Source organism: Euphorbia lathyris, chromosome 6, assembly GCF_963576675.1.
Source record: "Euphorbia lathyris chromosome 6, ddEupLath1.1, whole genome shotgun sequence".
NCBI lineage: Eukaryota > Viridiplantae > Streptophyta > Magnoliopsida > Malpighiales > Euphorbiaceae > Euphorbia > Euphorbia lathyris.
Window position 1 is genome coordinate 4,118,719 of NC_088915.1, and position 72,089 is coordinate 4,190,807.

Genomic DNA, 72,089 nt, shown 5'->3' on the forward strand with positions numbered 1-72,089 from the left:
AAACTGTTGCCAAAGGCCAAAAAAGACCGTTGCCAATGGACATTTTTGTACTAGTGATTCTCGGAATCTCATATGAGACAACGAAGAATTCTGCACAGTTTTCACATGTTTAAATCCAAAAAACGCGTCTGTTCGTTTGGATAAAAGCGACCCTTCACCAGCGGACACGACCCGTCAATTACAACCCTTCACCAACTATATATAAGTGACCCATTTCAAGAAATCAAGGCGGATTAAGGGTTATGAGATTTATTATGTTGAAGAAACTCTGGCTCAGAAATGAGTCAGATTAGTTTTCAATTCTGTAAAAGCAAACTTGATGTACACAAGTTGTTCTTAGATTAGTTATAAACACAGTAGTGATTAGTTTAGTATTAAAGATTGTTCAAAAACAAGTTCTCATTCTGGTAGTGGACCTAGCGGTCTCTATTCTGAAGATTCAGCGAGAAGAACTAACGGCTGAAGGGCAAAGAGGTCTGACAAGCCTACGGACTTTGAGGGAAAGATTGACAACCCGGATCTCAAAGTTTTCGTTTAAATGCTATCCATGTTTCTTCCTCTCTGTTAACTTGTGAAGATTCACAATTCACTAATAATACATTTATCTTAATCAATATATTCTTTCTGTTGTTATTTTGATATTGTTCTGACAAAACGATTTTCAAAGTGATAAATTGGTGTTTTTATTAAAACGTTTTATACAATCATATTTACAAAGAAACTTTGTTGAACACTTGAAAGAATTAGAGCAATAGAGTATCTTGAAAAAATTGTAAAGGCCATCTCCTAGGATCAGAGCAATAGAAACAAAAACTTTGTAACCGTTTAAACTCTTCATACTGTTTGGTTTTAAAACAGCAGAGTACCAACCTCATTTAAGCCCATCTATCTGTGGCCACATGACTCCCCAAGAAATCACATTACTAGTACAAAAATGGCTTTTAGTGATGTCATATTAGCAACGGGTTGTAAACAAAACCGATGCCAAAGGTCTATAGGGTCGGTTTTTTCCAAAAAACCGACCCTAAAAAAGCATTATTGGCATCGGTTTTTCAATAAAACCCGATGCCAAAGAGTTTTGGGGTCGGTTTTGATAGAAACCGTTGCCAATACTATTATCATTAGCAACAGTTTTTTAGAAAACCGATCCTAATGTTCTATCATTGGCAACGATTTTCAAATACCGACTCCAAAGGCCTTTTAAGTTTTTACGAAATGATCATTAGAGTCGGTTTTGTATAAACGTTGCTAATATTATTATTATTGGGGACGGTTTTTTCAAAAAACCTACTCCAATGAAATTATTGGGGTTAGTTTTAAAACAAACCCACCCTAATCATTTTTTTCATGTGGCATCAGTTTTCCTGAAAAACCGACTCCAACTCTACATGAGTAACCTAATAAAATAAAGGCAAAAAGCATCATTAGGCTAATGATATTTCATTTTTTGGTTCATTAAGCCCTAGATTTTTTATTTGAATATATAAAGCCCCTGATCATTTATTTTTGGTCTCATTAAGCCATTGATGACAAAAAAAAAAGTAATTTGAACATAAAATTCGGTTAACAGACTATTATTCATTGCATTTGCATTCGAAATTTGTATTTTTCATTGTTTGAAAGCAGTTTTGGATGTGTAATGCGGCTATAAGAAAACTTTAAAAATATTAATTCAAACTGTAAAAGATATATTTTTTAAAAATTTCAAATATAGATGAAGTTAATAACGTGTTTTTAACATAATTAGATGTTCATAACTTACTAATTTGGTAATTAAGGACTTAATAGGATTTAAAATAAATGATCATGGATTTAATGTGTCAAAATAAAAAATCAAGAGCTTAATGAACTAAAAAATAAAAGGTCAGGGGCCTAATTCTTTTCTAATACCTAGAACTACACCATTTTGTTTAAACCGCGCATACTAGATTAATAGAAATATGTTTCTTCTTTATCTGTTTGATGTTGGCCATGGCCGCCGACTTCAGCTCCTTTTCCCCTCTTTGCATTATTCTAACAGCTTCAAATCGAGAAGCTCCCATTTCATCCTGATTCTCGGTTTTGGTTCTCCTTGGCGAGCCTTTTCAGATCGGTAATCTCAGGAGGGCGACGCTGGACTTAAGAGGAAATTAAAACGACAAAAGTGCGAGATTTTACAGGCTTCTGCGGCAAATGTTCCGTTAAAGCTGCAGTCTTTGGCGTGCAAATGTTCAACTTGTTTTTTTATTTCGTTTTAAATCAGTTTTCTCTGTGATCTGATTATATTGGAGCTGATTAGATTAGTGTTTGTTGGCAGCTGCTTAAAAGAACGGTTCCTCCCTGCACTTGAATTGCTTTAGGAGTCATTAATAATGGCGGCACCGAAGGAACTACTACCCCCAGCTAAGTCGACCAGTACAACCTATTATGATTCAAATGCATTTCGATTTCGATTTCCCCTAAGCTGTTTCACGCAGTGGTCTTCCCCTAATGCATTTCATGTAGTCGCTTTGGCTTCCCCACTTTCAGCATTTCAATCAGTCGCTTTTCCTAAGGCATTCATGGATTCTCAAACAGAGCCAGTCAGCTATGCTTTGGAATATTAAGTAAAGCGCAACCAGATAGAAATAGCTTAGGCCATTGATTGAGGTTGACCCAAATAAAAGGCTCAACATTACGTCCAATTGCTATTGTTGATAGCTTCACACTCTTCCAATGTCCCATGGATCTCTAATCGTTAATATGGTATTACAATAGTTTAAAACACAACAGCTGAGAGATCCTAGGTTAGTTTCCTATGAAAATATTATTATAGAAATAGATTTTACTTGTTCCTTTTGCTTTATGAAGTCCTCTATAACTATTATTTGAGAATGTATGGTTGCATGCTATGTATTTCTCATTCTTAATTTTGAGCGTGTTTGTGCATGTAGATCACCTGAATTTCTATGTTTTTCTTCCTATGTAATATAAATATTGCCTCCTTGATTCTTTTGACTTTGATTTGCCTTCAAAGTATTCAAATTAATAGGACCACAGGAAAGTAGGAATGTTTGCTTAGACCAGTCTTCCAAGTTCTATGACTTATTGTGAAGTGTTCTTAGGTATCCAAACCAATTTGCTTCCTCAAATGGTAGTTGAGTGATGCATAAGATCTAGGTGTTAGAGTCTTTCTAATGATAAAATGTGTATTGCGATGATTGCGCTATGACTATGGATGTGATCTTTCTAAGTGCTCTAACTCTACTAGACGCCACTACTTAGGGGCAAGTGTACCCGTCGTATCAAGTAATAATCCGGTTAAGACCGGGCATCGAATCCACGGGATTTATAACTACAAGTATTAAATGACTCGGTTTTATATGTTATCTAAGCGGTGAATACTTTGGGGTTGGTGTGAGACACAACTACAAACTACTCCTAACTATAGGCGAGACAGATTTACATCACAAAAACTCTACGGAGTGATATGAATGGTGATAAGATATAAATACGATAAACAATGATTCTAAATATATACGGTTAATGATTTACTCTTGCAATGACGACTATGTGTAGTGTGACCGACCCGTGAAGTACTTAGACTACGTGATTCCTAGTCAAGGCGTGTCTAATGCTCGGGATTAGAAATTAGGGCCCGTAAGTTCCGTGGCTTGTCAATTCCTACGGTTTCTGGTTTGTCACTTCCGGTAAGGCAACACATATATAATCCCTAAAGATAGCCCGAATGGCGTTGGAAATCGTGTCCTCCTACACAATAATCAATTACGAGTATCAAAACAAGTAGCAAGTATCGACACATATAAGAAGTAGAGATTGTGAATCATAAATTATAAATATGGAGAATGAAAATATAGAATACAACCAAGCCTAGTACATAGGAAGAGTACAAGCTAATTAGCAAGTGAAAAGGGAAGAATTCACCCTCGGAACTAGCTAACCGGACTCAAGGCCGTCTCTTAGGACTTGGAGGTGGAACTTTCGAGCTTGGTGAACGGAGGTGGAACGGAACTTCGACGGAATGCCGGAATCAACGAACAAGCTCTCAAGGTGATAGAGAATTATTATATAAAATTTGAATCTAAAGCTATATATCAAGAACTTAATTTATACAAAAGTTGTATATCAAAAGGGGTGTGTCACATGAGTGCTAGTCACTCTTATTTATACACATCAAGCTAGGGGCAAAATCATAATTCCACAAGATACAAGCATGGAGCAAAGCATAGGGCAACATGATTTTGTGCATATTTCCCATTCCTACAAGCATGGAGCAAAGCATGGAGCAAACATGATCATAATGACCCATTCCTTCAATAATTTCCTGTATGTGGACTTAATCCGGGTCTTGTTGCTCAACCACGCCCCGCGTATAGTGATATACGACGCGCGTGTTTGAGCTCCTGGCGTTTTATTGCTTGAAATACACCATTTACGCCTTGCGTATCCTGAAACACGCCTTGCATACCGATGGTTGACTTAGGAGACAATGCAGTCTGACGTTTATGATTGGGCTCATCATTGCATCTACGCCCCGCGTAGATTGGGGTACGCCCCGCGTATCAATGGTTGGATCCCACGTGGAGTCTGCGGATAAGGCAATTATTTCTGACTAAGTGTTCCACGCCCCGCGTGAGGAGTGATACGCCCCGCGTATTTTGGTAGATTTCCACTCCTTACTCGTACCTGAAATACAATTCTCGAGAGCCGAGTTAGCTTGACATTTTATTTTCTAATATTAATCAAACATAAGGAAAATTAACCGAAAGTACGGAATTTATTTTTATTTCGTTATTTTATTAAAACACTCTAATTAGACTTATTTATTTCTTCTAAATTAACCCGTAAATCATGCTAAAAGATAGGGGTAAAATACCCCTATCAAACCTCCTCGGACTTTAAAGTTTTACTTGTCCTCAAGTAAAAGAAATCGAAATACAAAGGATTGAGATTATTAAGAAACAAACCGTCGGTCGGTTTTACCAAGTGCGTGATTTTAAAGTTAAAGTTTTATGCAAAGTTTTCGGTAAATACCCACGCAAACAATCGAGTGACCAAAACTTATTTGAAACCTCCATGATCAAAATTAATAGGCAATATTAACGAGGGTCGATTATCTTTTGAGAACCCGATAGTACCTCACCAAGGGATTTCACTCTTACGCTCAAACTTTGGTGGATCGGTGTTTTAGCACTCTTCTTTGCACTTACCCGATGTCACTTTGAGTTTGCATTTTCATCCGGGTTTTTCCTCCTAAGTTATGGTTTAGGCAATATTAAAAATGAACCCGGAGGAGGGTTGTAATGTGGGTGGCTTTTTAGCGGTTAGTTTTTAGAAACTCGAGTTTAAATACCATTTTGATGATTGCACCGCATTTTATTTTGGCCTTAGCAAGTTCGTAAAATAATCTCGAAATTGCTCGGGTGGAGCTAGAAAATGCCTTTTTGCTCTTTATTGTGTTTTTCTTTTTCTTTTCGTTTTGAGAGCGACACAAAAACGATCTCGAGAACTTATGGTGCTTACTTATCAAGGCCTTGACTTATTTCGGGTGCGAATTGATTTTGTTGGTATTTAAACAAGAGAAAATGGTTAATTGTTAAAAAGGATATTAACAAGAAAAGTCGGTTAGTAGGCTCAAGGGGGTTTCCTAGAGGTTGATAAAAACGAGAAAAATAAATTAAGAAAAGAATTAGACTAAGTGGGCTCGTTTTATCATCTATTGCCATTTTAACCAAAATAGGTGTACTTAACCCGGCATTAGGTGCAAACTCTATGAGTCGAGTGAAGTCAAAACTCTCGAAAAATTGTGAAAGAAATAGAGTTCTCGTACGAAATCCTTTAGGCTCAAAATTACCTCACAAAATTTCGGGTTTAAATTGTGTACTATCGAGTCTTCGCTAAACTTTCAAACATCCCGTTTTTATTGCCTTTTTAAATTTCATTATGGAGATGACATGTGGGTTAGGACTCAATGCTTTTGTTTAGTATAAATCTAGGCTTTGCATAAATTCTAGAACTTCAAAATTAAGACTCAAATTTCTCACTAAAACCGATCCTTTGTGTTCCGTCTTTTTATTTTAAGGACAAATAACGGAACTTTAATTTTGTTTCCGATGGAGGTAGTGTGTCGGAAAAATTTAAAGAATCAATAAGTTAGTTCAATTATTTTGTTGTTTATTTGATTCTTTATTTATTTTTGTTTTTTTAGTGTAAAACAAACTGAAAGTGCGGGGTTGCACGACCCTCCGCGTTATTAAAATGAAGTCTATTCCAAGGACGTCGCAAAAGAAAAGAAAACAAAAACAAAAAGAAAGATAGAATTTAAATTGAAAGATAGAGGGTTATCTACCCTATCCCTCCTCACACTTAAAAACGCAATAAGTTCCAATATTGCGAAATAAATTTGAAGCACAAGGTGTAAAGAAAAAAGAGTAAGGTATAGAAAACTCCCACAAACATCTTCCGATGGTGGTGGATATGGCATGCTCCGCTCCCGAAAGTAATGACTTGTGAAGTATTCGAGGTATCAATTCTCGAACTCGGTTGCCATTTATTTAAAATATAAAATTTAAAATTTAAATTGGGTGTAAAATTATTAATGTAAATATTTTTATTAATTTGTTAATTTGTTAATTGTTTAATTTTTTTTATAAAGATATATATATATATATATATATATATATATATATATATTTATTAAAATAAAATTAGAGAAGAAAGAAAAAGAAAAAAATAAAAATAAAAATAAAATTTCAACTCGTTGCGACCGGCGGGCGTCGCACAGCGGTGGTGCCCAGCGCTGGGCAGCGCCTGCGCGCCCCGCGTGCCACAGCTCCTGCGCGCGGAGCGTACTGCCCCGCGCCGTAGCTCCTGGAGCTGTGGAAGCGCTTGCGCGCGGAGCGTGCTGCCGCGCGCCCCGCGTGCCGCAGCGGCCAGCAGCACTTTTTTTTTTTTAATTTTAAATCAACATATATATATTATATATATTCCAAAAATAAAAATAGAATAAAATAGAATAAAAATAAAATAAATTTTTTTTTCTTTTTTTCATTTTTGTTTTATTTTTGCCAATGTCAATACTTACGACTTTCTTCCAAATCGTCTCATCGAATTGATACAAAGTACAAAAATAGCCTACGACCATGCCTTATTGGCTACGGTTATTTAAAAAACCGTGGCTACAGGTGATTAGAGTCGGTTATTTAAAAAACCGACTCAAATAAATACGTTATTAGGGTCGGTTTTTTAAAAAAACCGACTTTAAATGTAATTTTTGAAAATGGTTTGAACCGAAGCCAATGGTCCAATAATCAGCCTCGGTTTATTTTAAGCCGAAGCTAATTAGTCAGTAATTGGAGTCGGTTTCGCTTGAACCGACGCCAATTACTGAGTTAATTTGGCGCCAACTACTGGATTAATTGGGTCGGTTCAAAAAACCCGACACCAATTCCTTATTAGAGTCGGTTAATTAAATAACCGACTCTAAAAACCCAATTAAGCACGCTCCTCCTTCTTCTATTCTCCTTTTGCGCAACCTAGCAGCTTTCTCTTCCTTCCTCTCCTTAGCTCGGTTTGAAGTTTCATCCATGTTTCGTTCGTGTTTCGACTGTGGCAGAAGCAACACGAAAAGAGGTTAGTGAATGGGTTTTAATTGTTATTCTTCAGAGCTTCATTATTATATGGATTTTGTATTCTATCTTCTGCGCTGCTTTATAATTTTGTTTTTTTGTGTCCTTCCTTATGGGTTTATATGAGTTTATTGGTGTTCGATCTTCTAGATTCCGTCCGGGTTGGTGTTGGTTATTCTGGATTTTGTTGGTTTCGGTCTTCTGGGTTCTGTCTCTGTTCATGTTCGTTCTTCTGGATTTGGTTATATCTCTGTTCATGTTCTTTCACGTTCGTTCTTCTTTAATTTCTTGCCTATTTCTTTAATGTGAGAAACATGTTATTTAATTAATTAGATATACTTTAAGAAAATTCATCCGCTCATTTGGAATTCTCAAACTCTTTCCTAATTCTCTCTCAAACCTAAGAAGACCTCTTTTCCTAATTCTCAGACCTAAGAAGATCTTCATCTCAAATTCTTCGTATCAAGGTCTCACCATTCCAAGACTTTTACTCTTCTAAAAACTCAGCGAGCGGAAGGAATCTCGGGATTCAAGAAGATGACACTGAATTTTCACAGGTTTGAAACATAATCTCTTTTCTGGTTTCTTGTTGAAAGTAAGATACCTAATCTAATTGCAGTAATGTTGTTTTCTTTCTTTTATCTCGTAGGTGCGCAGCTTATATTAGAGCCCTAAGAAATCTCGAAGGTGCGCAGCTGGACGTGTGGCTGCCGTTAAACTTGAAGATGGATCTACCATAGAAGTAGACATGAAGCAGACATGGCAAGATCTAGAGCTTTATAAATCAAGTAATCATATAATGTTAGCAATAAATATTTAATAAACAAGTTATTGGTTAAAGATGTTGAAATTGAAGTTTTACTAGTTTTGACCCGGGGATCTGGTTATGGGTCTGAGTATTGCTTCCATTTATGTAAATAATTAAATTTGAAAGTGGCATTGGCATGTAGGGAGTCTATTTCATCTGTTGTGACTTCAAAACTGATTAAGGAGAGTGTTAAATTGTTCTATGGTAAGGGTTCGGACATTATAAGGGAAGGGAAGTTTGCAGGTGTTGAGGCACTCTCAGGAACTGGCGCATGTCGTCTCTTGGCTGAGTTCTAAAGTCCTCAATCCCGAATATATTTGCCTCATCCTACATGGTCCAAGTATGTTTCTTTCATATTTTCTTACTCCTTATCTATCATATGTTTATACATTCATTTTTCTTTTTATGGCAATGCACAGCCACCACAACATATGGAGAGATGCTCAAATTCCAACTAGTGGTTTTCGCTGCTATTATTCCAATTTGAAGTCTTTAAACTTCACTGCTCTTTGGGAGATCTCAAGGTATATCATTATTCAATACAACTGCTTCTCAGTAAACCATTTTCAGTAATGCACTACATGTGTCATGTTCTCATATTCTTTTGTTTGTATATATATGGGTATTAATTGTAGAATGCCCCAGATGGTTCCTTTTTCTTGCTACACCCTTGTGCTCATAACCCTGCGAGGGTTGATCCTACTGAAGAGAAGTGGAGAGAAATTTCAGATCACTTCAATGTAATAATGATAAGATTTTGCTACATTAATATGACAACTTATGAGTATCACTTGAACCTTTACTTTTTGTAGGTAAAGAATCATTTTCCCTTCTTTGACATGGCTTATCAAGGTTTTGCAAGTGGAGACCTTGATAGGGATGCTCAGTCCATCCGTTGCCGATGCTAGTGGTTACATAGACTACCAATCATGATAGATAGTGGCCACGCAGTTATGAATATAGTTCATACTCAATGGTTTGGGATAACTGAAAAGTAGCCAAGAACTGCTAAAGTTCCCCTACATACCAGTAATCTCATCCCCCTTTCCTAGCAATTTAAGTAAGTACACTGAAGACTAAGCCAATCTCGTCTTTTATTTTAATGGAAAAAGAAAATCAGTAATATACGGATCCAGAACAACAACTTTTTTTCACTGGCAATGATAGTTTTTATTTATTTGTTTTTGCAATGCCTGTTTTTGTCAATTCTTTATTTATTGTTGATGTTGATTTTCAAATTTCTTATTTGGGTTGTTTCCATAAGTCCGATTTCTATTGCACGAGATAGGCGAAGAGAGATTTCCCACGAATAGTCGAATGTTTCATAAGCAGTTTCTATCAAAGGTTAGCGAGCAGAACACTATATGTTATATGTATATTTAAGATGAAATTGTTTCACAAAATGCTATTGTTGACAGCCCTGCCGCTGGTAGTGGTGAAAGCTTAATAGTTGTTCATACCTTTCATTGCAATCTTTTTTGTTGTCTCAAGACAAGATGAAGATAGATCCACTTGTTGCAGAAGCGAGAACAGCAATAGCAAGAGAGCTATTCCATTGGTTTAATAAGAAGGGAATTACCTTGCTCTAGTCAAGTAGCTGGTGACAGGACATGACCTAAAAGAAGGACAATTAACGCATTTGATGACATGAATGGAGAAGCCTACATAGCCCTCTAAAGAAGCTAGACGACTTAATTACCAAGTAAGCATCCTAAGCTGAGACTCTTTTTAGTGAGGCTAGCTCTTCCTTTTTCTTTCTTAGAAAAAAGAGATTGGATTTTCGCTTGCAACATTTGTGTCATGCTAGTACTGGATGAGCTTATTAAGGAACTAATGGGTTAGAGTGAGTGAAAAATTAACTCCCAGGAGAAAAGTAAGCCGACTCTTACGAGTCAAAGTAAGGAGAGCTTAAGAGTCACGATCTTACCTGCATACATGCCTCTTTCAGAAATCGATTCCTTACCTGGGCTTTCTTACTTAATTATTGAAAAATAACCTCATATTTAGCAAGACTTCATGTTGAGAAAGTTAGGGATGGCCTTAGTCTGTAATAATGCAAGGCCAAATAATCTGGGTTTGAAAGCTCCAGAAAGACGGAAAGGCATGGTTGTGCAGTCCTTATATATAACATTAGTTGAAGCTGATGTTGTTGTTGATGTTGTTGTACGTTGGGGAAGCTAAATATAGCACTAGTGGGGGTGGGGGGTTATAAGGCAAGGCTAACAAGATGATCTCAGTGGGATAGATTCAGAAAGGCATAATTGTTGCATGTGTATTATTTGTTCTTGTGTTGTTTTGCACAAACTGATGATGAACTAAGGCTTGATAGGACTGTAAGACCACCCTGTGACTTTTGACCTAATTGTCACGATTCAAACCTCAGAAGAACCTTTTTCTAATTCAAGGAAATTGCTATTAATATATGACACTCCATTAGCGTATAGCTATTGTAACCTTTATTCAATCTGTAGCCGCAGTACTGAAAAATTGGAAATATGATGATCTATGCATCAATATGTGCAGCAGTGTGTTTGATGATTCTGCCATGTGTAGTGGAGATGTTGAAGAAAGTATGGTGGAATCCGATTCAAATACAGTCTATGATGAGGTCTCAAGGAATCAAAGGGCGTCCTTACCGATTCTTCCATGGAAATAGTAAAAGGAGATTTTGAGTATAGGAATTAAAGGACCTATCCAACATCTATTGCATCTCGAAGTGCTTCCCAAAGTACTGCCTCACATTTATGCCTGGAACAAGCTTTATGGTAAGCACAGTTGGTTGAAACACTAGTTATTTCTGTCGATCTGTATGTATCAAATGGAGTAATTGAATTGTGCATATATCAGGGATGAATTTCCTGAGTTGGCGAGGTCCTCAAGCTCAATTGACAGTGATAGAAGTTGAGCTGGTTAAAGATTTTAAACAACAGAGATGGAATGTTCACCAAAAGAAAACCAGGTGTTTTCATTCAGAAGCTCTTAGGGGATGGACTTGTAACAACTGTAGGAGAAAAATGGTCTAGATCGAAAATTATCCAATCATGCTTTGCATTCTGACTCCTTGTATTTTGGACTCAATTTAGTTAATTGCCTCAAACCAAATCACTTTTATGACTTTTTATTATTATGATTAATTGAATAGGGAAGGAATGATTCCAGCAATGGTTGCAAGTGTAGAGATGATGCATGATAGGTGGAGACAAATAAAGAGAAAGAAATAGAGCTTTCAAAAGAATTAAAGCTTTTAACATCAGCTTTTGGCAGCAGCTACTTAGAAGGACAACACATTTTTTATATGCTAATGCAGTTGGCTGTTATGATTTACAAAAATAGATATAAAGTTAGAATTCCTAGAATCGGGTATACACAACTCAACTCAATTGTATAATTGCTCTTTTTAGAATTTTTTTTATATGTAACACTGATTAATGATTAATTGTATATATATATATATATATATATATATATATATATATATATATATAGCAGGTTAATTTGTGTACACTTTTATTGAATTTGCATTTAATTTCAGTTATACATCAGGATTAATCTCGATTACGGTAAACGATTTGAGGATAAACTATTAATTACAATAATACAAAAAAATAGAGCAGTTTTAATTTGAATCTGCTGATGTAAAATTATTAAAAACAATAACACAAGACTAATATAAAATAGACATTAGCCAGGGTTGTAGAATAACCGACTCTAATGATCAGAGCATTGGAGTCGGTGGTTGTAACAACCGACTCCAATGCTCTTATTATTAGTTACAGTTCTTCTACAATCGACTCTAATGATATGAGCATTAGGGTTGGTTGTTACGAAAGACCGTGGCTAAAGACCCTTTTAATCACGGTTTTTCGTAACCATTGTGGCCAAAACATAAGGCATTAAAGTCGGTTACACGTAAAAACCGACTCTAATGCCCCTTTGGCCACGGTCAAACAACCGTGGTTAAAGACGTCAAGCATTTGCCACGCTTCCTTTGGTTACGGTCGTAAAACCGTGGCTAATGACGGCAAACGACCGTGTCCATAGGTCATTTCTGTACCAGTGAAAATTACACGAACACCTAATAAAATGTAAGAAAAGAAAAAATAATTAATCACATGATAATTACTTAAATGTAAAAACTTAAAAGGTAAATTAAAGTAATAAAATTAAACTTTATTCGAGCTTGGGTTGCCTCCCAAGAAGCGCCACTTTATAGTCGGTGAGCTCGACTTAGAATTTCCTCTTAGGTGTATGCTTTCATACGCGTTAGAAATGCAAATTCTTGAATAAACAATCCGTACCTACAAAACGGATTGTTAGCTTAAAAAAAAATTAACAAAAACCAAAAACTATATTTACATAAATTATTGAAGAGTTTAGTTTGCTCCCTTTTTGACTCCTTTGGTAGTTCAAAAAGAGCGAAATATTCCAAGGTAGAAGGAACCTCCGACTCTTCTAACTTCGGATTTGTTTCAATGGGTCCACGTACAACCGGCTCATCGATGTCCGTTTTCTTACAACTGAGACAACCTTCAGTATTCGGGGAAAACTCAATTAACTCGAGCTTTCCATTTTGACAATCCGGATTGGAATCTCGAATTGATTCGTCCGCGGCTGAATCAAGAGGAGACTTCAATCTGGCAATTAGATTTTCCAAATCCCTGAAATATAACTCAGTGTTAGATAATCCTTCATGAATGTCTTTAAGCATAGAGATTACCACATCGAATTGCGAGGTTGATTGTTGGTGCGAACATTCGACATCCATGAGGTCGTCCCACAGATGACGACTATGAGGCATCATACCATGAAACAAATCATTAGTAACAACAAGAAACAAAATAAATTATTCACAAAAAGAAAGTAATATCTGCAAATACTTAGACTAACAATAAAACGTTTTTGCCTAATATTGCAAGAAATTATAAAATCCCCGGCAACGGCGCCAAAAACTTGATGGGGCGCGCCTAGTGTTAGAGCTTTTCTACGATAAAATGTGTATTGCGATGATTGCGCTATGACTATGGATGTGATCTTTCTAAGTGCTCTAACTCTACTAGACGCCACTACTTAGGGGCAAGTGTACCCCGTCGTATCAAGTAATAATCTGGTTAAGACCGGGTATCGAATCCACGAGATTTATAACTACAAGTATTAAACGACTCGGTTTTATATGTTATCTAAGCGATGAATACTTTGGGGTTGGTGTGAGACACAACTACAAACTACTCCTAACTATAGGCGAGACAGATTTACGTCACAAAAACTCTACGGAGTGATATGAATGGTGATAAGATATAAATACGATAAACAATAATTCTAAATATATACGGTTAATGATTTACTCTTGCAATGACGAGTATGTGTAGTGTGACCGACCCGTGAAGTACTTAGACTACGTGATTCCTAGTCAAGGCGTGTCTAATGCTCGGGATTAGAAATTAGGGCCCGTAAGTTCTGTGGCTTGTCAATTCCTACGGTTTCCGGTTTGTCACTTCCGGTAAGGCAACACTTATATAACCCCTAAAGATAGCCCGAATGGCGTCGGATATCGTGTCCTCCTACACAATAATCAATTACGAGTATCAAAACAAGTAGCAAGTATCAACACATATAAGAAGTAGAGATTGTGAATCATAAATTATAAATATGGAGAATGAAAATATAGAATACAACCAAACCTAGTACGTAGGAAGAGTACAAGCTAATTAGCAAGTGAAAAGGGAAGAATTCACCCTCGGAACTAGCTAACCAGACTCAAGGCCGTCTCTTAGGACTTGGAGGTGGAACTTTCGAGCTTGGTGAACGGAGGTGGAACGGAACTTCGACGGAATGCCGGAATCAACGAACAAGCTCTCAAGGTGATAGAGAATTGCTATATAAAATCTGAATCTAAAACTATATATCAAGAACTTAATTTATACAAAAGTTGTATATCAAAAGGGGTGTGTCACATGAGTGCTAGTCACTCTTATTTATACACATCAAGCTAGGGGCAAAATCATAATTCCACAAGATACAAGCATGGAGCAAAGCATGGGGCAACATGATTTTGTGCATATTTCCCATTCCTACAAGCATGGAGCAAAGCATGGAGCAAACATGATCATAATGACCCATTCCTTCAATAATTTCCTGTATGTGGACTTAATCCGGGTCTTGTTGTCTCAACCACGCCCCGCGTATAGTGATATACGTCGCGCGTGTTTGAGCTCCTGGCGTTTTATTGCTTGAAATACACCATTTACGCCTTGCGTATCCTGAAACACGCCTCGCGTACCGATGGTTGACTTAGGAGACAATGCAGTCTGACGTTTATGATTGGGCTAATCATTGCATCTACGCCCCGAGTATCAATGGTTGGATCCCACGTGGAGTCTGCGGATAAGGCAATTATTTCTGACTAAGTGTTCCACGCCCCGCGTGAGGAGTGATACGCCCCGCGTATTTTGGTAGATTTCCACTCCTTGCTCGTACCTGAAATACAATTCTCGAGAGCCGAGTTAGCTTGACGTTTTATTTTCTAATATTAATCAAACATAAGGAAAATTAGCCGAAAGTACAGAATTTATTTTTATTTCGTTATTTTATTAAAGCACTCTATTTTTGTAATTAAACTTATTTATTTCTTCTAAAATTAACCCGTAAATCACGCTAAAAGATAGGGGTAAAATACCCCTATCATTGAGGACCCATCATCTGCAGCTCTTTTATAAGTTCATTCTTCATTATTTGGAACCTAGACTTTTTCGTATCAATTGAACAAAATTTAGTTGAATCAATTTAACAAAATTTAGTTCAATTGGACAAAATTTAGTTGTTTCTATCCGTTAAGATGTCACAATTCGTGTATTTCATCATATGGCCCTAACAATTTAAGCCTATTCCTAACAGGGTATTGTAGTGATGGTTGCGCAGCAATTGCAGATTCTGGAACTTCATTTTTAGCAGGCCCAACGGTATAAAGAAATATATTTGTTTCTTGTTCAGTTGTGTAATGCAATTTCCTTACTTTTAAGTGCCATGGATTTGGTTTATTTGCTTCCATTTTTTGAGGCATTAAATGGATTGCTTGAATCTCTTTTAATGCAGCCTGTGATTACCATGATAAATCAAGCTATCAGAGCAGCTGGAGTAGCTAGCCTACAATGCAAGACTGTAGTTGCTCAATATGGACAAAGAATTATGGATTTGCTTTTACTTGAGATGAAAATTGAATTCTATGTTTATTTGAGACTAATTTTTTTTTCAATAATTTTTTTTTGATACTAAAGTGATATATGTGCAGTCTATTTTTTATGCATTGGAGAATTTTTTTTAAGTGATTCACTTTTTGAATGTAGAAATTAATTTGTATGTTTAATATTTAGTAACTTTTAAGATCATATCTAATTATTATATTTAATAAAAATAATAAATTAAAATTTTTTATTATTGATATTGATTTGGTAATTATATATATATATATCAGTTATAATTTTAGAAAAACCGTTGCCATTGATCTCTTTGGCATCAGTTTTAATAGAAAATCGTTGCCAATTATCTTACAATTGGCAACGGCTTTAGTAGACAATCGTTGCCACTGATCATACCATAGGCATCGGTTTTATAAGAAAAACCATTGCCAAAGATCTCATTGACAACGGTTTTAGTACAAAACCGTTGTCAAAGAGCATACCATTAGCATCGGTTTTACAAGAAAAACCGACGCCATTAACACTGCAGACACGCTCGTTGGAGTGGTTTCTAGCAACGATTTTCACAAAAAAACAGTTGCCACAAGTCAGATTTTTGGCAACGGTTTTCAAAACCGTTGCCAAGTATTGGCGACGCTTATATTAGCAACAGTCTAAAAACCGTTGTCTAAGGCCAAAAAGAACCGTTGCTAATGACCATTTTTGTACTAGTAGATCTGCCGCTTGTGAAAATTGTTGAAAGATACAAGTGATCAACGAAGCAATGTGGTTGTCAATAATCCTGCACCATATTAAATAAAATTATCAAGTCATAAATAAAAGTATCCAACAAAATAACATATATATGCTTTTTATATACTTGTAATCAGGTGAAAGCACCACAATGTATTTGTTATTAGGATCTCTATGAGCATCATTGGATGCTGATTTCCTTCGTGGTCCCAAGTGTCGACGTGTTTTACTGGAAGAGTGAGTGGAACCTCCAGCACTGGCTGAGCTTTCAGGGACATCAGTTGTTCCGACAGGCAGGGGAGGCGGAACAAATGAATGTGACTATGATGGAATGGAAAGCATGTTAAGCGCATCAAAAGGTTATGGCCGTGATGAACCGACAAGTGAGGGAGGCGGAACAAACGACCGTGGATGTGATGAACAGGCATGCGGGGTATGCAAATCGAGATGTCGTGGGCATGAATAACTGGGAGGTGGAATAGACGGTTGTGTTTGTGATGGGCCGACTGGAAGCGTCATTGGGCCATGTAATGATGTGGGTGGAGTAGATGCCTCTTGTGTATATGAAGATGTCTCGTTTGTAGTTGGTTGCGGAAGAAGCGAGTTCAAGGAAGCAGGTACATTCATACGTGAAAAAAACTTACTTGTTTTCATTATCGATTTCCCTTTAGGTTGTGTGCGCTTGTTACCAGGTCCATCATGATCTCTAGGTGAAACCATCCTGTAAAGCAATTAAAAAAAATAGAATCCAAAAACAATGTTAGTTTACTGTATAAGATAAAATCTGCAAATGTAATTTTGTTGACATTCTAAATTAAGTTGTCATATATTTCTTATTGATTGATAAATATATTTGATGAATATTTCACATTTGGACTATAAACAGAATGTTTGAACATTCTCCACCCTTTCTGTGAACTGAACTTGAAACTCAAAATGTGCAACTAATTTCAGCAAAATTAATTATCTGAACTAAAGCTGGAAATTATAGCTAACATAAGGTTTACTTTTTATACTTAGGTCTAACAAACTACTATCATATAATTCAGGTCAATACATGTCAAAATGAACTGCTGAAATCAATATGCATCCAAGTTCCTACTGCATCGATACTATATATACATGAGCAGCCAACACAGTTATCCCAAGCAAAAAGCAATAATTGTCGCATACCAATCCTTACTTTTGAGCAGAAGTCAACAAATCAGGTACGAATTACAAACGAAACAAAAAATACCACACATAACAACATTAGTTTGATTGAAAATTAATCACTATCATGGTCATTGAGATCAATATCATCGTTTGACTCGTCACTGAGCTCGGCCTCAGTATCTATTTCAAACGTAGCTTCTTCTTCTTCTTCTTCTCCTTCACTTTTTCCTCCTCGAAACTCAAAATAAGGATCATTATCAACATCATTCGAAGGAATATCATCTTCATTTGAAACTTCAACTTCAATTAATTGGGCCTCTTCTTCTTGAAAAGCATCATTGTTAGCGACAACCTTATTCTCAGGTATGTCAAAGACCCCTCTAGCTTTAACACTACAAACGACAACCCAATCGACCTTATCACGCTTCAAAGAAGGGTACGAAGCGAAATATACTTGTGTCGCTTGAAATGACAATATGAAAGGCTCATATTTTTTAAAAGTTCGCTTCGTATTTACTTCAACAATGTTGTAGCGATCATGAACCCGAATACCAACATTTGGCGTAGGATCATACCATTTGCATTTGAATAACACAGTTTTTTGAACCAGTAAACCAAGGTAAGAAACTTGTATTATCTCATTGATGACTCCGTAGTACTCAAAACCATCTCCAAAGAAGCAAACACCATTGTTAGAAGTTGACCGGTCACCACTGTGCATTTTCGTGTGAAATTTATAACCATTCACAAAATAAACATCGAAGGACATTGCTATTCGAGATGGTTTAAAAGCCAAATTGCCAACACACTTGTTCTCAACCACATTAGTTTGGCACTGTTGAAACAAATGAAATTTAATGTCAATAAATAAGAAGTTATTGATGAATACATGTAACAATTATTAACCGGTTACCTAACACTTACAAAATCAAAAAACCAACTGTCAAAATTTTTTTCCACCTCTGATTCGATAGTTGTATTATTAGCACTGGGGTGTGGACCTCGCAAATGATCCTTATATAACCTAGAATATTTAAGACATGTATATGAATATTTACCACCTAATATTGAAGACATGTATATGAATATTTACCAACAATGTTAAATTGTAAGAAACTCACTCCACATATGGCCTAACTTCTGCACAATTCCACAAGATGTAGGAGTGAATTGCAAAGTGCTCTTTTTCATCCAACCATCTTGTTTTAGCAAGTCCACTATAGCGACCATTGTAAGAGAATATCATCAAATTCGACTTATCAACAATATCAACATTGCCTCCCTCATCATTGCGAGGAACTTTGCGATGACGTGTATAGACTTGTGGCTCAAAGTAGTACGAGCAGAAGTTGGATGACTCTTCTACTAGGTATGCGTTGCATATTGAACCTTCAACTTGTGCTTTGTTGTTTACATTTTTTTTCAAACCGCCTAGATATCTACATATTAATGAAATTTAGAATGACAGTGGGAACAAAGTGTGATATAGGAAAGTCGAGAGTTATAATACCTTTCGAATGGATACATCCATCGAAATTGAACTGGACCAACAACTTTGGCTTCATAAGGAAAATGTATCGAAAGATGCTCCATTGAATCGAAAAATCCAGGTGGAAATATCATTTCCAGTTTGCAAAGAATGACTGGGGTTTCATCTTGTAGATGTTCCATATCACTAACTTTAATCACATTTGGCGTTAAGTTTTTGAAAAAACAACCCAACTCTGTAATTGCTTCCCAAACAGTTTTTGGAAGATTCTCACAAACTGCAATCGGAAGTAAACGTTGCATGAACACATGACAATCATGGCTCTTCATACCAAATAATTTAGCTTTTTTATCATCAACACATCTTCCTAAGTTGGAGACATACCCGTCTGGAAATCTCAACAGCTTCACCCAATCACACACTAACTGTTTTTGATTCTGAGTTAACGAGTAGCAAGCTTTTGGGTATTTACCAGTGATAGCATCATTTAGAAGTTCAGGCCTATTACAAAATAAACCAATGTCCTCACGAGCTTTAGCATTGTCTTTAGTTTTACCCTCGATGTTCATTATAGTATTGAAAACATTTTCAAATACATTTTTCTCAATGTGCATTACATCAAGATTGTGACGAATCAGATTAGTTTTCCAATAAGGGAGATCCCAAAAAATGCTTTTCTTCTTCCACCCACAATTCGGGCCACATATTTCCTTGTTCACTCGTTCTGAATCAATTTCTGTAACTCTCAACAACCCCAGCTCTCGTATCTCAGAGAAAACCTCTTGGCCGGTCTTTAAGGGTGGAGGGCGCCTTCTATCAACGTAATTACGTATGAACTTAATCTTATTTTTTCTAGGGTAAATTCCAAAAACAACCCCTGTGGTTTGATGTTGTTCAAAAAAAACCCTTGTGGTTTGTTATTACCAAAAAAAAGGACTGTGGTTTACGCCGTTACCCGAAAAAACGGAAAAGGGCTTAACACTGTTAAAAATGCTGACGTGGCAAGGGGTAGAGTTGGAAATTTTTTTTTTATTTTTTTTTATTTTTTTTTTCTTTCTTTTTCTTTTTTCTTTTTTCTTTTTCTTCTTCTTCTTCTTCTTCTTCTTCTTCTTCTTTTTTCTTCTTCTTCCTCTCTCTCTCTTCTCTTCTTCTTTTTTTCTTCTTTTTTTTTTCTTTTTTTTAAATTCCAGAATTCTGGAAAATTTCCAGAATTCTGAAATTTTCCAAAATTCTGGAAAGAGTTGGAAATTTTTTTTTTATTATTTTTTTTCTTTTTTTTCTTTTTTCTTTTTCTTCTTCTTCTTCTTTTTCTTCTTCTCCTCCTCCTTCTTCTTCTTCTTCTCCTCCTCTTTCTTCTCTTCTTCTTCTTCTTTTTTCTTCTTCCACTCTCTCTCTTCTCTTCTTTTTTTCTTCTTTTTTTTTCTTTTTTTTTTAATTCCAGAATTCTGGAAATTTTCCAGAATTCTGGACGTCTGAAATCCAGACGTTCTTAAGAACGTCTGAACCAGACATTCAACGTCTGAATTTCAGACGTAACGTCTGGATTTTAGAAATTAAAAAAAATAGAAAAAAGAAGAGGAGAGGAGGAAGAAGAAGAGAAGAGAGAGAGAGAGAGGAAGAAGAAGAAGAAGAAGAAGAAAAAGAAAAAGAAAAAGAAAAAAGAAAAAAGAAAAAAAAGAAAGAAAAATAAAAAATAAATTTTTTTTTCCAACTCTACCCCTGTGCCACGTCAGCATTTTAACGGTGTTAAGCCCTTTTCCGTTTTTTGGGTAACGACGTAAACCACAGTCCTTTTTTTTTTGGTAATAACAAACCACAAGGGTTTTTTTTGAACAACATCAAACCACATGGGTTGTTTTTGGAATTTACCCTTTTTTCTATATGTATGATTTAGAGGTAGAAACTTACGATGATTATCAAACCATGAGGTTTTCCGACCGTTTGGCAATGAAAAAGCATTTGAATGTTCCATACAATAAGGACATGCATTTTTTCCAGCTGTAGTCCATCCAGATAACATCGAGAAAGATGGAAAGTCACTGATAGTCCACATCAAAGCAGCTCGAAGTGTAAATTTTTTCTTCAAGGAAACATCATATGCATCAACCCCGTTACCCCAAAGATACATTAACTCGTATATCAAAGGTTGAAAAACACATCTATCTTTTGCTTCAGGTTATTAGGTCCTCGAACTGCAAATGACGCATTGGTGTGGTCGAAGTGCTTTCATGCCTCTGAATCACATGGATGATACATCGTTTGCTCATCACAAATATGATTGTGATGCCACCTCATATGCTTAGCAGTTGCTTTAGAAGCATATAATCGCCTTAACCTCGGAGTTAGAGAAAGTAAACCATCTTTTTAAAGGGAATCAATTTGCATCTGGTTGAACCGCGTCTTGTCTTATACCTTGCATGGCCACATACCTTGCAGTTTAGTAAATCATTATCATCCCTCCAGAACAACATGCATCCCTGCACACAACAATCAATTTTTTCAACCGACAACCTGAGACCCTGAATTAGTTTCTTGGTCTCGTAAAAGTTTTTTGTCAGTTTGTTACCCGATGGTAATGCTTCGTGGATTGCCTCCAAAACAGAGTCAAAACATCTTTCAGTCATATGGTTCTCAGACTTGATATTCAACGGTCGAGCCATCATCGACAAAACAAAATGGGTTTCGCACCCATTATATAGTTCTTCATCCAAAGAATGAAGCATGGAAAACAATTTCTGAGACTCAGGATTGGGCTCATCTTCTGCCGTTTATGTCTGAAGTTCAGGCGCAGCAGCATCATACACACATTGGCGAAAAGGACTAATTGGATCAGGTTGTTGATCATATACCAATTCTTCGATTTGTCTATAGAAACTGCTATCGTAGGATTCACCATGATTAACCCACTCGAAGTAGTTAGGGATAAATCCATATCTATATAAATGCACCTTACAATCATTTGGTTGTTCGAAACTTCTATTCACACAACTCGTACAAGGACACCGAATATGTCCTTCGCTCATCAATTGAGGTTTACTTATTGCAAAACCGACAAATTGATCAACCCCGTCGACAAATTTTCTAGCGACCCAACCGTTGCTCATGACTCTTTATACATCCACATTCTATCCTCTCGAACCATTTTGTTCAACCTATATATATATATATATATATAACAAATATGATTTCATTATAGTTACTTTAATGATTTTGGGAACTTGAAATAAAAAACTAATTCAAATTGGCTTATTATCTTAAACCACTTCAAAGAAAGAGAAATCCATTTTATTATAGACTGCAAGTTTATTATCTTTGTCATCCCCTAGAATATACATCCTGAGATGGTGAAATTTATTTGTCCATAACAGGTTTAGTGATGTAAAATGAATTGAAAGAGAGAAAATAAAACTAATTGCATACAACCTAAAAGAAGAAATTGAAAAACAATTAAATTTGACAAGTTCTGCCTTATATTGAAACAACACTTAAACTCAACACTTTATACATTCACTGTTTTGATCAGCAAACACCAATGTCAATAACCCAACAACAACAACATCAACAAAGCCTTAGTTTCGAAATGATTCGGGGTCGGCAATGTCGATAACCCAAACTGTAGATAAATAAGATATTACTAAGGTACGGGGAAACAATGCGTCCCCCCTAAGCGAGGGTCCGGGGAGGGGTCCCACTACAAGGGTGTACAATTCCTAATTAACGAAAAATGTCAAATAAAAATAAATTGAAAGTTTACCGGGAGTTGAAGTTTTGGGTTAATTGAATATAGATAAATAAGAATAAGAAGTTACTCTATGCAATTAGATAAGAATAGGGGTTTATTGAACATAATTTGGCAGGAATACGGGGTTGTTAATATTTAGAACATCGTCCTTAACATTTTAAAACATAAATTACAAAAATATAGATGAGTTAAATAAATAAGAAATTGGAGCATGTTCTTGAATTTTTTTTCTATTAATAATTCATTATTATGCACGTTTCTTTTTTTACCCCTCCCCGGACCCTCGCTCAGCGGGGACGCGTAATGCGACCGGGCCGCCCTTTTTTTTTTTTTTATGCACGTTTCTTTTTTTATATATTAATAATTCATTATTATGCAAATTTAATCATAGTCCTAAACAGTCACAACATGCAAATTTATTATTATAATAATTTTTCACATGTTGATGCAAATGATTCTTTTTCAGAAATGAAAGTGTTGCAAATCTTTGGCCAAAATTATTGTTGTCGGCATTTTAAATTCTTGAGTTTATCAAAACAACAGATTATTATCCAAATATTTCGATTGGTCTTCGAATCTACTTAACTATATATCTGCTAAAATAATTTTTTAGAGTTAAAATTATTGAAAAACTATTTGAGATCATCGTCGCAAAAAAAAAGATTAAATAATTTTATCTATTGAGAAAAATATATTAGAGAATGTTGGTGTATGCCTATTTTTAGTGATTATGCATTTCAAAATGCTCTTAGATAATGTTTTGTACGAAATAAAATATTTTTTTTATTTGAAACTTTATTAGATCCCTTGTTAAAAGTAATAAAAAGGTGTCATTTATAAGTAATTTTTCTTTTACATAATTGATTTTTTTACTTGTACTTATTTACTAGGCCCTGGTTTGAAGCTTCATCCCTAGGCCTCCAGAATCATAGGATCGATCCTGGTTAACAATATTTTATTATATGGTGGACAACGGCTTCATACCATATGGTAGAATTTTAAGCAAAATAGTGTAAGGTATTTTATTGCATAGTTTCTCATATTTTGAGTTTGCCCCAAAATTCCATTCTTAGCCAACTAAGAGTAGTTTAAGATTCCCTCTAACTTCGTCGCTAGATTGAAGAAAATTAGGAATAAGATATTTTTTTCCTGCCACTTGCTCCACTCTTTCTTAACTCTAGCAGCTCAACAGGTGGGACTCAATCAAACTATTCTTCTAGAAACAATGGGATATTGACAGCTCCAAACAAATCTTATTTCCACTACAAGAAATTTGATTTTTGGCAACGCAACAAGTCGTTGCTAAAAATATATTTCGCAACGACAATTCATTTTTCGCAACGATTTTTGCCCGTTACAACAAGCTTCGTTGCTAAAGGTTATTGCAACGACTTACCTGGGGTTGCCAAATATCTGTTTTTGGCAACGACATCCTTGTTGCGGAAAGTTTGACGTTGCCAATTCTGAAACATACGTGAGGACATGAAATTTATCTTTTGCAACAACGTATGACGTTGCAATATTTATATTCACGTTTAGCAACAGAGGTTGTCGTTGCCACAAATATAAGGTTTTGCAACGGGCACTATCGTTGCCATACACTTTGAGGTTTAGCAACAACTGCTGGCATTGCGATATATTATGATGATTCACAACAACATATGTTGTTGTTATATACTTTGATGTATAGCAACAAATTTTATCGTTGCCAAATATCCCAGTATTTGAAAACTAAATTATTGTTGCCAAATAAAATATAATACTTATGTTTACATATATAATATTTCTTTTCTATTATATATATATATATATATATATATATATATATATATATATAACACAACACTAAAATAAAATACAATAATTATCATAAGGAGAAAGCTACTTAATATCCATAATTAATTTCCAAATCAACATATATTCTTTTTACAAAACCATAATATCTAATTACATCAAAACTAATCATCATCACATTGTACAAAAACTTTCAAAGAGCAAAAAGTTGGAGTATGAATTTCACAAAAAGTTATTTTACTATACAAAAATTTGTCTATTCTCTCAGGTATGGATCCCTCTTTAAACTTCACTTTCATTAAATGCATCATCATGAAACTCCCTCCTAAATAAGAAAAAGAAAAGCGGATAAGCAAATATAGAAATAGAGTTCTTCGACAGTACCATATATGATCTATCAAGTGCAAGCATACTTCCAACATTATGAAATTGACTTAGGCAACAATAAGATAAACAAAATATCACATTTACAACCGAAGGCAAAGATATACCTGAAAAGGTTGACCAGAACAATCTGATCTCCCCATAAGAGAAATTTTATCTAGACACCATCATTGTCAAACAGAGTGATCTAAAGGCGGAGGGAGCAGAAAGAAGAATGCAATTATGAAAGTACATGTCTAGAGTTGAAGAATTCTACACTGAGAATATTCATAAAGAATGATTTAGAATTAGTTGATGGTATATATCCACTTTGCTTCTATTAACCACGTATTAAACATTTCATACCACTTCAAAATATAGCAGATAAGTCACAAATTAAACATTAAAATTCTGGATAATTTGATAGAAGAATTGAGAAAGCCTACAATGGATTGAAGATGATTGGTTATATGGCTCCATTGTTGTTGGAGATGTTTTGCTGACACTTCTCTTAAAAGATCATCAAATATATTGAAGATTGTCCTGTTATGCCCACTAAACCCTTTACCATCCCATCTGCCAAATCAAACATTAATAATTAACAACTCAATAATTTGTTTTTAAGAAATAAAAAGATTGTACCTTTCAATTGCAGAAGTGAGGTGATTAAAATAATGTAGAGAAACTTTCCATGTCATAAAAATCATCAATTTTTTTCAAATAATTTTTCGGTTACCTCAACTTGCTTTCAATGTTAATCAGGCGTGGAGTATGTGGTTCAGCCACATGAAATTAAAGAGGATTAACTAAAATAGTTTAAGCGAGTTGAATGAGAAAAATAGTGCATTTTGAAAATTAGCCAATGGGAGATAGATTTATTAAATACTAACCTTACTTTCAATGATGCACGTAGATACATAACCAGAGCGACTACTTGCTTGGTTCATGTTAGTAGATGCAACTTTTCTATTTGCAGCACCCTAAAACACACAACAGAAAGACTTGAAACTGCTCAAAAATGGGAAATGACAAAATAGAAAGACAAGTACACAAATCACTAAAAGCTAAGACACTTTTAATTTAAAGACAACTACACATAATAATTAGTTAGCATGAAATTATAGTGAAACTCATTTACTAGAGTATTTCTGATTAGCTGATTAATGAAACAGATGAGCAACTGAATTATCTACACTTCCTCAACTAAAGTTCAAAAATAAAAAAGCAATTGACCAAGCAGTCACCTAAAGTTCCAATAAACCACCATTCTGTTTTAAAACTAAGATTCATTCAATAAGTAAACCGTTTATCTAATCCATCAACAAGCAATATCTCTACTCTATAACCTTATTTCACATAGTCCAAAGAAGAAAGGACAGATAGCAAACCCATTATAATAAATCCAAGATGATGTAAAACACAATCCAAGAAGCTCAAGATACACCAATAAACAACCTTCAAAAACATTGAAAACTTGCCCATTATGAACACAACATTACCTTTAAAAGATACAAATAGACCCTTTTTCTAGTAAGCAACTTGTGGATAAATCTGCATCTCAGAAGAAGAAGCAACTACTACACTAACCTCATCAGAAGAAGAAAAAATAAATAGAAGCAGGAGCTATGCAGCCTCAGTTACTATACTCCCATATCAAATAAACAGACAAGTGAAAACCCATCCTCAGTTTACTATACTCCCAAAACAGTTCAGTTAAAAGAGAATGAAATTAAACATGCAGCCTTTACATAACTTCAGGGTGCAAGGTGGCCCTAACATTGTTCTTACGCAAACAACAGATTCATCTATAGAGAACACAAAGAAAAGCAAAAATAATGCCTAGAAATCAAGTTGAAATTCAAAAGGTTGGAAACCATTTTGCAGGAATTGCATCAATGACCCAGAAAAATACCCAAAAAAACCCCCAAATTCATCAAGCAAACCGAGAGCAATGGAAACCCTAGAGGAATCAAAGTGAGAAGAAACATAAATAAAGGAGATATTCTTTCTAAATTCTAAGATAAACAACAAATTTGGAATCAAAACAGAGAACTACCAAAGTCGTTGAAAGTGTTTCAAGAACTACCTGTTTCTCCAGCTTCAAATGATGGCTATCGGAGATGATATGGTGGCCTGCCTTGAGTGGTACTCGATGTCGTGACAACCAGCTCGCACAGGTGAATTAGGGATGGAGAATAATTGAGCAGATGTTGTAAATTTCAGAGGAACGATTTCGTAAAGCACCAGATGTGGGTTTGAAATTACAATTTCAATTAGGTTTTAGTCCGAAACTTTGGAGCATAACTTTTGCAGAGCACGAGATTTGAGTTTTAGGGGAAACGAAATTTGATTTTGTAAAGCACCAGATGTGGATTGAAATTACAATTTCAATTAGGTTTTAGTTTGAAACTTTGGAGCATAACTTTTGCAGAGCAGGAGAGTTGAGTTTTAGGGGGAAACGAAATTTGGAGGAGGGAAATATTATTGTGTGCGGCGGTAAAAACAAAAGTTTTAATAAGTGTCTTATTTGTTAGGGTTGAGATGTAAAAATACCCGAGCAATTTTACCCCTAACGTCTAAAATGGTGCAATTTTACACCTCACGTTGGAAGCTAAGAACAATTTTACCCCTAACGTTGATAAATTGGGTCAATTTCAAACACTATTATAAAACGTATGAAGTGTAGATGACAAGATTCATGCCCGAGAAACAGTTTCATGAATTATTTCTCAAATTAACCCAATTTATTAACGTTAGGGGTAAAATTGCTCTTGGCTTCCAACGTTAGAGGTAAAATTGCACCATTTTAAACGTTAGGGGTAAAATTGCTCCTGACCCAAAACGTTAGGGGTATTTTTGCACCTTAACCCTATTTGTTATAATTATAATTAATAAGTATTTAACTTTTTCTAATACAATTATTAAAGGTTTTAATTTTAGTAAATAAATAAGAATAAAAATATTTTAATTTAGAGTTAATTAATAAGGAGAAATGTTAGTAAAATTTAATAAAAAAGTAAGCAAAGATTTTATTCTTATTATATATATTTTTAATAAGTGTATTTTATACCCTTATTAAATTTTGCATATTAATACCCGTTTTTCTTGTAGTGAATTATATAATTTGTATTTAATTTGAATTATGTAACTAAATTTATTATGTGTGTATTTAAACTTGTTTTTTTAGAAGATGTGTATATTTAAACTTAAATAGTAATTAAAAAAATTAAAATAAAATATATTTTAAATATCTATAAAATATTAATAAAATAAAATAGTATATTATATATTTTATGATTCAATTTCAAATTATATTATTTTAAATATAATTTATTTTATATTATAAAAAATATGTATTTATTTATTTTTAATTAATTAGTTTAATAAATTTCATTTGCAACGACCTTTTGTGTTGCCAAAATATTTAACTTTTACGCAACAGCATACAGTCGTTGCTGTAAATCTTTCATTTCCAGCAACCACATATAATTGTTGTGGTAAAAGCTTTCATTTATAGCAACCACATGCAGTCGTTGCTGTAAATGCTTTCATTTACAGCAACGACATGTAGTCGTTGCTGTAAATACTTCCATTTACAATAACGACATGTCGTTGTTGCTGTAAATATTTTTATTTACAACAACAACATACAGTCGTTGCTATAAAGACTTTCATTTACAGCAACGAAGCTATTGTTGCTAAAGCTGTCACCTTTTTCCCCCAAATGTAAGAAATTTACAGCAACAACCTTTGGTAACGACACGAAAATTTTCTTGTAGTGTTCTGGATTTAGTTTCACACAAATCAATCTAATTAATCTTATAATTAAGAACTTTTAATAACTTTTTTAATTGCAATATCCTTTCAAAAACCGAGCACCAACATAGTATGCATATCATGTGATTTTATTTTGTTTAATCCATTATTTTTCTCAATTAAATACTTATAAAGCTAATTCCTTCTAAAGTTATTGAAAGAATAATAACTTTGTCCTTATCTTATAAAACAACTTAATTTTGTCCATTCATAATTTTTTTTGTGAATTTTATTTTGATAATAAAAAATTTAATTTAATTTTATCATTTTTAAAATAATTTCGAATAAAAAGTTTCCACGGAATCCATTAGAAAATTATAAAATTGAACCAATATGAGAGGGAAATTTCCAATAACCACAAGATTAAAATTGAGGTTTTCCTAAAAATTTGACCCATAGTAAAATTTGAAAAACCACCAACCTTATAGTTCCCATATTTTAGAATAGGCCACACACAACATAATGCTTAACAAGAGAAAACAAAAAGTCTAAAACTTGTGCAACACGAGTAAGAAGACTTAAACTAGCTAATCTGAAAAAATAACCAAATACTCTCAAAGTAACACTATCAAATGCTGCAGAGATAGCATTTTGAACTTGAAAATTTTGAAAGAAAACAGAGTCATATTTGATATGCGAAATTACACTTTTTTTTCTAGGCCACGATAGCCTTCACTCTCTCATATACAGTAAGACCGATCATAAACCTGGAATATATACTAAGAACTTTTAAAATAACAAAGAAATCTTGAAACCCTAAAACAAAAAAGTAGAATTCCTTTTTATCTGGTCTGATGATATGCAAAATAAATTCCTAGCTACAATCAACAAAAAGAAAAAAAACGAAAAACAAATCAGAATATAAAAGCATCTATCTTGTTTTACAGTAAGAATTCAGATGACATAGAAGAATAAAAGAGGGAAGAAATCTTACCATTTTCCTTTTTGCTGTTGGTTAGTCTCTTCTTCTCATAATAACTGAGGAGAGAAGCCGGCTCACACCTTGGAACAGCAAAGAAAAGAAAGACAGAAACCCTAATTTGTTTAGGAGTTTGTTGGTTAAGGGGGTGAGATATAAAGGCCTAATGGAAAGAAAGGAAAAAGAGAAAGGTGGAAAATGAAAGTCAAAAATTAACTTTGTTTGAGAGTTTATATAATACAATACAAATTAGGTTAATTGTTTAATTTGGTTTGCGAGTTTAAATATGAAGGGGAATGAAAGTTAAATTTACTTTGGAGAAATAATTTTTTGGAGAAATAATTTTTTTAAAATGAACTTTTGGTTATTTCCATTAACCTCAGTTTGAAGGTTAGAGTTTGGAAGTTAAAACGTTTAATTTTCATTTAACCTTCATTTAATAGCATATTTAACATTCTATTACTCCTCTTCTATCTAACTCAATTAACTCACTCCTAAAGAACCGTAAATGTCCGTCTCTTTTTTCTCATTGTAATTGGTCGAGTAAATTACAAATATAGTAACTAAATTTTCATCCCAATTTGCAGTTTGGTACTTAGATTTTAATTTTATCCTAAAAATATACATGAAGTAATGATGACAATACAATTTAGTACATTTTACATTTGGCAAAAAGCATCCTGAGCCTCCTGATCTTTCATTGTTTGGTGTATTAAGCACTCGATCTTTAATTTAGATACATTGAACCCCTGATCTTTCATTGTTTGGTGCATTAAGCCCTCGATCTTTCATTTAGACACATTGAGCCCTTGATCTTTCATATATGGGTGTATTAGGCCCTTCCATAAATCAATTCACATATGAGTATATTAAGGGCCTGTTTGGCTCAACTAGAAGTGTTCAACGATCGGTTCGGTCTGAAAACCGACCCGAACCGAAACAACCGAATACCGAATAACATCTAAAATGAAAACGATTCTAACCGATTTATATAAACAAACCGAACCGATTATTTCGGTTCGGTTCAGTTTAGTATTCGGTTTCATCATTTATAAAATAAATTATTAGTTTATATTATATTTAAAATATGTACATTAAAATTTCATGATCCTAAACTTAAATAACCACCCATACTACTAACTAAATTCATGAATATTATTGGTTTTTGAACACCCCTAGGTTCAACTGTTAACTAATAGATGTTGTTGTTGCTGTTAGCTGTTTGTGGTTGTAGTAAGCTGTGTGTTGTTGTGTCGTGTCTAGAGAAAATCGGTTAGAATCGTTTTTATTTTAGGTGTTATTCGGTATTCGGTTGTTTCGGTTCGGTTCGGTTTTCAGTCCGAACCGATCGTTGAACACTTCTAGTTGAGCCAAACAGGCCCTTAATACATTCATATGTGAATTGATTTATGGAAGGGCCTAATACACCCATATATGAAAGATCAATGACTCAATGTGTCTAAATGAAAGATCGATGGCTTAATGCACAAAACAATGAAAGATCAGGGGTTCAATGCATCTAAATTAAAGATCGAGGGCTTAATACACCAAACAATGAAAGATCAGGGTCTCAGGATGCTTTTTGCCTTTTCATTTTAATTAAAAATTGGAAGCCACAATACATTCAACTAACATAAAAATAGAATACTACCAATGCATATTCTAATTCTAACTCTCTCTCTTCCATGGTAACTAGGCAAACCGAGCTTGTCGTGCTCAACCTCGACTCATTTACAAAAGGGAGAATTACAAAACTAGCACTGATAACAAGTGCTGATTTCTCGATCGATGTTCTTCTCTGTGGGGGGCGTCGTTATTTTGCCTCATTAATGTTGGTTATTCTTGGAACTGCCGAATGGCGGGTCTTTCAAGATTTGACGGCGGGTCTTTCGGTATTTGGCGTATTGGGGAATTCATTGATATGCTGGTGTATCTTGCCTTGTACTCTATCTCTCCGGAGTTCTCTTAATACGTTGTCGTTCTGGAGAATTACATATTTGCTCATTTGGAAAATATCCGGATGTTATCAAGCACCTTTTAATGTGTTAGTTTTCTTTTTTAACTCATTTTGAAAAACTAACCAAAACTAACACATTTCATTAAATAAATTACTTGTTTGCCCTCCTCACTACCACTCCGCTCTCTTCAACTTTGATCTTCCATCTTTCTAACTAAGCTTTGGGCAATTGTCATTTCTCTTGTTTTAAGTACTTTTTGTAGTTCTTAAGTACAATTTCTTATTTCTAATTCATTTTCTTTTAGTCTTGTAAGTTGATTTCACATTTAATCAAAGTTTGTTCATCTTTCATGCCTTTATCTTCTACTTTCAATAAGTTTCATTTCATTTCACTTTATTTCAAGTTTTGTTTCCCAATGACCATGAACTAATTCTTCCCTACTAGGGATGAGGGGAATCTTTCTAATGTTTTGAGTCAAGTTAAAAGTCTATTAGATAAACACCCGGAAGGAATTCGATTTTAAAGAACTAAGAACGTAAGCTTAATCCATATTTCAATTAATCACTTTTTACTCACCATAGTAACAAGAGGTTAACGGAAAACTACATTCTTAGACTCGACAACAAATCGATGTGGTTTCTAGCACTACATTGCTAGGATTTCTCATTAAACTTAACGCCTTCTTGTGTATTTAAGTAACCATTGGTCCGGTTAAGTGAATAGGAGTGAAGAAATAGAAAGAGGTGGTCTAAGATCTTAGCACCGAGTTTCTTTTAGAAATGAGCATCTTTAAAATCACGAATTTCTCATCGGCGTCTTATTTCAATAGATTTCAGCGACTCAAACTTAGAAAGTGAACCGGACTCCCTAGTGTTTTACTCCATTGCTTTAACAATAAAAGTTTTTCGTAGTTATAAACAACCCAAACCTCTTTTATTCAATCGTTTAGACTTCATAAACCTGTGGATAGTTAATGATTTTGCGATCGATCTTTATGCATAAGTATACGTTACTTGGTATGATAGAGTGCACTTGCTCTAAAAGCACGTATATGTTTTATACGCATTATGTTCCTATCGAGTTAAGCTTGATTTCTTCCTTCATGGTTCATTCTCCTCTTCGGAAATTTATCGAACTCTATCAGTTAGAGATGAGATTATGTAATCATTGCTCAATGCTCTGATTTAATTGGTAGAATGGTTTTTTGTGTTTTAAAGTTAGAATTTGATGCAGTGAAACTAATGGTGTTCTAAATTAGTAAATGAATATGTTGTTCTAGTCATATGCACTTAGTGATTTTCAATTTCAATTGACAATTCCAAATGATATATTTTTTTTTGAGGATGTTCCAAAAATATTTCAGAATTTTACAACCCATGTAGGTGCTATATTTGCATTTTTCAGGCTACTTGAATTTGCTAAGCAGCTTCTGACTCGTCTTTCCTAAAAATAAGCAATTTTCTCTAAATTAGAGTAGTACAAAAGAATGTTGTCATGATTATTTATATATGTGAATATCACATTTGGACAGACCAGGCATATCTATGTAGAAAATGTATTTTAACGAACTTATTCACATCTCCTCCTGTGGCTACTATGTCACACCAGACCCAAAACGGCATCGGGTATGAACGGAAAACAAGATAACGAACGCCTATCGGTCTGAAACACGAATTCATTTTCTAATAGATAAAAATTTATTTGGACTACCTAAATTTTTATTAATTATTTGGCTTGGACTTGATAATTCTATCAAGCTTCCTACGTATCCCGAACGTCTTTTGATCTTTAAATCGGGAATCAAAGCTACGTAGTTCTACCTATTTTAGGTAGTTCTCTCAATTTATTGACACGTTGATGAAATTAATAAACTTGATATATAGTTTCGTTTTATCGCTACTACTATTGACAATATATTTAGTATCCTGGTCTACGATTTCGACTCGTCAATTTAAAACTTAATTTAATTTCTTAATAACTTAACTTGATTTCGAAATAGACCAAAAACGCTTATTCAGACCGTCGTAAATTTATTTAATATATACGTGAATACTCTATCGATTCAACAATACGAAAATTTAAATTTAAAAAAATCATGTTATCAATTCAAATTAAATCACATCAAATCCGTAATCAAATAAACGATTTATCAAACCAAATTCATAATCAATCACACTCGTAATTAATCAAATGTAAAACCTTATATCAAAACGATAACATAAAACATTATATTCATTCTAGAGTTTCTCCCTTTATGTATCAATCCATAACTACACATATCAAGAATCACATAGTCGAGACGTCTCTTTAACCTTGTCTAATCCCGTATTGGTCTTACTCCACACTTCGCTGCCAATACCCGACTAGGTCTTTACACTGTGTACACAGGTCATGTCCCTCACTGAACATGGTCTTCAAATATCAAAACCACCCGTCCGGATTACTGTAGATGGATATATATAAAATCATAAATCACAGTATGCTCAAATCTCTTTTCACAATAAAACATCCAATTTATTCTATAACATAAAACCATTTGACATCAAATAACCATAAAACCATTTGACATCAATTAACTAATTTTGCAAAAATAATCACAATCATTAAAATCAAATAATCTTTTAATATAACTAAAATAATTAAAATTTCATATAAAATCATTGATTCATAATTTAATCGAACTTTAAGAATTCAATAGCTGAAAATATTATATCGATAAAATTTAATATCATTTAAAGTTAAATATTTTTATCGGACTATTTTAGGTCAGCGAACCAAAACAAAAATATAAGCTGCATAGTTAATTAGAACTATGAATACCCTTAGACTCGTTAAACTACTAAGAGTATATTTGTGTTCAAAATCTTATGTTCAAATTATTTTACTATTTCAAATTATTGTACCTAACTTTCATATTCAAATTATATAGACTCTGTTTAACAAATATCGAGACTAGTCCTTCTAATTTATATCTTACTTTAACTCGTCAATTTAAAGTCACTTAAATATTAATCAAATAACTTAAAACTAAATTTTAAAGCAAAAACTTTTATCGCACTATTCTCATTTGTCACCGAAATTGTAACGTGTAAACTAAACTGATATCGTTAACTCCGACCGAAGGTTCAGTTAGACTTGTGACACTGTTACGAGTCTATCCGTACAAATTTCATATTCCTTTCCAAACGATTGTACTAATTTTATATTCGAATTTATACCGACTCTACTTGGATTATTTTCGATCACTAAGATAGTAATTTTGAACCGATGTAATTAATTTGGATTGATTATACTCTTAAACTCGAGACGCTGCTAAAAGCCTATTAATACTTACTTCGATAAATCTAAAGGACAACTATCTAAAATTTATATGAATTACGCATAGTCAATAAATTATTAATTGTAAATTTAAATCTGTTAAAATTTGAAGAAACTACTGAAACTAAACTTACTCAAAATCATACTTATAAAATTTTAAAAATAATTTGAGTCTAAAATATCGTTACCTAAATATCGTCGTCAGTCACCGAAAATTAATCATGTGATCCGTTGACAGCTAATCCAAAACGTCATCATCGATCACCACCGTAAATTAATCGACATAATCCGTTAACAGCCAAAAATCATTTTCCCCCAAACTCCCTCTTTTCGTTTCAAATTGTATCTTTGATTTGTTTTGTTAAGTTGATCTCAAGTTTCATCTCTTTCCACTCAAACTAAAAACTCCCTTTTTTATCAACAAAAGGACTAATTTATAAACCATAGATAATAAATTTATAATACATGGTGTAATAATCTTTAAACAAGTGGTGTACACATGTTTTACTTTTATAATTTTAATGACATGTGTTAAAACTAAAATTATAAATTATTTAATTGTTTAAGTAATCATTGGTTTTTGTTTGTGCACATATTGAATCAATATTAAATTTGTAAACTATTTATTTTGATCCCTTTTAATCTATAATTTTTATGAAACTTATCCAAAACTTTTAATTTACACCTAAAGGCATTAAATTAAACCCGAAAGTATATTTAAATTCGTAATTAATTAACACTATAAAAATTATATTATAATCTATATCGAAGATTAGAATTTTAGACACGGACGTGACATACTATGTCTCTTATCTTTTCTTTTCTTTGGTATTCCTCTTTGGCTGCTATGATTATTTATAACAATATTTTATTATATGGTAGACAACAGCTTCATACGAGATGGTAGAATTTAAGCAAAATGGAGTAAGGTATTTTATTATATAATTTCTCATTTTTGGAGTTTGCCACCAAACTCCATTTCTCAATCAAATTGTTCTTCTAAAAAGGATGGGGTACTAACAGTACTAAACAAATCTTATTTTTAGATTTAGTTTCACACAAATAAATCTACTTAATTGCAATATCCTTTCACAAAACAAGCACACATAATATACATATCATGCGATTTTATTTTGTTTAATCCATTATTAATCTCAATTAAGTACTTATAAGGCTAAGCCCCTGTTCTTTTTAACTTAAATTCAGCATAAGTAAGTTGAGTTCAGTTAATTTAATTTCAGTAATTACCATTATTTATTATAATTATAATTATTTACATATAATTTAAATGGTGGCATGGTGCTCCTGAGTTTTGTAATGAGTTATTAAGTAATGATTATTGTAATAGGGTTTTCTATAGGTTCTCTTAGTTCCTTGTGATTGTGTTTTTTGTGTTTCTGTTAGAATATATTGACCATCGTCTATATTAGCGTCATATAGACAGACCATTGTCTATATGAGTGTCATATCGACAGACCATTGTCTATACTGGTGTCATATAGACAGAGGTTATATCATTGTCTATATTAGTGTCATATAGATAAGGGTATTAGTGTCTTTATATATAATTGTAATTGTTTGACTATAAATACTGTAATCCTCTCTATTTCATATATACGAAAATATCTCTTTCTCTTCATCACTTTTCAATTCCAGTTAGGTTAATATGGTATCAGAGCTGGGTGGTGGATTCCAGATTCCGGCGACTGGAAATTGAGATGATCGGAGAATGAGAAGAAAGAAACAACAGTACAGATCGTACGCTGATATAGTGAATTCAAGTTTTGAAGAAGTTGAATCAGAATCAAACGATTCTGAATCAAGAAATTCTGATCATGATTCTGAATTAAGCAATTCCGATCGCAATTCAGATCGTGACAATTCTAATCGCAATTTCGACCGCAACTCAGATCAAGATTTCAATCACGATTCAAATCGTACTATTCCTAATCCAGAATCGACGATGAATACATCGGGCAATTCATCAAACAACCAGAGCAGTGACAATCCTGGTTTGATGATCGTTAATATAATTTTTGATGGAAAGAATTATAATCTGTGGAAGAGAGCATTGTTGCTTGCCATTAGTGCAAAACGCAAGACAAATTTCATCATGAAGAACGATGAACCAGCAGATCGAACCTCAGATGCTCATTTGAAGTGGAAAGAAACGGATGATCTGGTTTTCTCCTGGATCTTGAATTCTCTCACCAAAGAATTGGCTGCAGTCTTCATTCATGCAAAATCAGCTCAAGGATTGTGGAAGGAGATAGAGCAAAAGTATGGAGAAAGTAATGGTCCTCTTATCTTTCAACTTCGCAAGGAGATTTGTAGTTCGACTCAAGGAGGTATGTCTTTAGTAGATTTTTTCAATAAGATGAAAATGATGTGGGATGAATATGCAATATTGAAGCCTATTGAAAATTGCACTTGTGGAGAGTCAAGGAAACTTGCTCAAACACAGATTGAGGATGAACAATTGATGCAATTTTTTCTGGATTAAATGTTGAGTTTGATCATGTTAGAGATCAAATCTTGATCATGGAACCATTACCTCCTGTTAATAAGGCATTTTCAATTCTTTCACGAATTGAGAAACAAAGAAGTGGAAGCACAAATAACAATGTTGTGGAGTTTATTAATATGTCTGTTGGTGGTAGAAAACAAGGATATAACACTGGTTATCATAGTGGAAAAAGTGGTTATCAGACTAAAAACAAATCGGATAAGGTTTGTACTTATTGCAGAAAAGAAGGACATGAGCGTCAAGATTGTTTCAGGATTAAAAGATATCCAGATTGGTTCAAAGGGAAGAGGATAACTGGACCAGCCAAACACCAAGCAAATATGACACAAGAACCATCTTCTGAACTCGAAACTCCTTTATCTAACTATGATTTTGATGATAGTGAGGCATGCAGGAAAGATTCGATGCAGGAAATGTTGCAAAAATTGGAGGTAATGCAAAGGGAGGTTCAGAGAGCTATCAAAGGAAAACAATCAGACCAGGAATTTTCTGCATTCGCTGGTTTTGCTGGTGCTTGTGCAGGTAATAATTCAGTTCGAAATCCTAAAATATATGCTGAATGGATAATAGATTCAGGTGCTACTACACATATGACCTCAAATTTAGGAATAATGACTAATGTTACCAAGTTGACAAACACAAAAAGGATTTTTCTACCAACAGGAGAAGTACATTTAGTCAGTTTCAGGGGAGAGGTGTTATTTCAGAAGAATTTGCAATTGCATAATGTTCTATATGTTCCCAATTTTAAGCAAAATTTGATGTCAGTTGGTAGACTGTTGAAAGATCAACACATTACAGTGAAATTTTGGGCTGAATATTGTGTTTTGCAGGACCTGAAATGTGAGGAAATCATCGTAGTGGGCAGAATAAAGAATGGTTTATACTACTTGAATGCTGAATCCTTCAATAAAGATGTAATAATGAATTTGTCTAGTCCGAATAGTATGCTTAGCAATAAGTCTACAGTTTTATCTACTAAAGAAGATTGTTCTGATGTGTTCTTGTGTCATAGAAGACTTGGTCATATGGCTTCAGATAAATTGTCACATGTTTTTCAGTTTCCTAACTCTCAGCAATTTAGTCAGTGTGATGTTTGTTTAAGAGCTAAGCAAGTCAGACAACCTTTTTGTAATAGCTCTATTCAATCAATAAAAGTTTTTGATTTGCTACATTTAGATTGTTGGGGTCCTTATAAGAAGACTTCTTTGAGTGGAGATTGATACATGTTGACAATTGTTGATGACTTTAGCAGAGTCACCTGGACTATTCTATTCAAACATAAGGATCAAGTAGCCAGTTTGTTAGAAAATTTCTTAATCCTGGTCAAAACACAATTTCAAATGGAGGTGAAATGTATAAGAAGGGATAATGGGACAGAATTTATTGGAACTAACACTCAATCAATTCTTCAGAAATATTCACATCAGAAAACTTGTGTTTACACTCCGCAGCAAAATGGAGTTGTGGAGCGCAGACACAGGAGTTTGACAAATGTTGCAAGGGCATTATTGAAGGAAGGTTCACTGCCTATCAGGTTCTGGGGAGAAGCAATGCTTCATGCCATAGTGCTGTTAAATGTGTCTCCTACTAAAGTGTTGAAATGGAAGACCCCATATGAAGTGTTGTATAATAAGGTACCAAATTACACAGATTTGAGAATTTTTGGATGTGCAGGGTATGTTTTAAATGTCAATCCTAAGAGGGGAAAGTTTGACGACAGATCGAATCTGAGTATATATCTGGGTTATTCGGCTGGACAAAAGGGGTGGAAAATGTACAATACAATTACACAGCAATTGTGTACCTCAAGAGATGTCAAATTTCTTGAAAATGTTTTTCCTTATGCAACTAACCAACACAATTTGCAGGAAGTTGCTAATTCTCATAATGGCAATGAGGATTTTAATAACATTTTCAGGTCAATTCCATCGGATGATGAAGAAGTTGAAGTCCTTACTGCAGATAATCATTTGACAGACATATCTCTTATTGGTGATTCAACTTCAACTTTGCCTGTAGAGACAATAGTTGATGCTTCTGCACCCTTGTTACCTTCAATTGCTGCCAACAGGCTTCATCGACAGCATACGAAACCAGGATGGATGAGAGATTTCGTGATTAATCAGATTTCTCATGAAGGAAGCAGTTCCTTTTGTACAGTCAAGAGCATACAGCTTATATGGCCGAATTAAATAAAGAATATGAACCAAAGAATTATAATGAAGCCAAAGGGAATCCTAAATGGGAGAAAGCTATGTCTGAAGAAATTGAAGCCTTGGAAAGGAACAAAACTTCGAAGCTAGTGCATCTACCTTCAGGAAAGACAACTATCACTTCCAGATGGATTTCCAAAGTGAAATATGCTCCTGATGGAACTGTTTCTAGGTATAAAGCCAGACTTGTGGCTCGTGGTTATAACCAAACATATGGAGTGGATTATCATGACAGTTACTCTCCTGTTACTAAAGTAACCACAGTGAGAGTTTTTCTTGTAGTGGCTACGGCCAACAATTGGCCAATCCAGCAGATAGACATTAATAATGCTTACTTGCATGGATCAATTGAGGAGGAATTATACATGGAAGCACCAGCAGGATATGATAGTCAGGGCATGGTTTGCAAACTGGAAAAGTCCTTATATGGACTTAAGCAGGCTGGAAGGCAATGGAATAAAGCTTTCACAAACAAGTTGATTCAATTGGGATATGTGAAATCCATACATGATTATTGTCTATTTACTAAAAGAACAACAGATGACCACTTCCTTGCATTAATCGTATATGTTGATGATGTACTTATAACTGGTACATCAATGGAATTGATTGCAGAAACTAAAAGAGCTTTGGATGAGTCATTCACTATCAAAGATATGGGAGAAGCCAAGTATTTTTTGGGAATAGAACTAGCAAGATCAGACAAAGGTTTGCTTATTTCTCAATCAAAGTATATCAGGGATTTGATAAAGGATGCTGGATTGACAGAAGCTCATAGTGTAACTAGTCCTTTTGCATCAGGTGTTAAACTTGATGATGAAGGTTCTCCACTATACACTGAACCAGAGAAATACAGAAGAATGGTTGGCAGGTTGCTTTACCTTGGATTCACAAGGCCTGATATTTCATTTGCTACACAACAATTGAGTCAGTATATGAGCAATCCAACAGTAATATATATGGAGACAGCAATACATGTGGTGAAATATTTGAAGAACACAATTAATGTTGGTTTGTTCTATGGTGTGGCAGCTGATTTGCGAAACATGGAGGCATATTGTGATTCAGATTGGGGAAGGTGCAAAATCACACGTAAGTCAGTAACAGGATATTGTGTTTTTATAGGGAAAAATTTGGTGTCTTGGAAGTCCAAAAAGCAAGGAACAGTCAGCAAAAGCTCTGCTGAAGCAGAGTACAGGGCTATGTCCACAACATCTTGCGAACTTAAATGGTTGTCATACTTATTATCTGAATTCAGGTATCAACCACAATTGCCAATTCCCTTATATTGTGATAACCAAGCAGCCATTCACATAGCGGCTAATCCTGTATTTCATGAGCAAATGAAATATGTTGAAATAGATTGCCATATAGTCAGACAGCATATGGAATCAGGGTTTATTAGCACTCCTTATGTGAGTTCTTCTCAACAAATTGCTGATTTACTGACAAAGCCTTTGACAGGACCTCAGATGGCCACAGCTTTGCATAAGATGCAGTTGTACACTTATGCAGATTATGGTTGTGCAAGTTGAAATTCAGAGTATCTCAACTTGAGGGGAGGCTGTTAGAATATATTGACCATCGTCTATATTAGCGTCATATAGACAGACCATTGTGTATATGAGTGTCATATCGAGAGACCATTGTCTATAGTGGTGTCATATAGACAGAGGTTATATCATTGTCTATATTAGTGTCATATAGATAAGGGTATTAGTGTCTTTATATATAATTGTAATTGTTTGACTATAAATACTGTAATCCTCTCTATTTCATATATACGAAAATATCTCTTTCTCTTCATCACTTTTCAATTCCAGTTAGGTTAATAGTTTCTTTCTTTAAAACTCTTTGTATTTGTTCTTTTTTTATATATCCTTCGGGTGGGTTGGTTTGGCTTGGGTTCGGATTCCCTATTGTGTTATCCCTCCTTTAGCCTTTTCCTTCCCCCGAGCTTTTAAATAAAAGATTTATATATAATTTATATACAATTCATCATTATTTATTACAATTATAACTATTTATATATAATTTATTATTATTTATTATAGTTTATAATTTAGTATATTTATCTTCATCATTATTTATTATAATTATAATTATTTATATATAATGTATTATTATCTATATATAATTTATAATTTAGTACTATTTATATATAATTCATTATTATTTATTATAATTAAAATTATTTATATATAAATTATTATTTACTTATTATAATTTATATATAAGTTATAATTTAGTATTATTTAGATATAATTCATCATTATTTATTATAATTGAAATTATTTATATATAATATATTATAATTTATATATAACTTACAATTTAGTATTATTTATATAAATTCATCATTATTTATTATAATTATAATTACTTATATGTAATTTATTATATATATATAATATAAATTTTATTATAATTATAATTTTTTATATATAAGATATCATTATCATTATATATATATAATTTATCATTATTTATTGTAATTATAATTTTTATATATAAAATATATCATTATATATAAAATTATTATAATTATAATTATTTTGTGCAATTCAATTAAGTTAAGTTCAGTTTAGTTCAGTTCAGTAGCATTCAGTTCAGTTAATTTGATTTCAGTAAAAAGGAACAGGGCTTAACTCATTCTAAAGTTATTGAAAAAAATAATAATTTGGTTCTTATCTTATAAAATAGCTTAATTTTGTCAATTCATAAAATGTTTTATGAATTTTGTTTTGAAAATAAAAAATTTAATTTTATCATTTTCAAAATAATTTTCAATAAAAAGTTCCTAAAGAAATTATTAGAAAATGATAAAATTGAACCAATATTTTACGGCACGGATAAAAATTAAGCCATTTTATAAAATGAGAGTAAAATTTCCAATAACCTCAACATTAAAGTTTAATTTTTCCTAAAAATAAATTTGATCCATAATAAAATTATATATGACTCGACAACACAACACGAAATCGGTACTATCCGATTAGGTTAATACGAGATTGAAATGAATTTTTTTGGGTTGGTTAGGGTTTAATATAATCTTGACACTAATTCAAAATTGACACGACATTATCACGACACAAACACAATAATTGCAACCTCTAATATTTATGTTGTTAGTTTATACACTATTTTTTATTTGGATAAGGGTCAAATTTAACCCTAATGTGTCACGTCCGTGTCTAAATTTTTAGAATTTATACCTAGATATTAATATATATTATAATTATTGGGTATGTGATTTTTATTTGGTGTTATAGGAAAAATTTGGAGTTAATTCGATGGGTTTAGGTGTAAATTAAAAGTTTAGGGTAATTATTAAAAGATTATATAAAGATGGAGGACCAAAAGGGATATTTGACAAATTTGGGATATAAATCCCAAATGTTCCAGACTCTCTCGACATCATCTTCTTTTCCTTCTTTTTCTTTCCTGTTTCTTTTGCCTCTTCCACCGTTTCTCCACCGTTTCTTTGATTTACGGATATTCAACCGTCCAATTCACTTGAAATTTAAACTATAGCATCCTTACGCGTAGATCTAAATCCTAATCGAAGAGTTTCTGAATTTCGGAAGTGTTTGGAGGGGAAACGTCTTAGACTATTTAGCGGAGAATTAAACGGGTGTATTTTCTTCAATTCATAGCTAAGGTAAGTAACTATCAACTATATTTTGAGTTTTATGTATATAGATATATATATAATCAAAGAATTTCCAGAAATTGATATTTTAGGGTTATGCCGGAATTTTGTAAAATTGAGGTTTTTCACAATCTTGCTTTTTATTGTGAAATTATAGTTCAAATGAACTATTGACTATGTCTATATATGAATTACAAATTTTACTTGGTTATGTTGATTTGAGGTTTTCGTTGATTGATTAACTTTGGAATTTTAGTTGATTAAGGATTGATATTTTGGAGAATTGAACACTTGTGAGCTTGATTATGATCAAGTGAAGTATATACATATACACATATATGTTTTTGGTTTCAATCTATATATATATATATATATATATATATATATGGAATTAAATGTTTGGTATCCATTGGGAGTAGTCCGATATGGTGGATTTAATTTTTAAAAACCATATTTAGTGAGAAATATGGCATGTGTACACAGTTTGAAGACCTATTGGGTATGGCAGAGAAGTGTTGGGTAAGACCATATGGGATAGGCAATGTTAAGAGACGTCTCGTATATGTTGTGAATTGTGATTTGAATTATAAGGGGATGAACTCAAGAATGGATACAAGATTATATATTTTTGGTTTTTGGTTTAATACCTTGATCCTATTATGAACTTTAGTTTTGAGTATATTTTACAAGGTTTTGATTAAATCCTTTATAAATGTCTATATATGTAGTTATATTAAGTAAAGTTAATTTTTATAGCTGATAGTTTCTTATTGAGATTTTTATCTCATGTTTTCCAAATGTTTTTATTGTTTTGTTTTAGGCGAGGAAGTGCAAGGTACCGAGAGGGGTACTCGATCCTAGGGCGAGGTTCGGTTACAGCTACGAGGTGCAAGTCGTCTCTAGGGTATTGCATCCATTTTGTTCATGTACATATATGTGGATAGTATACGGACACTTGTATAACTTGTTTTTGGCAGTGTCCTTTTGTTTGGTTTGTATTATCTACTGGTATATCTATAATTAGATGGAGTTGAGAACTTATGGAATAGTGTGATATCGGTTATGATTAAGTCATAACTTTGAGCTAGTGATATAGATAATTGTCTATATAGGTGCTGCTGGAAGATCAGATTCATACCTGAATCTTGTGATGCATTTTTCGACCAGATATAGGCCGAATCTGTCATGGAGTCCTAAATGAAAGTTCTTTATTTTTATCTTATGTTTCCAGGTCGGACTCCGTATGAAAAAGTTAAGCTGGAAACGATATATGTTATTCATTTTAGCTTTAAACCAGAATTTGGTTTTTGATTTGATTTTTCTCCTTAATTGAGAGATATTGCTACTGGTTTATATAATAAGTCAGTGGTAATGTCTCACCGTCTTATCTGATCTTATTTTGGGTCGGCTTTGACATTTTGGTATCAGAGAATAGGTTTAACATATCCATAAGTGGATATATAGGTAATATAATGTGATTCTTTGTATTTCTTTTGTTGCACACATGACATTCATGCAGATCATATATCTACATATAATTATAATGGTGTCTTTATCATATAGATGCATCCGAGACGACCGTGTGGCCGACCGCCTCTAAATAGAGGTAGAGGTAGAGGTAGAGATGAGGAAAGAAGAGAGTTAGGATGGGGTCTTGAGGGCATAGGGGATAGTGAAGCCTCTGATGCAAGAGTTCCACCCATTAACCAACCTCAAAGACAACAACGACCATCACCTCCACGTCGACCTGTTAATCTTCCAGCTGAACAACCTGCACCATATGTGGCTCCACAAGCTGCAATGCCACAAGTAGTACAACTTGAACACCGAGCTTTAGTTGAAGCTTTTGTTACCATGATGGAAACGCGGGAAGCACATAGAAGGCCCAGTGAGCTGATTGAGGATGCCAAAAATTATGGGGAATTTGATTTCAAAGGTACAATTGACTCTGAGGAAGCTGATAATTAGTTAAAGGCTACAGAAAAAGCCTTTAGTACTATGCAGTTACGGGATGAGGATAAAGTCAGGGTTGTGTTTGGTTTATTACATGGACCAGCAGATGCATGGTTAACTCGAGTCAGGGGTTTGTATCCTGAAGGTTTGAATTGGGGAGTTTTCAAACGTGAGTTTATGAGAGAATATCTGACTGAAACATTCCAGAAAGCGAAAAGAAATGAGTTCTTTAATTTGAAACAGGGGACTATGGCTGTGAAAGAGTATGTGGACAAGTTTGATGATTTATATCGTTATGCTAGTAAGTGGTTTCCTACTGAGGAAGTGAAATGTGAGAGATTTAAGGACGGATTGAGTGCATTTTATCAGAATGAGCTGAGTTTATACGAGGGTGTACATTATCGTGGCTGGGTAGAGAAAGCATTACAGAAAGAAAAGTTAAAGGGGATGTTAGAATCTGAGACTAGTCAGAAGCAGTCAGAGGAGGTTGGGAGATCAAAGTTTGCTAGAGGAGGACCATCTCAGTTTCGGGGTAGTCAGATACAAAGTCAGGCTTCAAGAGGAGCATTTGTGAGCCGTGGTACTTTTTGAGCACCTGATACTTTTAGCCAAGCTTCACACAGTCCTTCAATTGCTAGTAGTGGCAATGTTTTAAAGTGTAGTCAGTGTGGGCAATTTCATTCAGGTGAATGCAGAAAGAGAACATTACAGTGTTTTCAGTGTGGCGGAAGTGGTCACTTAAGAAGGGATTGTCCTTCAGGGAGGACAACTGAACCACAGAGACGAATTGTTTGTTATGAGTGTGGTGAGGAAGGATATGTACGTAATAGTTGTCCTAAACTGAATAGAGCTGGAAGGGGTAGAGGATTACAGACTGACAGAGGAAGTAGAGGTAATTTGTTTGCGAGAGGAAATAATCGGGGTAATGGTAGAGGTACTAATATAGGAAGAGGAGCTGGTAATACTTCTCAGGGAGCTAGGAATCAGGGTAATCAGTCAGATAGAGCTGCAACTCAACCTCGAGCTTTTGCTATGACTCCACAAGAAGCTGTTGCATCTGCAGAAGTTATCACTGGTATGATTTCTTTATTTGGAAAAGATGTTTATCTGCTTATTGATCCTGGTGCTACACATTCTTTTGTGTCTCCATTATTTATGTCTGATATAATTTAGGAGTCAAAACTTATGCCAGAACGTTTAACTGTTAGCATGCCTATGGGAGAATCTTTAGTATGTACACATGTGTATCCTAATTGTGAGGTGAAGTTAGGAGAGTCTTTTATAGATGTGAATTTGATACCTTTGATGGTGCAAACATTTGATGTCATCTTAGGCATGGATTCATTATCTAAATATCAAGCAATGGTAGATTGTTTGAAAAAGAAAGTTAATCTAGTATTAGCTAGTGGAAATGGATAAGTGTTTCATGGTGAGAGAGGTGTACGTAGAAGTATAGTCACATTTATGACAGCTATGAAAATGCTAAGGAAAGGATGTGACGCTTTCTTGGCATATGTGGTAGATAGTAATAAAGAATCTCCCAAATTAGAAGATGTGCCAATTGTGAATGAGTATCCAGATGTCTTTCCGGATGAAATACCAGGGTTACCACCAGTAAGAGAAGTAGAGTTTGGAATTGATTTACAGCCTGGTACCGCTCCTATATCACTTGCACCATATAGAATGGCACCGGCAGAAATGAAAGAATTGAAAGTGCAGTTGCAGGAGTTATTGGATAAGGGATATATTCGACCTAGTGTATCACCATGGGGAGCTCCAGTTTTGTTTGTAAAAAAGAAGGATGGTACAATGCGCTTATGCATTGATTATCGTCAACTAAACAAGGTTACAATTCGTAACAAGTATCCGTTACCTAGAATTGACGATTTGTTTGATCAATTGCAAGGAGCAACCATATTTTCAAAAATTGACTTGAGAACTGGGTATCATTAATTGAAGGTCAGGGAAGAGGATGTTCAGAAAACAGCTTTTATAACTCGATACGGGCATTATGAATTTTTGGTTATGCCATTTGGATTAACTAATGCACCTGCTGCTTTTATGGACCTTATGAATAGGATTTTTAAACCTTACTTAGATACATTTGTAATTGTGTTTATCGACGATATCCTTGTGTATTCTAAGGATAGGGAAAATCACAGTAAGCATTTGAGAACAGTTTTGCAGATTCTCAAGGAGAAACAATTATATGCAAAATTTAGCAAATGTGAGTTTTGGCTTGATGAAATGATGTTCTTAGGTCATGTGGTATCAGCTAGGGGAATTTTAGTTGATCCTAAGAAAGTTGAAGCTGTAGCTAATTGGGAAGCACCGTCGAATGTACATGAAGTACGTAGTTTCCTGGGATTAGCGGGTTATTACAGAAGATGTGTAAAAGGATTATCACTTATAGCTTGTCCAATGACACGATTACTGCGGAAGGGTGTTAAATTTGAGTGGAAACCTGAATGTCAAGAAAGTTTTGATAAATTAAAGTCAAGACTTATCAGTGCTCCTGTGTTAGCACTACCTATAGTGGGTGAAGGGTATACAGTGTACAGTGATGCATCAGGGCAAGGTCTCGGAATTGTATTGATGCAGAATGATAAAGTTATTGCTTATGCGTCACGACAATTAAGGCCACACGAATTGAATTACCCGACACATGATCTTGAATTAGCTGCCGTGGTGTTTGCTTTAAAGATTTGGAGACATTATCTTTATGGTGAAAAGTGTCTAATTTTCACTGATCATAAAAGTCTGAAATATATAATGACACAGAAGGAATTGAATTTGAGGCAAAGGAGATGGATTGAGTTATTGAAAGACTATGGCCTGACTATTGAATATCATCCTGGTAAAGCTAATGTCGTAACTGATGCTTTAAGTCGTAAAAACGTTGGAAGTTTGAGCTATATACAATCAGTGAGAATGCCTTTATTGCTTGATATGAAAGCTTTGAATGTTGAACTGGTTTGTGGAGATGAGGCAGTATTATGTGCAATGTTGAAGGTGAGACCGATTCTTCGAGACAGAATTAAAGAAGCTCAAAATCAAAATGAATTTTTAGAACAAATCAGAAAAGACGTGAGCGAGGGGAAGAAGATTGAATATAAAGTAACAGAAGATGGCATGTTAATGTTTGGAGACAGAACGTGTGTTCCAAATGTTCATGATATCAAAAAGGAGATATTAGAAGAAGCTCATGATTCGTCATATACAATGCACCCTGGGAGTACTAAAATGTACAGAAATCTTCGAGAGCATTTTTGGTGGAAAGGAATGAAAAGGGAGATAGCTGAATATGTGGGTAGATGTTTAAGTTGCCAACAAGTCAAAGCAGAACATTAACGACCTGCTGGTACTTTACAACCACTTCCTATTCCTGAATGGAAGTGGGAACATATTACAATGGATTTTGTCAGTGGATTACCTCGTACACAACATGGTAATGATTCTATATGGGTAATTGTGGATAGATTAACAAAATCATCCCACTTTCTTCCGGTGAAAGTGACTTTTTCTTTAGAGAAGCTGGCACAGTTGTATATCAAGGAGATTGTTAGACTTCATGGTGTACCAGTTTCTATTGTTTCTGACAGGGATCCTCACTTTACATCAAGGTTTTGGCCTAGTTTTCAAGATGCATTAGGCACAAGATTGAATTTCAGTACAACTTTCCATCCACAGACTGACGGTCAAAGTGAACGTACCATTCAAACTTTGGAAGATATGCTAAGAGCTACCATTTTGAATTTTCAAAGTAGTTGGGATGTACATTTGCCTTTAATGGAGTTTGCATATAATAACAGTTATCAATCTAGTATTGATATGGCACCTTATGAAGCCTTATATGGACGAAGATGTAGAACTCCATTATGTTGGTCTGAAGTAGGCGAGAGACAGTTATTAGGGCCTGAGATAGTGCAGTTGACAACATAAAAGGTGCAAATCATACAACAAAAGTTAAGCTGGAAACGATATATGTTATTCATTTTAGCTTTAAACCAGAATTTGGTTTTTGATTTGATTTTTCTCCTTAATTGAGAGATATTGCTACTGGTTTATATAATAAGTCAGTGATAATGTCTCACCGTCTTATCTGATCTTATTTTGGGCCGGGTTTGACATAATGTTTCAGTCAAAGTGGAGATTTTGCCCCTACATATGAAATGATGCAAGTTAAACCCTAATTTTTTTTCAAGCAAGATCAATTTTAGCCCCGCGTTATCGAAAATATAAAAAGACTGATTTACTGTTATTTAATTATCACGTCGAATCTTTCAAATAAGTTTATCGATCAATTGAAGCAGATTCATATACTTTTTATACCTATATTAATAACACTCTAAATATTTTAGACAATTTGACATAAAATTATGCTTATTTATATGTAGCCGATTTAGTTTTTACTAGCATTTTAGCAAAAATTTTGTAATTTTGTATATATACTAATAAAACATGTTTTTTTTCTTCTAATTTTCTATAACGTAGGACTTAAATTGATCTTACTTGGAAACGTTTAAATTTGTATTGTTTCATATGTTAACGTTAAATCGACACATCCTTAAGACGTTAGGGTTAAACTTGGTTTTATCCCTAAAATCTATCTAGTCTTACCCCTAAATTAGTATGAATACTATATTCCTCCTGTATTTTTCCATGTTTATATTAACAAAAAATAAAAAGTAAAATCATATGTCACGCCAAAACAATATTTGCAAGACATGAATTCAATTCGGTTAATAAATTAGTATAAATAATTTATTAGTCTTCATATTTTTGCGCACCATATTGTTTAGTGTTCCTATTTTGAAAAACACATTATGAGGTCCCTACCATTTGTCACGCTTAATCCTTTAGTCATTTTGTCTATTTTTTAATTTTTTTAAGCAAACATATCTTATCTTTCACGACAGTCATATTGGGATACAAAACGATCCTATTACTCTGTTATTTTTTGTCTCTCTATTTACACCAAAATATAACGGTTAATTTTTTTTAAATACACCGACAGACCAAAACGTTAAGAGTAACAGATTTTAGAGATTCTATGATGTGTTTTCAAAATAGAAGTACTAAACAATGTGTTAGGGAAAAAAAGAGAGGTCTAATAAATTATATACCCATAAAATTCTGATATGATTTTACTCTCTTATTTTCTCTTGTTCCATCTACTTGGCCCAAAAGTTTAACTTCCCCCGAACTTTCAAAAGTTCTAAACGGTTAGTTATTCCTGTGTAATTGCATTCGATAACCTCATAAACTCTTGGAACTTCAATGAGATAGTTGATGTTTTGAGATTATTGAATACAATTGGACAAGTATAGAGGTTATTAAATACAATTGGATAAGAATATAAGGTTTTTTAATGTAATTAGATAAGAATAGGGATAAGGTATCAAAATAGGCCTAAGGTTTTTGGGGAAGTATCAATTTAGGGTCAACGTTCAAAATAGCATCAATATAGGCTTAACGTTTACAACATAATATCAATTTAGGCTTAACGTTTACAATATAGCATCAATTTAGGCCTCACGTACAAAATAGCACCAATATAGGCTTAAAGTTTACAAAATAATACAAATTTAAGCTTAACGTTTAAAAAATATATCCAAATTACGCTACACGTCATAATTAAATTAATCATATTATATTCTTGTCCATTAAGATCTTATATTTGTTTTTCATCAATAATTCCATGACTCCTAAATTTCATTGCTCATGTAATATATGCAAACTAAAAGTAATTGAATATCTACAATTTTGTTCGAAATATTGTAGATAGTCAATGACATATATCAATATTATTTTAACTAGCGTTCGAAATATTCAATTACTTTTAGTTTCCATATATTACATGAGCCATATAATTTAGGATCATGGAATGATTGATGAAAAACAAATATAAGGTTTTAATGGACAATAATACTAATTAATTATATTATAATAAATAATAAAATAGAACTAAATAAAAAAATAACATGTAAAGTTAATAGGAAAAGAATATAATATGGTTAATTTAATTGTGACGTTTAGTTTAAATTGGATATATTTTGTAAACGTTAAGCCAATATTGATGCTATTTTGTACGTGAGGCCTAAATTGATGCTATATTGTAAACGTTAAGGCTATATTGGTGCTATTTTGAACGTTGAGCCTAAATTGATACTTTTCAAAACACATTAGGTCTATTTTAGTACCTTATCCCATAAGAATATAGAGTAATTTAGCACTTTAAAAATTTAGGGGGTTGTTGGAATATATCAAGCTTAATATTTTATACTAATTAAATATCTCACACAAATGGCCTGGCCTATATAACTGTAGCTACTGTTTTCACAACTCTTGTTTTCTCCGCCCCTCTCTTCTCTTCTCTGTAAATGTGTCTGTGCATTCCATATTAATACCTCCCCCCCGAGAGATCTCAAATCTGGAAAGTTGTTGTGATGTTGATGGTGTGCGATTAGGGTTTACCTTCTGCAGAAAGTGGCTCAACAAATCTTCGAGGTAACAAAGCAAATCAAATCTATGAAAACCAATTAAATCAGCATTCAGCAATGCTTTCAGAATCTCATCAAGTGATAGTCATGAACCTCCATGACGTTATCTGCTAAAATATTAATAGCACAAAGCTCTATATTTGAATTGCCCAATTCCAAGTTATTTCTGAGTTTTTGTTGACATTTACTATTTGTTGCTCATTGGATTTTGATTCTATAATGATTTTTTTTGCAGGAAATATTTTCTTTCCTAGCAACTACTTGAAAGCTATTGAATTTTAGAAGCATAATTCTTTCCGGTAAAACTTTGGACTTTTCATCTCTTGAATTTTAGGTTTTAATGAGAATTGTGAAGAGATCTATATTACTCCTAATCTATGCTATTGGGAAACATGTGTATCTATTGAATTTCCAGGGTTAGTTCTGAGAGTCTTATAGTTGTTATAGAAGCTTCACGAACTCCTTTTATTAGTTCAAGGAGGTAGAATCACCAGATAGTAACAAGTCTTGGAAATAGGTACTTCCTAAGTATCAATCCACGAAAAACAATAATATAAAGAAGTGATTATAGTTCATGTTGGGATGTGAAAACCACTTGTACCAAAGAAAATGACACTTTCTTAATGCATATGTATAAATAGGAACTTCTTAACTTTGTTTTAAACATTGTTGGTATGCTAATTTTTGTTATTAGACGTTTCTATCATAATTAGTTTGTCTATGATAAATCTATGCCAGCTATGCTTGAAAGGTAACTTGATTTGAATGCTATCTACATCAGCCTATGATCTCTGTATCTTTATGAGATGTTTTTAATTGAAATTATTTGATCCAATTTAATTCCATTTGACATCTTAATATGTATTTCCATTGTTTCCAAGTAAATAGAGTGAATTTATATATGAGCATTTCTGAATTAGAAGGATTATATATGTGCTAAGTTGCACACAAATAGATATCAGAAATGTTATTTCTAAAAAGAAACGGAAATAGAAACGAAAAAGAAATGTTATGTTCATCTTTGACTGTTATTTCAGTTGTGGTCATATAAATGTAAGACTTGCTCCATATTTTGAAAATTAAACCCACCACGTTAATAAATGTGATGGAAATAATTGACATCCTTCTTTTATTCACTATAAAGGAGATTCAGATGCTCCATCATCATAAGGTTCAAATGGAGTAGATGGTTATTCAGCTTTGATGAGGATTTAGTATGTGGCTTGATGAGTTTTGACAAGTTGCTGCGGCAAGCATACTTTTCTCCTAATAAATTTTTTGCAGATCGGGTTATGGGTTCATAACTATCACTTGATGGTGTTCCCTACTTTCTTGAGGAAGTGTTTCTAGCGAGTTAAGCATTGTTTCTTCCTTCATAGTCCATTCCTCTCTTCAATAATGCTCTTTTTAAGGACATATGTTTGATTAAAGAAATTGCATTCTTTTAAGGGCATATATGATGATTCACTGAAGGGAACACGGTCTGTTTGCATAACGGTACCGACATATTTTTTTTACAACGGAGAACCATCATTTATAGGGATGGTTTGGCCCCTACTCATCTATCCATCTTTATTTGCGATTGCGGCTCCCAACATATGAAGGGTTGTGCATTTTCTTTTATGCTCCAAGGAGGCCAAAACAATGTCTTTCCTCACATTTTTGGGGAAGTGTTCCTACCGAGTTAAGCTTGGTTTTTTCCTTAATAGTTCATCTTCCTCGTCGGAAATTTATCAAACTCTACCAGTTAGAGACGAGATTATGTAAACATTGCTCAATGCTCTGGTTTAATAGGTAGAATGGTTTTTGTCTTTTAAAGTTAGAGTTTGATTACAATGAAACTAATGTTGTTCTAAATTAGTAAATGAATATGTTGTTCTAGTCATGTGCACCCAATGATGTTTAATTTCCAATTCAAAATTTTTTTTTTTTTTGTTGAGGATGTTACAAAAATATTTCAGAACGTTACAACCAAGATTTGCATTTTCAGGCTACCTGAATTTCCTAAGCAGCTTCTGACTCACCTTTCACAATCATTCCACACCACAAAATCACTCTAAATTAGAGTAAAACAAATAAATGTTATCATGATTATTGATATACGTGAATATCAGATTTGGACAGACCAGACATATCTATATAGAAATTGTATTTTATCGAACTTATTCACATCTCCTCCTCTGGTAAAATTTTGTCTTATGGTTTAAACGTGTAGAAAAAATGATTGAAACTGTAAAAGTAACTAAACATATCTCTTGAGTGACTGCTATATCTCTTATCTTATGTTTTCTTTTTTTTGGTGTTCCTCTTTTATTTATCACAGAAGGTTAACAGTATTTTATTATATGGTAGACAACAACTTCACACCAAATGGTTGAATTTAAGTAAAATGGTGTAAGGTATTTTATTATTTTGGATTTTGCCCCCAAATTCCATTCTTAGTCAACTAAGAGTAGTTTAAGCTTCCCTGTAACTTCGTGGTAAGCTTAAAGAAAATTAGGGATAAGATAAGTTTTTTTCCCTCACAAGTGGTCCACGCTTTCTTAACTCTAGCAGCTCAACCAGAGGGACTCAATCAAACTGTTCTTCTAGAAATGATGGGATACTCACAGCACCAAACAAATCTTATTTTTAGATTTAGTTTCAGACAAATCAATCTACTTAATCTTATAATTAATAAATTGTATAAGGCTAACTCCTTCTAAAGTTATTGAAAAAAAATTAATTTTGTCCTTATCTTATAAAACATCTTAATTTTGTCCATTCATAATTTCTTTTGTGAATTTTATTTTGATAATAGAAAATTTGATTTAGTTTTATCATTTTCAAAATAATTTCGAATAAAAAGTTTCCACCAAATTTATTAGAAAATTGAGCCAATATTTTACAGCAAAGATAAAAATTAAGCCATTTTATAAAATTAGAGGGAAATTTCCAATAACCTCATGATTAAAATTGAGGTTCTCCTAAAAATAAATCTGATCATAGTAAAATTATATATGACTCGACAACAACACACGTAATCGACACTATCCCAATTAGGTTAATACGAGATTGAAATGAATTTTTTTGGATTAGATTACGGTTTAATCATTTTGACACTAATTCGAAATTGACACGACATGATCACAATAAAAACTCAATAGTTGCAACATGTAATATTTATGTTGTAAGTTTTTATACATTTTTTATTGGGACAAGGGTCTAATTTAACCGTGCCGCTTCAATCAAAGTGCAGGTTTAACGTATGAAGTGATGCAAATTAAACCCTAATTTTTTCAAGCAATACCAATTTTAACCAAGCTCTGTCCAAAATTTAAATGATAATGTGTTCAATTGATCTAAATGATCCCTGACGTACCTTCCTGCATTCACAGGCCAAACAGATGTTGTTTCAGAAGAAGTTTGTTCGTTAGAGATTTCGTCATGTATAAGCTCTCTAACTTCATCCACAGACCGGCAGTAGTCTCTTCGTCTGAGACCTCAGTGATTATGTCATCTGCGAGGCACAACATAATTGTTGAATGTGCCTTTTCTTCCAAAATCGTCATCTCAGCAGTGACTTCTCCCGTTGCCTTCTTCAACGGCGTCCACAGACCTTGTTGTTTTAACAAAGCCTGCATCTTGATCTGCCATAGACTGTAACTATTTCTCCCAGTAAACTTTTCGATTTTCACGTTCATCGTAGACATCTTTCTCTCCAGAAAATAAAACCCCTGTCGGAAACCGAAAGCTCTGATACCAGTTTGTTGTGCGGAATTAATGAAAGATAAATAAACAATCAATCGAAAAACACAGATTTACGTGGTTCACCAACGTTGTGTTGGCTAGTCCACGGGCAGAAGGAGAATAGTATTATTAGGAGGCGGAAATCAGATTACAATGATTAGGTTACATAATGGGGGTATTTATAATACCTAATCTAACCTAATCCCACTAGGAACCCATGATCCTAATCCCACTAGGAACCCATGATCCCAATCCCAATCCAACTAGGAACTCATGATCCCAATCCAAATAGGAACCCATGATCCTAATCCAACTAGGAATCCGAAACCCAAATCCTACTCCGAATAGGAAACGGGATATACTGATTCAAGGCATTACGACAATACGTAAATATCGCATTTGGACAAACCAGGGCCTAGGGTATGGAGGAGCCCAAAAATAATATTTTTAGAAAAAAAAATACAAAAATGAAATCTTAAAAGATAAAACAGTTAAGGAAATAATCCTAGGCTTAAATAATTTGCAACACATATCTAGGCACAATGGAGGGAAGGGTCCAAATATAATGTTTTATAAAAAATACTGAAATTAAAATCTCAAAATGATAAATACATGTCATAGTCCTAAATAGTCACAACACATAAATTTATTACTATAATAATTTTTCACATGTTGATGCAAATGATTGTTTTTCAGAAATGAAAGTTTTGCAAATCTTTGGCCAAAATTATTGCTGCCAGCATTTGAAATTCTTGAGTTTGTCAAAACAGCAGATTATTACCCAAATGTTTCGATTGCGCTTCGAATCCACTTAACTATATATCTGCTAAAAGAAATTTTTTAGAGTTAAAATTATTGAAAAACTATTTGAGATCATCATCGCAAAAAAAAAGATTAAATAGTTTAATAATTTTATCTATTGAGAAAAATATATTAGAGAATGTTGGTGTATGCTTATTTTTAGTGATTCTGCATTTATAAATGCTCGTAGATAATATTTTGTATGAGCAACTAAGTTTTTAATATGAAATAAAATATTTTTTTATTTCAAACTTTATTAGATCCCTTGTTAAAAGTAATAAAAAGGTGTCATTTATAAGTAATTTTTCTTTTTACATAATTGATTTTTTTACTTGTACTTATTTACTAGGCCCTGGTTTGAAGCTTCGCCCCTACGCCTCCAAAATCTCAGGATCCGTCTTGGTTAACAGTATTTTATTATATGGTAGACAACAACTTCATACCAGATGGTAGAATTTAAGCAAATAGTGTAAGGTATTTTATTACATAGTTTCTCATATTTTGAATTTGTCCCCAAATTCCATTCTTAGCCAACTAAGAGTAGTTTAAGATTCCCTCTAACTTCGTCGCCAGATTGAAGAAAATTAGGGATAGGATATGTTTTTTTTCCTGCCACTTGCTCCACTCTTTCTTAACTCTAGTAGCTCAATAGGTGGGACTCAATCAAACTATTCTTCTAGAAACAATGGGATACACAACTTTTTTTGAATGAAGGTTGGAACAAGGACAGAAAAAGAAGCCAGACATCCCAGCCAGGCTGGCACCCCTAGCCGCTTAAACTGCCCAGCCCATTATATTAAAAAATCGAAAAGAGTACAAAGAAAGGATAAAACAGAACGGATATTGTAGGAAACAAATGAGGGTTACAGAAAAACCGAATTGAAATTAAGAACGGAAATCGGAAATCGAAGTTAACCGGATGAAAAGAAAAAAATCGGGACGGGCGGGCGCTCGCGCGCGTGGTATATTTGCTAAAAACCACTTAACACAATTTAAAGGCTTCTAAAGGCCAACTCTATATATACCCACTCAAAGGGTTATAAGTTTCCCATGTGGGATTGTAAAAGTGCTCTTGAGAGCAAAGTGGTTAAAGACAAAACCATGGTGCTGTACCTAAAAATTAATATTGATCAATTTGTTTAGAGAAGCAGCAGCAGCAGAGTACTTAATATCTAGAACACTCTTGGGTATTGTTATGAACCCCGTCCCCCTCTAGGATATTTTGCTCAATGCCATTGCAGATGAGGCTGTTTTATGTCTGAAAAGTCTTGATGCAAACACATTACCTTTAGAAATGTCAAAAGAAATCTCTCTCACTGCTAGGATAGTGGAGAAAGAAGTTTCTTTACAAATGTTCCGCCATAAAAAGTTTTCACTGACATATTGCGACATGTTCTAGGATCGTCAAGCTCAAGCGAAGCGCTAGTAATTCCCAGTTCTCCTCATCGAGTGTTCGGGAGTATGAGCATTGTCCCAAGAGCTGTGGATTTTGACTTGGGTGCACGTGAATTATGGGACTGGGATCCTTGCAAAAACGTCTCTGAAGATGACCGGACTATGTTCCTGGCGTTTTCAAGAGGTTTTCCAGTGACGAAGGAAGTTACAACTCTTTTCACTGAGTTAATTGGTGTGGGTGTTGTTGATGTTAAGATGCAAAAAAAAAAATGCCAGAAAATGAACAACCGTTGTTTGGAAAAATGATCCTGGATAGATTTCTCTGTCATATTGGGCTAAAGAACACCTAGGTGAGTAATTTTTACATCAGCAGCAGCAACAGAGTAATTCAAAGCAGTAGTAGCAACAGCTAGATGAAGGGACTGCACTACATTGGAAAAAGAGGCAGAATCAAATGGAAGGTAAAGAGAAAAAACACCAAATACAATGGATTCACTATATTGGGAATGTAAGATGTGCAAATGTTGATGAGGTTGCCAAAATAATAAAGACACTTAGAATGAACAAAGGTATAAATATTCCAAGTAGTTGAGATTTCAGGCTTTGGTTGTACTTCAATTTAGAGTTAATGTATCAATATTGCCCACTTTTTAATCATCTTGTCTAATCCATGGTTATCTCTGAATTTGAAGGTTGTTTCTATTTATTCAGTTCTTAGGACAACGTAATATGCTAGTTTTTGAAGAATCATTACAGTGTTTTCAGAATTTCCATTAAAACATAAAACCCAACAAAGCAAAAGTGCAAAGATTTACCATAAGGCTAACTCGATTGGTTAAGAAAAATAGGTGCCTACAAAAAATTTAAGACAAAATCAAAATCCATGTGGGTTTGTTAGCAACAAAAAAACAAAAACACATAAATAAATTTTATGAATGAAGAAAAAAATATGATGTTAAAAAATTTATAATAATATTTAATATTGGTTTAAAGATATTATATTAAAAAATAATTGCAATTTGAAAAAATTAATAATACATTTTTTCAAGTATATTAATTTCGGTGTATATGTAGTTCCAAAACTTCTTTAAAATTAATTAGATTAAATTTGAAACTAAAAGATAAATTTTTTTTATGTATATAACTAGAGGCAATTTTAGACTTTCATTTACAAAAACAAATGTAAAGACTAAAGAATTGATTAAGATAAAACTTAGGGACCTTATAATAATATGATGGATTTACTAGCATGTTAAGTAAATACATAAAAACCTTATAATTATTTACCCTGTTATTTATATATTTTGCGTTTTTTACATGTGGCAAAGTGTCTTTCACTTTCTACATCCCGAAGATTCTATTGAGATATAAGCAGCGCCAGCTCTGCCTTTAGGAATAGAGCGGCCGCCTAGGTGCGCCAAAAAATAGGTGCATATATAATAATTTTTTCATATATGAATAATATTTTATTGATTAGTTGTATTATCTGTTAAAAATAAATAAAAATTAACATCGAATATAAATTTTAATTAGCAATTTTATATCTAAAAGGGTCATGGCAAGTTTTAGATAATAATATTGTTATGTTTTATGATTATTTTTTTCCTTTTTCCCAAATTTTAAAGTTACACGGTATTTTTCATTTTTTTAGGAAAAGGTTTATATCATTGCATTAGATGATATTTGGAAGATTTTAAGTGATTTGACAAATACTAGTTAATTCAGTTTTTTCTAATTTTCAGTAAGGTAGAGCTAAAATTGATCTTACTTGGAAAGGCTATATGTGCATTTTTTTTAAAATGTTTGGGTTAAAGTTATAATAATATAAACATATAATATTGTAACTCAACTTTCTCATTTATACAACAAAAAATTATACTAATGTTTTTAGTTACTTCTCTAACAATAATAGAGGGTATTGGATGAAATTAGATATGAATGTGGGTCATTATGAACTTTTAAAAATTGAGGCAAAGGGCAACAAATAAAGAGGCAACAAATGTGGGAGCAGTTAAGGTTTTGAGCCAAATAAAGAGGCAACAAATGTATTAAGCTGAAACAATGTGTATGCACAAATGTAAAGTCACTTTTTTTTTTATGTTCATATTATCAAATGCCATGCGACCATAGGAATAATACATGAGATTCCATTAGAATACTATACTTGAAGGAGAACAGTACTAAGCTGATTAAACTCTTGGTAAGTTTGGTTCAGTTATTTTTACAATGTTGCGGGTAGCTAATAGATATTAGCTAATATATTGGATTGCTTTTGTACTAATAGGGTAAATAAGTATACAGTTATACAAACACACATATACAAATAGTGCTCCATGTACAGTTAAAGATATGATGGTTCTTCCTAGTAAAAAATATATTGGTGCCGTTATGCAAACAGATAGTGTTCCCTTCGGTGAATCTTCATATATGCCCTTAAAAGAATGCAATTTCTAAAACAAACATCTATAAATTCAGTGTTCCCTTCAGCGAATCTTTATATATGCCCTTAAAAGAATGCAATTTCAGAAATGCTCATCTATAAATTCACTCTCTTTACTTGGAAACGTTGGAAATACATTAAGATGTCAAATGGAATTAAATTGACTCTCTTTATCAGTGATGGATCAAAGAATTTAAATTAAAAACATCTCATATAGTTACAAATCAAGTTACCTTTCAAGCATCGCATGCATAGTTTTATCATAGACAAACTAATTATGATAGAAACGTCTAATAACAAAAATTAGCATAGCAACAATGTTTAAAACAAAGTTAAGAAATTTCCAGCAAATTTCACTTAAAACATAAACTTGTATCTGTTAAATAGATTGTTCAGTAACTTGTTTTTCGGATGGAGTACATTCTGTCATATCTTGTTCTTCAGCTGGAGCACATTGTGACATTGTGTCATCTCTTCTTTAAAAGGCAACTTCTCCTGTTCACTCGTGCTGAAAACAGGACCACCAGACCCTGTATCCATGTAAATTAGTTCTTCAGGAAAAGGGCATTTCTTTCTATACTCGGCGAATTCTTTAGTTGTCTCATTCAAAGATTTTTCATAGCCATCTAAGAGATTTCTCATCATGTATAGTTCGTGTTTGAGCCTAGAAGTCTCCATATGTACGTCTTCTCTGTTGCTCCGCCATCTTCACCTTGTGCAAATTATGAACCATGTTATTCTGATGATCGAACTCGCTAAGCAACATTTGTTGTTGGATACTCAAGTGTTAATGGGTATCTTCTCGCCTTTGTTCTTTATATGTTGCTAGTTTTCTGAACAAATAAAGAACAAAGGCAAAGAGATATTCATTAACACTAATGCAATTAATTTCAAACAGCGAACAACAGTCAAAATTGAATTTGCTATCAGTCTGCCATTATTCCTGATAATATTAAACTTATCTATTTGAAAAAGAGTTTAGTTCAGGAGCTTCTGAGGATTCAGAAAATTTGAAGAAAAGATAGTAGGAAGTATTGTAAGATTCAAATCTGACCCTTTGACTACCTCCAGAAAAACTCTCACATGCTTGTTCAAGTTATAGGTATTTATTTGCTAGATGTTTCCTATTTATAAATATGCATTAAGAAAGTGTCATTTTCTTTGGTACCAGTGGTTTTCACATCCGAATATGAACTATAATCACTTCTTTATATTATTGTTTTTCATGGATTGATACTTCCAATGTACCTATTTCGAAGACTTGTGACTATCTGGTGATTCTGCATCCCTCAACTAATAAAAGGAGTTTGTGAAGCTTCTATGACAAGTACTCCCTCTGTTCCAAAATACATGCCTGTTAAGGTTAATGCACACTAATTAAGAAATGCAATTAATTTTAAGTGAAAGACTTTGTTACCCTTATATTAATTGCATCTACTAGTAACTTGATCTATTCCCAAGGCAAAAAGTCAACTAAAATAGGGGTATATTTGGTCAAAGCAAATTAATGTGCATAAATTGAAGCAAAATATCATGTATTGTGGAAGAAAAAAAAATTCTCTAGAAAGACATGTATTGTGGAACGATGGAGTATAAGACTCTCACAACTATCACTGGAAAGCCCGTATGCTAGCTCATATAGAAAGTAATTTCGAAATAACATTAGTCCCTATGTGTATCTCTTCCTGACCAGCCAGAACCAACGGACTATGCATTTTAATTATAGTCTTCTTTTTACACTTACAAAATAATTAATTGAATTTTACTATGACAATTAATTAAATTGAATTATAATTGGTTATAAACAAATAAAGTTTTCAAACTAGAAATTCAATTGAATTGGAAGACTATTACTATTCCACAAAAATTATGATTATATTTATAATTACAGAGAATCTTTTTTGACAGTTAGAAAACAATTAGTAAGCCCCAAACCTCATTACCAGTAATTCATGGAATATAGTGATGTTGTTCCTAGCATTCAACTAATATTAGATAAGCATATTTCCCAATAGCATAGATTAGGTGTATAATCTTCACAATTCTCATTGAACCCTAAAATTCAACAGATGAAAAGTCCAAAGATTTACCAGAAAGAATTATGCTTCTAAAATTCAATAGCTTTTAACTAGTTGCTCGGAAACAAAATATTTCCAACAAAAAAAAAACAATTCATTATAGAATCAAAATCCAATGAGCAACAAATAGTAAATGCCAACAAAAAGTCAAAAATAACTTAGAATTGGCCAATTCAAATATAGTGCTTTGTGCTAATAATATTTTAGCAGATAAAGTCATGGAGTTTATTAATAGTCAAGATGATTTTGCAGGGTTCATGACTATCACTTGATGAGATTCTGAAGGCATTGTTGAATGCTCATTTAATTGGTTTTCATAGATTTGAGATCACAACAACTTTCCAGATTTGAGATCTATCGGGGGAGGTATCATTAGAATGCACACACATTTACAGAGAAGAGAAGAGAGGGACGGAGAAAACCAAAGTTGTGAAGTAAGTAAAGTTATATAGGCGAGACCATTTGTGTGAGATATTTAATCAATATCAAATAATAAGTTTCATACATTCCAACAACCCTCTAAATTTTTAAAAGTGCTAAATTACTCTCTATTCTTATCTAATTACATTCAATAACATTATATTCTTATCCAATGCCATTCAATAACCTTTATATTTGTCCAATTGTATAATCTCAAAACTTCAACTATCCCCATGAAATCCCAAAAGTTCATAATTATTTATATATTTGAAGTTTTTTTTTTACATGTGGCCGAGCATGTATCTAACTTTCTACATTCAAAAGATTCTATTCAGAAATAAGGGGTTATTGAATGCAATCAAACAAGAATAAGAGACCATTTAGAACTTTTGAAAGTTCGGGGGAGCTTAAAGGCAATCAAACAAGAATAAGAGAGTAAAATCGTCTCATAATTTTATTGGTAGATAATTTATTGGTGATGATCAAACAATTAAAAAAACATATAATATAGTCATTACAAATGCAATGAATTATTACCAGAAAATATCACACAAGAATAAAGAAGAAGCATAAAAAGTGCATGAGTTGAATCAATCTGCCTAAAAGTAGGCAACTGAATTGAAGAAAAATAATAATACCATTTCAGAAATCAGACACCAACAATCATTGCCAAACTAAAATGAACAATTGCTAATGCTTTATTAAGCTAAAAATTGTTACTCCTAAAATTGCAATGCATGCATGTGGTGTATTTGCCAAAACCTACTAAACAAAATTTAAAGGCTTGTGACACCCAACTCTATATATACTCTTTCAACTATTGGTAAGTTTTTCATGTGAGATAGGAAAAGAGCTCTTAAGAGCAAAGTCCCTAATAACAAATACACCCCCACCAATCAAATTCATTTTCTTCAAAACAACGCCATTTTCTCACATTCAGATCAAGTGTCACAAGCATAGTTTCATCATAAGAAATAACAAACAAGCTTGATTTCTGTCAAAAAACATATCATAACAAAAGAAGCATAAACAAACTTGTGGTTTCAATTTCAAGTAATCATATCACCCTAACACATTAGATAGGTTATATAATGCACTCATAAACACACACACCAGAGAGAAACATCTAATAAAAAAAATTAGTATATCAAGTTTAAGACAAACTTGTAGGGTTTCAAATAATCATATCATCATAGAACACATCAGACAGCTTATGTAAGCCACTCATAAGCAAAACTCATTATATCTTCAGAATTGCCATTAAAACATAAAAGCCAACAAAGAAAAAGTGCAAAGATTTACCATAAACAATTGTAAGCAGTAATTTGATTTGTTAAGCAATATAGTTTCCTGCAAAAAAAAAAGACACTATCAAAATACATATGGATTGGTGAGCAACAAAAAAACAAAAACACATAAAGAAGTTACAATTGCTCAATTCACCTGTAAACAAACACAACCCTTTTTTGCTAATAATATTTTAGCAAGATAAAGTTATGGAGGTTATTAATCCGGAAGATGATTTTGTAGGGTTCATAACCATCACTTGATGCTCCTCCCTTCTTTCTTGAGGAAGGGTTTCTACCGAATTAAGCTTGATTCTCATTGGAAATTTACCCGACGAACGAGCAGTTAGAGATGAGATCCTAAAAGCATTGTTGAATGCTAACTTGATAGAGAAGATAAACCCTAATTCTAACCATTCATTTCTATAGATTTGATTACGCCACTTTCTGGAGAAGATAAACCCTAATCCTAACCGTGTCCATAATTGATATAAGGCCTATCTGCTATTCAGCTCTCAAAGAGGAGATATCTATGAACATTGGGTAACCCTAATTGCTATTCCGCGATTGAAAAGAGCAAAGGTGTAGTCCAATTATATAGGTGATGTCATCCCTTACTCTCAAACCTCACCTACTCCCTAAAGTTTTAAAGTTTTAAATTACACCCTCTATTTTTGTCTAATTATCTTCAATAACCTCATATTTTTGTCCAATTGCATTTAATAACTTCTATCTTTATATAATTAAATTCGAAAGCCTCAAAACTTCAATTGTTCTCTAAATTTTTAAAAGTTCATAAGTATTTACCTATAATTTATTTTATTTATTTTTACATGTGACACGGGGTGTCTCTCACTGCAAGAGTTTGGGCCAAATATTAGTCTTTAATATTTAACCCTAATATTTTTAAGTGTAGTGTTGATTTAACCTTAACGTACAAAATGGTGCAAATTTAAGTATAATATTTCCAAGTAAGATCAATTTTAGTCCTACATTATCGAAAATTAGAAAAAACATGTTTTATTAGTATTTTACTACCACTTTAGGTTATTAGTTTATTACTAAAAAAATTGTAAAAATTCTGCTAAAATGCTAAAAACTAAATCTGCTACATATAAATTAATCACAACTTTTTTTATCAAATTGTGTAAAATATTACAATGTTATTAATATAGTTATAAACAACAATTAAAAAATATATGAAATTGTTTCGATTTATTGACAAACTTATTTAGAAGATATAATGTGACAATTAAATAACAGTAAACCAATCGTTTTAAATTTTCAACAGTGTTTTGCTAAAATTGGTCTTGCTTGAAAAAATTAGGATTTAATTTGCATCACTTCATATGTTAGGGGCTAAATATGCACTTTGATTGAAGCGTTATGGTTAAATTTGACCCTTATCCCAATAAAAAAATGTACAAAAACTTACAACATAAATATCACATGTTGCAATTATTGAGTTTGTATTGTGATCATGTCGTGTCATCGAATTAGTGTCAAAATGATTAAACCGTAGTCCAACCCAAAAAATTTCATATCAATCTCATATTAACCTAATCGGGATAGTATCGATTACGTGTGGTGTTGTCGAGTCATATTTAATTTTAATTTGGATCAAATTTATTTTTAGGAAAACCTCACTTTTAATCTTCAGGTTATTGGGATTCTCCATCTCATTTTATAAAATGATTTAATTTTTATCCTTGCCCTAAAATATTGGTTCAATTTTATCATTTTCTAATAAATTCTGTGGGCACGTTTTATTCGAAATTATTTTGAAAATGATGAAATTAAATCAAATTTTCTATTATCAAAATAAAAATCACAAAAAAATTATGAATGGACAAAATTAACTTGTTTTATAAGATAAGGACAAAATCATTATTTTTTTCAACGACTTTGTAAGGAGTTAGGCTTATAAGTACTTAATTGAGAAAAATAATGGATTAAACAAAATAAAATCACATGATATGCATACTATGTTTGTGCTCGGTTTTTGAAAGGATATTGCAATTAAAAAAGTTATTGAAATTTATTAATTATAAGATTAAGTAGATTGATTTGTCTGAAACTAAATCTAAAAATAAGTTTTCTTTGGTGTTGTCAGTATCCCATTGTTTCTACAAGAATAGTTTGATTGAGTCCAACCCGTGGAAATCTAGAGTTAAGAAAGAGTGGAGCTAGTGGCAGGAAAAAAACATATCTTATCCCTAATTTTCTTTAATCTGGCGACGAAGTTATAGGGAAGCTTAAACTACTCTTAGTTGGCTAATAATGGAATTCGAGGGCAAACTCGAAATATGAGAAACTCCAAATAATCATTTGGAATTGGAAATTGAACATCACTGGGTGCACATGTCTAGAACAACATATTCATTTACTAATTTAGAACAAAATTAGTTTCATTGCATCAAACTCTAACTTTAAACACAAAAACCATTCCACTAATATATCAAAGCATTGAGCAATGCTTACATAATCTCGTCTCTAACTTGTAGAGTTTGATAAATTTCCGACGAGGAAAATGAACTACTTATGAAGAAACCAAGCTCAACTCGGTAGGAACACTTCCTCAAAAATGTAAGGAGGACCATAGAGTGATGGTCATGAACCCATACAAAAGCATCTTCAAGATTAATAACCTTCATAACCCTATGTGCAAAAAATTTATTAGCAGAAACATATGCTTGCCACAACAACTTGTCAAAGCCATCACTCTTGTCAAGGCACATAGTGATTGGACATTAAAGCTGGATGACCACAATTTCTTCTTGCAGCAACCAGATGATGGAGCATCTGAATCTCCATTGTTGCGTCCATCTTTTTTAGAAAAAAAATCTTTGAGCAATCATCGCCATCTGAATCTCCTTGCTTTGGATTTCCACTAACTACAGACAGGATGCAAATATAAGGATCACGATCTAAAAGTAGGATGCGGTTTTAATTATAATAAAACAAATGGATAATCTAAGACATCCACATAAAGGCATTTGCTTTTAAGAAATGCCCTCGACCGAGTTAGATTTCATCATGTACGGGAACATACCAACTTCAACTAACATCAATCTCAAACTTTTTCAAATTAACCAAAAAAGGTCTCCAGTTCATGGCTATAACATGTAGATCAAAGACGAAACAACCATAAAAACCGAATTAATTTCTTCATCTGTTTTATAATTAATTAATTAATTATTATCTTCATCTTGTCTCAATGGAATCTAAAATATTCTAACAAGAATTCCTTTCTCTTTCTCTGATGAATCACTGATTATTGCGCATAAGTTTTCCTAAATCGGAATTAATTAAGCATCTAAAAAGCCGGTGAACGTAAGAATTGAATTCCTAACATGGCTCAAATCATCCTTCCATTTCCTGTACAGACGGAGACATTTTTCTTTTCCAGCAAGTTACATTTTTATATACTATGTAATCCTAAAAAATGCTCATCTCATAATTCACTCTCTTTACTTGGAAACAATGGAAATAGATTAAGATGTTCAATGGATTTAAATTCATTCGGTGTTGATCAAACAATTAAAATACCCATATAATATAGTCATTACAAATGCAATGAATTACTACCAGAAAATACCAAACAAGAATACAGGAGAAGCATAAAAAGTACATGAGTTGAATCAATCTACCTAAAAGTATGCAACTGAATTGAAGCAAAACAATAATACCATTTCAGAAAATCAGACGCCAACAACTTCGTGATAATTTGTTACAAACAACAAATTAGTATTTTCAGAGAAATATCTAGGATTGCCAAACTAAAATGAACAATTGCTAATGTTTTACTAAATGAACAAACACGATTTGGACTCTGAAATTTTCTCCATTGCAAATTAAGCTAAAAATGGTTACTCCCAAAGCCGCAATCTCAACTAGTTGGAAATGAATGAAATTACAATAAAGATAATTGTCTGATGAAATTTAGATAATATTCAGATCAAGCATCACCAGCATAGTCTCATCATATAACAAACAATCTTGATTTGTATCAAAAAAACTTATTATAACAAAAAAAGCATAAACAAACTTGTGGTTTCAATTTCAAGTAATCATATCATCCTGACACATAAGAGAGCTAGGTTATATAGAAAAACACACCAGAGAGCAACATCTAATAACAAAAATTAGCATATCAAGTTTAAAACAAACATATAGGGTTTCAAATAATCATATCATATCATCATAGAACACATCAGACAACTTATGTAAGCCACTCATAAGCAAACACATTTAACAATAGATCTATTGAAATCACAATTACAATCCTCAAATTCTCACCTTTTGGCATAATCATTTTAAAAAAACCACTATAGTAAACAAGTAATTAAAGAAAGATTAATAATGATACATCATTTGTAAACACATATAATAAGATAGGGTAGCGGCAAAACTCATTATATCTTCAGAATTGCCATTAAAACATAAAACCCAACAAAGAAAAAGTGCAAAGATTTACCATAAACAATTGTAAGCAGTAATTTGATTTGTTAAGCAAGATAGTTTCGACAGGTTCAAAATACATATGGATTGGTGAGCAACAAAAAACAAAAGCACATAAAGAAGTTACAATTGCTCAATTCGCCTGTAAACAAACACAACGCTTTTTTGCTAATAATATTTTAGCAGATAAAGTTATGGAGGTTATTAATCCAGAAGATGATTTTGTAGGGTTCATAACCATCACTTGATGCTCCTCCCTTCTTTCTTGAGGAATGGTTTCTACCGAATTAAGCTTGATTCTCATTGGAAATTTACCCGACGAACGAGCAGTTAGAGATGAGATCCTAAAACATTGTTGAATGCTAACTTGATAGAGAAGATAAACCCTAATTCTAACCATTGATTTCTATAGATTTGATTATGCCACTTTCTGGAGAAGATAAACCCTAATCCTAACCGTGTCCATAATTGATATAAGGGCTATCTGCTATTCAGATCTCTTTGAGGAGATATCTATGAACATTGGGTAACCCTAATTGCTATTCGGCGATTGAGAAGAGCAAAGGTGTAAGTCCAATTATATAGGTGATGTCATCCCTTACTCTCAAACCTCACCTACTCCCTGAAGTTTTAAAGTTTTAAATTACACCCTCTATTTTTGTCTAATTATCTTTAATAACCTTCTATTTTTGTCCAATTGCATTTAATAACTTCTATCTTTATATAATTAAATTCGAAAGTCTCAAAACTTCAATTGTTCTCTAAATTTTTAAAAGTTCATAAGTATTTACCTATAATTTATTTTATTTATTTTTACATGTGACACAGGGTGTCTCTCATTGCAAGAGTTTAGGCCAAATATTAGTCTTTAATTTAACCCTAATATTTTTAAGTGTAGTGTTGATTTAACCTTAACGTACAAAATGGTGCAAATTTAAGTATAATATTTCCAAGTAAGATCAATTTTAGTCCTACCTTATCGAAAATTAGAAAAAACATGTTTCATTAGTATTTTACTACCACTTTAGGTTATTAGTTTATTACTAAAAAAAATGTAAAAATTCTGCTAAAATGCTAAAAACTAAATCTGCTACATATAAATTAATCACAACTTTTTTTATCAAATTGTGTAAAATATTACAGTGTTATTAATATAGTTATAAACAACAATTAAAAAATATATGAAATTGCTTCGATTTATTGACAAACTTATTTAGAAGATACAATGTGATAATTAACTAACAGTAAACCAATCTTTTTAAATTTTCAACAGTGTTTTGCTAAAATTGGTCTTGCTTGAAAAAATTAGGATTTAATTTGCATCACTTCATATGTTAGGGGCTAAATATGTACTTTGATTAAAGCGTTATGGTTAAATTTGACCCTTATCCCAATAAAAAAATGTACAAAAACTTACAACATAAATATCACATGTTGCAGTTATTAAGTTTGTATTGTGATCATGTCGTGTCAATTTCGAATTAGTGTCAAAATGATTAAACCGTAGTCCAACCCAAAAAATTTCATATCAATCTCGTATTAACCTAATCGGGATAGTATCGATTACGTGTGGTGTTGTCGAGTCATATTTAATTTTAATTTGGATCAAATATATTTTTAGGAAAACCTCACTTTTAATCTTCAGGTTATTGGGATTCTCCATCTCATTTTATAAAATGACTTAATTTTTATCCTTGCCGTAAAATATTGGTTCAATTTTATCATTTTCTAATAAATTCCGTGGGCACGTTTTATTCGAAATTATTTTGAAAATGATAAAATTAAATCAAATTTTCTATTATCAAAATAAAAATCACAAAAAAATTATGAATGGACAAAATTAACTTGTTTTATAAGATAAGGACAAAATCATTATTTTTTTTCAACGACTTTGTAAGGAGTTAGGCTTATAAGTACTTAATTGAGAAAAATAATGGATTAAACAAAATAAAATCACATGATATGCATACTATGTTTGTGCTCGGTTTTTGAAAGGATATTGCAATTAAAAAAGTTATTAAAATTTATTAATTATAAGATTAAGTAGATTGATTTGTCTGAAACTAAATCTAAAAATAAGTTTTCTTTGGTGCTGTCAGTATCCCATTGTTTCTAGAAGAACAGTTTGATTGAGTCCCACCCGTGGAAAGCACATAAAGAAGTTACAATTGCTCAATTCACCTGTAAACAAACACAACCCTTTTTTGCTAATAATATTTTAGCAGATAAAGTTATGGAGGTTATTAATCCGGAAGATGATTTTGTAGGGTTCATAACCATCACTTGATGCTCCTCCCTTCTTTCTTGAGGAAGGGTTTCTACCGAATTAAGCTTGATTCTCATTGGAAATTTACCCGATGAACGAGCAGTTAGAGATGAGATCCTAAAAGCATTGTTGAATGCTAACTTGATAGAGAAGATAAACCCTAATTCTAACCATTGATTTCTATAGATTTGATTACGCCACTTTCTGGAGAAGATAAACCCTAATCCTAACCGTGTCCATAATTGATATAAGGGCTATCTGCTATTCAGATCTCAAAGAGGAGATATCTATGAACATTGGGTAACCCTAATTGCTATTCGGCGATTGAGAAGAGCAAAGGTGTAAGTCCAATTATATAGGTGATGTCATCCCTTACTCTCAAACCTCACCTACTCCCTAAAGTTTTAAAGTTTTAAATTACACCCTCTATTTTTGTCTAATTATCTTTAATAACCTCATATTTTTGTCCAATTGCATTTAATAACTTCTATCTTTATATAATTAAATTCGAAAGCCTCAAAACTTCAATTGTTCTCTAAATTTTTAAAAGTTCATAAGTATTTACCTATAATTTATTTTATTTATTTTTACATGTGACACGGGGTGTCTCTCACTGCAAGAGTTTGGGCCAAATATTAGTCTTTAATTTAACCCTAATATTTTTAAGTGTAGTGTTGATTTAACCTTAACGTACAAAATGGTGCAAATTTAAGTATAATATTTCCAAGTAAGATCAATTTTAGTCCTACGTTATCGAAAATTAGAAAAAACATGTTTTATTAGTATTTTACTACCACTTTAGGTTATTAGTTTATCACTAAAAAAATTGTAAAAATTCTGCTAAAATGCTAAAAACTAAATCTTCTACATATAAATTAATCACAACTTTTTTTATCAAATTGTGTAAAATATTACAGTGTTATTAATATAGTTATAAACAACAATTAAAAAATATATGAAATTGCTTCGATTTATTGACAAACTTATTTAGAAGATACAATGTGACAATTAACTAACAGTAAACCAATCTTTTTAAATTTTCAACAGTGTTTTTCAAAATTGGTCTTGCTTGAAAAAATTAGGATTTAATTTGCATCACTTCATATGTTAGGGGCTAAATATGCACTTTGATTGAAGCGTTATGGTTAAATTTGACCCTTATCCCAATAAAAAAATGTACAAAAACTTACAACATAAATATCACATGTTGCCATTATTGAGTTTGTATTGTGATCATGTCGTGTCAATTTCGAATTAGTGTCAAAATGATTAAACCGTAGTCCAAGCCAAAAAAATTCATATCAATCTCGTATTAACCTAATCGGGATAGTATCGATTACGTGTGGTGTTGTCTGAGTCATATTTAATTTTAATTTGGATCAAATTTATTTTTAGGAAAACCTCACTTTTAATCTTCAGGTTATTGGGATTCTCCATCTCATTTTATAAAATGACTTAATTTTTATCC

The 72,089-nt window shown here is 33.0% G+C and overlaps 2 long non-coding RNA genes across 14 annotated transcripts; both read left to right on the top strand.

The window, feature by feature from the left end:
- The first annotated feature begins 7,486 nt into the window (after window positions 1–7,486).
- On the top strand, window positions 7,487–11,827 carry LOC136232014 (uncharacterized). Of its 13 annotated transcripts, none has more exons than XR_010690236.1 (12): window positions 7,487–7,611; window positions 7,758–7,875; window positions 8,037–8,164; window positions 8,257–8,395; window positions 8,558–8,755; window positions 8,835–8,939; window positions 9,051–9,155; window positions 9,228–9,475; window positions 9,680–9,759; window positions 9,907–10,117; window positions 10,939–11,180; window positions 11,263–11,827. It is a non-coding gene; the product is annotated as an uncharacterized lncRNA (long non-coding RNA). The 13 variants fall into 13 exon arrangements; XR_010690237.1 differs by having other exon boundaries at window positions 7,758–7,848; XR_010690235.1 differs by having other exon boundaries at window positions 7,758–7,829.
- A 39,820-nt stretch (window positions 11,828–51,647) lies between these two features.
- Window positions 51,648–53,621, top strand: LOC136233873 (uncharacterized). The gene is made up of 3 exons (XR_010690971.1): window positions 51,648–51,752; window positions 51,981–52,044; window positions 52,890–53,621. It is a non-coding gene; the product is annotated as an uncharacterized lncRNA (long non-coding RNA).
- The last annotated feature ends 18,468 nt before the right edge of the window (window positions 53,622–72,089 follow it).